The 72,089-nt window shown below is 33.4% G+C and overlaps 1 protein-coding gene and 1 long non-coding RNA gene across 2 annotated transcripts; one reads left to right on the plus strand and one right to left on the minus strand.

Annotated features, from left to right (window-relative positions):
* Positions 1-14,453: 14,453 nt before the first annotated feature.
* Positions 14,454-15,963, minus strand: LOC137393256 (uncharacterized). The gene is made up of 2 exons (XM_068079718.1): positions 15,826-15,963; positions 14,454-15,329 (listed from the first exon to the last, which is right to left on the minus strand). The coding sequence occupies exons 1-2, from the start codon at positions 15,927-15,929 to the stop codon at positions 14,978-14,980; spliced, it is 456 nt and encodes a 151-aa protein (XP_067935819.1). The 5' UTR covers positions 15,930-15,963; the 3' UTR covers positions 14,454-14,977.
* A 20,820-nt stretch (positions 15,964-36,783) lies between these two features.
* LOC137393257 (uncharacterized) lies at positions 36,784-43,525 on the plus strand. The gene is made up of 3 exons (XR_010978282.1): positions 36,784-36,822; positions 40,841-40,897; positions 43,403-43,525. It is a non-coding gene; the product is annotated as an uncharacterized lncRNA (long non-coding RNA).
* Positions 43,526-72,089: the final 28,564 nt, after the last annotated feature.

Below are 72,089 nucleotides of genomic sequence, written 5' to 3' on the forward strand. Positions count from 1 at the left end.
TCCAATGCATATTCAATGCCTTGAGTTAAACTGCAAGTTGTTTGCCTGTTACAGGACCAAGATATTGCCCACATTATCCTTGTAACTACCCATGCCCTAATGGTTTTGCTCAAGATGAATATGGCTGTCCGTCGTGTACATGCAGTAAGTATATTTACTAAATCTTTTCTGTAAGTAACTCTCTGCTTCCATTCTATCAATCCTCAATAAGAACATTAAAATGAGTGAAAGATTGGATTATTTTAGCTACTAAAGATGCAGATTTTTTTTTTAACTTCAGTTTTGGAAAATATTTTACTTGAAGAAATGAACCTTGGACTTAAAAAGGCTTGTACATGAGAGTCCGAAGCAATGTATTTAATATAAGAGTGTAACCTTTCATCAGTTGAGGCAGCAACTTGACCTACATTATGACCTCTTAATTATGCTTTTTTGCAATACACTGCATACACAATGAAACAAACAACATTACATAGTTCATATAGTAAGACCGTAGTATATATATGGACCCGATTAATAAAGATTTAACATACTGTGGCGAAACTCTCAAAAGTACCGTCTTATCACTTTTTCTGTTTAACTGAGGTTACAAGTTTATTGTTAGATTGTATTGAATCTATTTATGTGAAGTTCTATTGTACGATCAAAACCTCTTTTTGATACAGAACCTGGTTATGCTCAATGGAGCCAATGGAGCCCTTGGTCATCCTGCTCTTTGACTTGTGGTAAAGGTGTCAGACGTAGAACAAGAACCTGTTCAGATCTATCTGGCGGTGGTGTGAACTGTCCAGGCCGTGGATTGCAGACAATAAACTGCGATTACTGATATTGCGACTGTATGTGGTTTTATCTAAAACTATGCAGAGTATAAAGATATTTTGGTAAATATGTTAAATAAGACTTTTATGACTGTACTAGCTGAACACCCTGTTTTGCATGGGTAATAAAAAGGTTTCTGCGCGAAAAGTACGCAATAGTTTTTAAATTTAGTTGCCATCAGCTAAATTTTTACTCAATGATGTTGCGTAACTTAATCTATTAACTTCTTGAAGTCTCTTATTATAATAAGAGCTGTGTGCAAAGCTGTCTGAGAACAGTTTTGCACACGCTTTTGCACAGCTATATACATGTATATATACAATGTATATATATATACAATGTATATATATATATATATACAATATATATATATATATATCTATAGTAATTGTTGTATATATATATATATACATATATATATATATATATATATATATATATATATATATATATATATATATATATACATATATATATTTATATATTTATATATATATACAGTCAAACATGGATAACTCGGCCACGGATAGCTCGAAAACATGGTTAATTCGAACGGTTTCATTGGTCCGTTCCCACGTAATGATAAATTGCTATAGATAACTCGAACTCAACACTGTTAATTCCAACTGTTTTTTTGCCCAACGGCTACCGAAACGGTTGTTATCGCTTTAGAAAATCACTTTATTCAAAGCCATAGAGGTAAACCTCATCTTTTCGTAATTCATAAGTTTTGTTATTACCACCATCGGCAAAATAATTTTGTCAACGACTTTTCTAAAGGTTTGGTCAACTTTGATTTATACTGCTATACGATTAATAGCACGGGCTTGCCGGGTCACGCGCGCAAGGATTTTCGCGACGCACATACAAAACAAAGACAGCATGTTGTTTTGTATGCGCGTGGCGAAAATCCTTGAGTGCGTGACCCGGCTAGCCCGTGAAGAATAGTTTTCCGACGTTGATTCCGTGTTGAATCAACGTCGGAATGTTGAATGTTTAAAACGTCTTAAAATTGTTTTTATTAAACATATACGTTGTCATAGTTAAAAAACTATTCATCGTTTGGCCTAAACACAGAATACGTGTGTACATTCAATAACTATCCATTCAAAAAGCGTGAGTGATATACAATGTACCGTTAAACCTCGTAAAACTTTTAATTGAACTGCCTCGGAGTGTTGCTCTTAACGAATCCCAGATAAAGCAAGGGATTTTTCTTTAGTAACTTTTTCTTGAAGTTGCATAAACTTCAAGAAAACTCGGCAAAATTGATCGTGGGTAAAACGCTCAAAAGAAAAAGATGTCTTTTCTTTTGAGCATTTCAACAACGATCAAGTTTTGCCAATGTCAATCTAAAAAAACGTCCTGGCAATAACATCACCTCAAACAACAAACCAATCTCAAGGGATAGAAAAATTTCTATACTTTTTGATAAAAACGTTTTAAACTTTACATTAGAAGCATTTAAATTGAAACAAGCCATTTGTGCTTTTGATTTATATTATAGTTTGCATATGTACATGTATCTACTAATAAATAAGTAAATACGTGGACTTGTGACAGTGCTCTGATAACTTGAATGTTGTCCCGTGAAGTTCGAGTTATCCATGTTTGACTGTATATATATATATATATATATATTTGAAAAATTATTGCGAAAAAAGTAAACTTTTAGTAGTTGCGTTACAAATCTGTTTCGTGCGAAGCACTCCTCAGACTGAGGATGCTAACATTTTTTAAAATTTTAGCAATCCTCAGACGCAATTGTACTAAAAATTGTACTAAAAAGATTTTAGTACAATTGCGTCTGAGGAGTGCTTCGCACGAAACAGATTTGTAACGCAAATACTAAAAGTTTACTTTTTTCGCAATAATTTTTCAAATATTTCATACTCCACTAATAATCTTTTAGGTTTTTAGTGTAGAGTTCTCTTTTTATATGCTTTTGCACTTGCTTTTAGTTAACATATATATATATATATATATATATATATATATATATATATATATATATATATATCTATAGTAATTGTTGTATATATATATCTATAGTAAATGTTGTATATATATATATACAATGTAAGTATATATATGTATATATATACAATGTGAATATATATATACAATGTATATATTTATATATTTATATATAAATACATGAATATAACTTAATATATAGTGAATTAGAGGGCCTGAAAACATTACTTTTTTGTTGCAGATCATAACCCAACTAAAGTTAGAGAATGAGTTTTACTTGACTGAAAGGAGAAAATTCCCTCTATATGAAGCATCCCGATATTACTTGGAAGTTGTGGGAATTTAAACCTTCTTCTATTATACAAATTCATATCTTATGTGAAAGGCTACTTTGTCAAGTATTGTTAAAGCATTTCTATGAATTTTATGTTATCCTCATTAAAATAAAATTTGAGGAAGCAAGAAATTGCAAACAAGCTGTAACAAATTTAACACAATTCACTGTGAGTCAGCTTACCAAAAACTCTTATATCTGAAGGAAAGATAGTCAATCCTACCAAAGAAAACACAAAAATAAACTACAATTTACACGTAAAGCCAATTTAAATAGTTCTGCATAGATATTTGTATTAATCAAGAAAATACATATTTACATATTATTTTTAGTAGTGGCAGTCTTGTGGGTCATAAGAGATTTTCATGCGTGCTGCTTAAGTGGAGATGATTAATACCGTATAAAACCTCTAATAGGCCACCACCTTCTATTTGAAAGCTACCTCTATTTGACTGTCACTTTGAAAATTTTTGATTGTGATGAACTCATGCTATCTCTAAAGATCAGTAGAAAAGTGTCTGCAAAACCATATTTGTAGTGAATCGCTACATAAATAACAATCAATTCTCTCGTTGCCCAATTATAAAGCTTTTTCATGGTTTTTTTCTTAAAACTTTGAAAGCAACACCATAGAAAAAATTACAAACTTTCTCAAGCTAATATTACATTCTTGTTTAACGCAGTCTTGATACTTTGAAGTGCGTGTATGACAATAGTTTACACTTACGATGGTAAATAAATGACTAGTTTTAGGCCAAAGCAACAATCAGAATGCAGCCATCCGAGCAGACGGTGCAAATATTTTGGTTTTGAAAACAGATATTTTGTTTCTGCATGTAATATAAATATGGTTTATTTTTGTCACTTCATAAAATTCATGAATATATATGTGTATCATTTGATAGATTATCAATCTATAACTTATAAATATGCAGATTTATAGCATGTTACCGTACAGGATGAATTTATTCGCGGATTTATATTTCGCGAAAATTGTCTTTTCATGCATATTCGCAGATGAATTTATTTGCGGCTGAAAACTGCCACTCTCTAGGAAAAGTTAACTCTATTGCGACTAGTAATATAGTTATTCCTACGCATGCGCATACCGCGTGTTCCGGTTTATATTTGGCTTACAACTGTGAAGCGATCATGCCAAGCTACGGTTAACAATTTTTGCTGCGTCCAGAGGTTTTTACGAATATTCATCGCTTTGGAGGCCTTTGATAAGCCAAAAACTTGTGGTAAGTAATGAGTTTATCACATTTACTAAATTAGTTGAATTTTACTTTGGTTCTTTGGTAAAACGCAATACTTATTTTTTCCATGAATACCGCTTCATTATTTGTTTTAGTGTGAGAGAGAGATTTTTCATCATACACCGAAGAACAATGATTGCAAGGGTGGTAGATGTCATTCTTAGAAGATCACCAATCATTCAGGGAAGTCTGGAAATTGAGGTTGAATTGACCGCAGCTACTTACAAGGAGAATATATCTGTTTTTAAAAAAGGAACAAAAACACCTTTACGAGCGCAAATCTTTGGCCAACCGGCAGAACTTTGCGATAGTAAGCCACGAAGAGAGTTCTGATGATAACTTCCTTATCAGCCATGTAGTAGCGAGAGAATCGCCTTCAACATTTACCCAAGACAGTGACAGCGACAGAACTGCCAGTCAGAGAGCACCCTTACACGCTAGTATTCACATATCAAGAGTACCAGTTTAATCTTATTGCTAGACAACCGCCATACGAACTAAACTGTTAATATCTACTCCATCGTTTGTAAAATTTTATTTGTATTTGAAATATTTTATTTCTACACTCAAGTTTGTAATAAATTATAATATATCTATACATGAAATCAAATACACTGTATATAAATTAGTCATGTTTGCTGCAGCGATATCAAGGAGTTGTTGTCGGTTGACTGGTTGCTTCTCTGCCAATATTCCTGCCTTGATGAATATTATTACTTGTCTCTAGTTTTCGTAATCGGAGTAGGTTGTTTCAATCTCGATCTGCAGTAAACACAAAAAAGAAAAAATATTATCGAGTGTTAAGGAAGTATCAAAACAATAGCTGAAGTATTTAATGAAAGCGATCAGTTTTTAAACAAAATAATTAACTAATGCAGTTGATTACGGAAAAACGTATCTGCTCTGCAAATCAAATACATACCATAATGTCCAGATCAGAATCATGATCGTCCTCAACTTTGGTATTAGAGATTGATGGAGTTGATTTTAATGTAAAAAGACTAAGAGAGCTTTTTGCGATGCTGAAGCCATGCTGAATAACTTGTGAAAACCTAGAATAATTTTGTAAAGTTTGATGCAATGGCAATAAAGCTCGAAACTCGGCGATGATTTTAAAGAAGTTTTGGAACTTGGCTACGTTTAGTACTTCTGCCCAGCGGCTATTTTCGCGATGACGCTATTCTGCATATTTTGTGACAACTTTGAATAATTTTGTAAATAAATGTGATGCATTGGCAATGGTGTTAGCTCAAAGCTCAGGCAATGATTTTAAAAATGTTTTAGAACTCAATTACGTTTAGTATTTATATTAAAAACTAGCCTAGCGACCAGTTTTCAATTTGATGCAGTAGTTATTCTCTCTTGTGATTAAAAATAGAACTAATTATTCATGGAATTTAATAATTACCGGAATTGACTGTTCGCGAAATCGCGAAATTTTATGACCAACGAATATTTTCATCCTGTACGGTATTTAACAGCAACCATGCGGCTATCTTAACACGACTTGAAATGGATCGATGCTCATAACTGAACTTCTATCCACGTAAAAAGCTAGTTTTGGCTGCAAACTGTAGCAAAAATACCAGTGAGAGCAATGAGCTTTTATGCAAAATTGTTGAATATAGATATATGATGAAAATATGTGTTCAAATTTAGAAAAACAATTTAAAAATAGTAACAAATTGCAAAAAAGGACACAGGCTATAATATTATCGGAGGCCAATTGCGAGCAATAGATATTCACTAGTAGAGATATCTCTCGGTTTCTCGATGCATATTTATTAATAAATATTTGACAAGTTGGAGGTAAGTTAGCAGTTTATTGCATCCAAAAGGTTTAATATTGGTCCACCGGTAAACGAGAGCAAAATATAGGCAACATTCGCTTTCCCCGTAATAGGGCTAAATTTATCTTCCCAAAAATCTGACAAACTGCTTGAAGAAAAACTTTGAAGGCCGCCTCCAGTTGACCACCACTACAGAGGAAGTGCTAAAGAATAAAACGCCATAGGGTTCAATTTGAGGTTTTTCGTTCCGTGTGAAATTATTCTGCTTGTTCCCAAACTTGTTGGCTGGTACAGTTGTCAGGTTGCAGGCTTACCGGGCCATAAGTTGTAAGTTTGAATTCTATACTAGGAAATCTTATACGTTTTTCTAACCTCCAACTCGGATCCAAATAGACAGACAAACAGATGAACAGATGAACAGACAGACATAACTTTTACTATATGGTAAAGATTACATATATATAGCGTTAAAAGAATTTACTACTAGCCATATTTGAGCAAATGTGTGACTGTTTGCTTACTTAAAGCAGCAAAGTCTCTGCTGACTTGGGTAGGTAATTATGATTTCCTTAAGCTAACAGTCAGCCTTGATTCACTCATGATGGTGAGAGTTGAATAACTAGAATATCCTAAGGAGAAACTGATAATAGTTTTGTGTGTCTTACTCTGATCACAGTATAAGCTGGTTTAATGATAGAAATATTTATAATTGTTCCTTCAACTTCTACTCTCTCCAAAAAGCAAGAAGTAACCGGTTTGCATCAAGCGTTTTTGTATCAAAACTTTTCTTGGGTAATTGTTACATTTTACCAATCAAAATTTATAGCTTGTTTCATTATTGATTTATTTAAAAACCTACTTTAGAATGATAAATACTAGAAAATGTTTTACAATATAAAAAATTTGGAGTTATGGTCACTGACAAAGTTAAAAATACAAATGTTTACTATAAAATATTTATACAATTTTTTAAAGCGTTGCAAACATATAATATTGTTGAATTTTAGTAAATGTGTCAGACATGTAGCTGTTGGGCTCTCAATCTTCCTCTAAACACGTCAACGACAATTTGATCAACAAAATTTAAATTTGATTTAAAAAACATCAGGTTGACAAAATTGATATAAATTGATCAAAAAATGATAAGAACAAATCTGTTTGTTAAGCTTTTGCAGCTGCTTAAGACAAACATATCATAAATTGGGGGTTATACCTGTAGATGCAGTGAGTGAATTTCTTCTGTTAAGTTTCCATGCCTTCAAATATGATTAAAATGACCAAATAAAATTCAAAATGACCATATTTGGATCAAAGATCCAATATGGATAAAAGATCCAAATATGGTCATTTTTTCTGCATTAAATCTGCTTTATGTTATTTACTACATATTATATTAATACATTTGATTGCAAATATTATTAATTAGAGGATACAAAAGTAAACGAAATTTCTGCAGAAAATATCTAACAGTGGTTTTTTATCTGTTGCATCTATTATTCATGTTAACAACAACTCTTGAATTGTTGTAAAGCTATTAATCATTTTTTATTGGAAATATTAGTGTACTAATACTATTATATTATAAAATTATTATATTAATTTTATATTAATATAATATTATATTATATTGAAAAGATAAATAAAAAGTAACGGTACTATAACATGTGTTTAATATTATAGAAGAACCTGTCTGTCCACCTTTGCACTGCCCACTTTTGGACTGTGAGCGAGGAGTCATCACTGACAGAAATGGCTGCCCTAACTGTCGATGTGGTAAGTGTTCTGATTGGTTGAATTGCCGTCTGACTCTGAAGCCTAAAATGACGTAGTAACGTTTTATTTTTCATATTCAAATTACTAGTATTATTCTATTTACAGTTCCATGTGCTGTACCTGGATGTACCAACACTTGTGAATATGGGCGTGTCCAGGTTAGAGGATGTGACACATGCGAATGCAGTAAGTCACTTTAAAAATAGTACATGCTTGCTATAGACTCTACCGTACGACTATTAATTATTTATGTGTTATGCTAAGTTGCTAAGTATAATTAAACATTTATCAAACATTTTATTAAATTAAGTTTGCACCTATATTTGAATGCTGAAACACATATTTATTTATGCACATAATAATAACAATAAACAATGACAGTAATAGTAATAATGGTAGAATCAGTAGTAAAAGTATAATAGTAATAATAGTCGTAACAGTAATAAGCAATAATACAGTAATAATAGACAATAATAAAATTATAATAACGAGAATAATAATAGTAATAATAATTATAATAGTTGAAGTGAATAATTTTGGTATGGTACATCAAGTACTATTGTCTGGATCTACAAATATGTCCTAAAGAGTCACATGCATCCTGAACGAGTGAAACTGGATCAATGGTAGAGTACATTCCTGCTAATGCCATGATATGAAAGTATCAAAAATAATAATTATATTCTATGTAATTTGAATATAAGCAGATAAATTATAACAATTATTCTGGTTGTTTTTGTAAATAAACTTTATTCTCAAACAAAAGGTTATGCAGGTAAACCTCAGCCTAAGATCACCTTACAATAATAATCTAACATATAACATATGAATAAAACATTGCTATGGTTCCATATCTAAAGTAACTTTTAACCCAGTCTCTTGAAAGTTGTTGTTTTGTGAGTGAAAAGAATATACTTGTGCAACTTTAAAAATTGTTTTGAAGTTGGAAGCTTATAATATGAGTGTTCATTTTGACAAGTGGTTAATTCTTTTTAATAATTCTAGTCTTAATTGTAGATCTTTGAAACTGCATATAAAAAACTAATTGTTTTTGTGCAGAGCCAAGACCCTGCCCTGCTATCGAGTGTAGTCAGCAATGCTCTAATGGCTATGAGACAGATAAAAATGGCTGCCAGACTTGCAGATGCAGTGAGTATTTTATAGTTTCACTAATTATAGTTATTATTTGTTCTGTTTTAAATTTAGATGACTTTGTATATAAAGTAGGACACCAACATATTGTACTCAAATGCTATCTGGCACTAATCACAATTAGTAGAGAATAAAGAAGCCTGGTGTATGAATGTATGTGAATGTTTTTTTTATGTCTGAGGTGATCTGACTGCTAGGATGTGTTATGGTTAAACATTGACAAAACTTGATCACAAACTCGAAAGCAGTCAGATAATATTTGAAATCAAAAGCTATCACAAATGATGGAGAAATATCAATACTTTCTGATAAAATATACTAAAATCTTGTGTAAGTTTATCTTCAAAGATAACAATCAGGGTACATTATAAAGTACATTGTAAATCACCAGCTAAATATTACTAATTATTTGCTTGTTGTATTATCAACAGATTAATTATGTGATACCATTGCAACATGGTCTGACCAACTGTAACAATTGGTAGCCCTAAAATGAGCATCAGGATGAGTAAAGTGGCCAAATTACCATAAACACAGATATGCTGTAATGAAATAATTCCATCACCTCTGCTATAAAATAAGGCTGAGAGGCTTTTGCTTTATTTTGCCAAAAACATAAATTTCTGCATTTTATGATGCACAGTTTGTGGTTATTTAATAGATTAACATGGCTCCAGTTAAAGTGCCAAGGGGAAAAAATGGCATGAACTATTAGGTAATCTCATAATATTTGATAGCATCCTAAATCAACAGCTAAAAATAAAAACAAATGTAAATGTTTTAAAACTTTGTCAAACAACTGTAACTTTTAAGCTATTAGCCTAGGACATTGCCAATGGAATATTCCACTAAGCTAGTTAATATATATATATATTTATATATATTTAACATATATATATATATATATATATTTATATATATATATATATATATATATATATATATATGTATATATATATAAAATTGTTTCCTCACCCCGAATACCCGGATGGGTGGTAAATTCTGCTCTAACTCGGGTCTCCTTCCAGAGACCTGGGAGTTTGAGCACTCGCCTCAAGATCTTAGCTGTTCCCAATAGCGCACTTTTCTGCAACTCACCTGAGTTGATTGCTGTTGGTATTTGGGCAAGCCACATTTTATGTGTCGGTGTTATTGCGCCCAGTGCCCCAATGACTACTGGGATTACAGTCGTTCTTACATTCCAGCATTTTTCAATTTCTTTTCCAAGAGGGAGATATTTCTCTAACTTTTCTTTTTCTTTGCTGGCTATATTGTAGTCATTGGGTACTGCTATATCTATTATAGTAGCTCTCTTGTTCTCCTTGTCTACCTCCACTATATCTGGTTGGTTTGCTAGGACATGCTTGTCAGTTTGGATGTAGAAGTCCCAAAGGATCTTAGTCTGGTCATTTTCATTGACCTTACCAGGAGCTTCCAACTAGTGTTGGGGTTTATTAAGGCCATACTCATCACATAGACTTCTATACACAATACCTGCGACATGATTATGCCGCTTAGTATATGCGTTCCTGCCTATATATATATATATATATATATATATATATATATATATATATATAGAATATATACAAATTTTTTGGTTTCCACATTGAAGCAAGGCTAAAACTGTTCTTCACTCAGAAGAGATTTGCAAACAGTTAGAAGTTATTAATATTAACAAGTTTTCATTTTCACTGATAATTGAGATTGAAATCCATTCTCTCTGGTGTTTGTCCAAATTATGAACTGTGAGTATTAAACTTTTGAACTCTTGTATTAAAGATCAATGCACTAACACAACAGATGAAAAAACTATCAGCAACAATAAAGGATAATATTTTGCTTTGTGAAAGTTTCCATTGATTGTAGTTTTTCACCAATTACTGAAGGTGTACCCAACATCCTTTTAGAGAACCATACCAGAAAATGCTACTCTACCGTTACTTCAGATCTAAACAATATTAGTTCCCACAAATATTTTTTTCTCTTGTACATGTAAATTTTTTTATAAATTTTTTTCATTTTTTTATGTTGCCGTACCTTAACATAAGAAGGAAAAGCCTTGAATTTGGTTTCTCTGCATGAAGTTGTTAAATGATTTATTCAGATATTTAGGAGGAACTGAACGTTAGCAAAAATTTCATTAGTTATTTGCAATTTAACTGACATAGCAGTAATTTAAAACGTTCAAATATAAAAAGTTAAATGTTAGAAGTCTTGTTAACATTTATGTTTTTGGGTGAAAATATTAGGGATATTTTCCGGGCTATCAAAACATGACATTATGTGAAAATTGGTTGATTATTTTTTGCCTTTAAAACTCTGGATTAGATTAAACTACTAAAGTTTGTGCCTTGGTTTCAGCGTCTAGTTGTTCTTGTTGACAACCAATAATGCACTGTTAGCTTATAAACTAGCAGAAAGTACAATTTATTTTAACTGAAATGGCTGTCATTTTAGTTTCAGGTCCAAGCCAGTGGAGCGCATGGGGCCCCTGGTCTAGTTGCTCTGGTACTTGTGGACGCAGAACCAGAACCTGCTCAGGCAAGAAATGCCCTGGCAAAAACTTTCAAAGAAGATCATGCCGAAATCGAAACTGCCAAGGTAATATTCCTCTAAAGTAGTAAAGTTCCTAACATTGCCATTGATCAAAAGTTGGCTTTTTACTCAATGGTCTGTGCTAATAGTAAAATTTCTTTTTCAAAAGTGGTCGAGATGAGAAACCAGGAAGATGTCCGGCCCTTCGGTCTCCCAATGTGGATCACAAAGGATCATGCATTAGAGACTCTGACTGTGATGACAACCTGAAATGTTGTAACTTGAGAGATGGAGTCAACGTCTGCGTTGCACCAGTGTGAGTATCATATAAACTGTTATTCTGGCAGTTTGGTTCACTGTACGAAATCATCAGTTGTGATACCTAACTACACAGTTATTCGTGGATGTACCAGACAATTGATCAGCGTACTTGGTAGAGTGTTGGCCTGATAAGCTGAAGGGTGGGAGTTTGAGTCCAGTTTGGAGCAATCTTTTTTGTTATTTTTTTTTAACATCCGAGTGTGGCTTCAGACAAATGAACAGACGAACACAACTTTTATTATAGTGAACATTCTATATTATTGGTTTCCATAATATCCACTTTTGAAATATTACCAATAAATTTTTTAAACAATGCAATAAATATTGGTTCTGCATGGCCCAGTTAGTATATATATTATACTGCAATTGTGCTGTTTTAGAATAGCATATTATTAAAATAGGAATACAGAATACATAAACTTTAAGTAGAGCAAGTAGTTGGTTGGATGGAAGCCAGAAGAAAGTAAGAACTCAAATTTGGTAAATAAGAGTCAACTTTTCTGGAATTTCGTTTTCGTTTTTATGATAGAGCTTCTGTCTTTTAAAAAACAACTTTTTCAACCTCTCATCTTTGCAACTCTCCTATGACAGTTTATTACAGCCGCTGATTTCTCTGATATAAAAAAGAAATAGGTAAACAATAACGAAGCAATATTCTATATTCGATATCTACGAAGAGAAGAAAGATAAAAGTACGAGATGATACGAAGAGAATGATGTAGATAAAAGAAAAATTAAAAAGTGTAAAAAGAAGTAAATGAAAATAATATACATAAAATAAGTGACAAAATAAATCACTAAAATTTTTTTGTATTGTTCTAGTTTTAATTAATTGTTTAAATCTTTATTAACAAGTCAAAGTTGAATTATTAAAGTACAAATTTAAATCTATTATTAAAGCTAAAATGTGACTCTTCATTAACGCTGGCTATTTTATACACTGTTAGACAGCATGAAAAGTAAAAACATCTACCAATTGAGACGCTTGGTATGAATAAATAAATCCTATGGCCTGTTTAGTGATTTTGACATTTTATTATCAAACTAAAAAGCACTAAGAGTTCATTAAAAACCCTGGAATCACAATTTCACATAAGCTATGTGTTAAATCAACAGGTTGGGAAGATTTTCTATTTTTCCTTTAGTGATTCTAATCTATTTAAAAACCCTCTTTTGAAATTTTAATGAAACACTAAAAGCAGCTTATATTGTGGTACAATTATATTTTGTTGTTCAATGTCTTTCTGACATCATGAACATTGACAGCAAAGCATTGTTTGCCCTCGACGTAGATTTAGAACGTGAATCTCTCAGTGATACATAAACCTAATACTTTTAGGTTTATGTATCACTTTTAGGTTTAGGTATTTACCTCTCTCAAACATTGTATGTTGCATTTTTATGAGTGTATTGTATAAGGAAATGGCTTTTTATTTGTTTGAATACATGCTGACCTATTTGGATAAATGCCTTTGTTCTCTTACTCTCATTAGAGTCACAAGTGCTTAGTCATGATTTTTAGTCTCAGATATGAAATAACATAAAAGAAACTGCTGTGTTCCCTTTACTGCTGCACATGAGTGAAAACACCAAGTGCAAAGCAATAAGATGTATATATATATTTCAAAAATATATATGAACACATGTGATCAGTGTGTGCGCATAACAACAGAACAACGTGAAAGAGATCTCTGCCCTCTTGTCACATCTGGCCTATTTAAATATATATACATGTATATATTTAAATAATATTTATATTTGAATAAGTATACATCAGCATACATGTAAAATAAGCAGTAAGTCATATGCAAACACACAGAGAGAGTACACATACAACTCTGTTGAAAAGGTACTGTAATAGTCAGTCAGCCAAGGTAGTTTATCATTCAGTTTCGTTTCTACTTAATTTAAACTAAGTTTTGTAACTATAGTGTTATGTAAGGAAGTTTGTAGATTCCATTTCTTATAATTTGCCCCAAAATCTGTTGCACATTAAATAATTATTTGATTCAAGACATTGACATTTTATTAGCGTAGCCGGCGCAACAATATTTATATATAATCCATCGGAATGTGATACGGTTTGTTATGAACATTGACCAATGAGCATCAATTTCCGGAATCGGCAAACGGATGAAAGTTTGCAAAGGTCGTAATTGATGCGTTAGGAGCGATTGATGATCTAAATGACTGCTATAATTGCTACTGACGCTTGTTGCATTCATCTTGAGGGTAGCTCATCAAAGCCTGAAACTGTATCACAATTGACAACAGTTAAAATGAACAAGATAAAATAATGCTCTAACAGATGGGCTGCTGTTTCTAAACAACCTGAACATTCACATCTAAAGAAGTCATCAACTTTTACATTATTAAAGGTAAGATAAATTTTATTATTATTATTTGATGGTGTAGCTGCTGTATATACTAAATTAAAAAAACTTCTAGGAAGTTTGTAAACACCAACATTTTTCACTATGAACCTAAGGGTGGAAGGTATGTTAAATAAAATTAATCTCTGTGATTAAAAAAAAACATTGCTTTTTAATCAGTCAGCCACATAACAGAAAAGTGACTAGAAATAAATTTTCGTTTCTACTTTAGTCAAACTAAAGTTTGATAGTGGAAAAACATTCTCTATATAATAAGGAACTTATTTATAAACTTTTGCCCCAAAATTTCTATGCACGTTTTCGAGTTATTACCAAAATTGTTATCGCAAAAATTTGGCCAATTCGCAATAATTGTCCCTATTGTGCCAAAAAGAAATATTTTGAGAAAGGCTGTTACTATCTTTATAATATATGTGCATAACAATCAAGTTATGTTTAAAATTATATCATGCAAACATGTACTGTTGATTTACCTCTTTTGTAGCAAAAGTAGAATTGTTTCTTATCTGCAAGTAATACAAGACGGACAACACCGAATTCTATATTTAGATAATAAATGTTGACTAAAATTGGATGAAGATTTGACAGAAAATTAGAAAAATAGCCCAATTACAGATTTACTTAATCATCAAAATTATCAAAGTCCTCAAAGTCACTGGAAACATGCTGTGCATTGTCCAAACATTTTTCCTTTGTTGAATCTTCTATGACATTTCTTATTTGTAGACCACTATAATACAGTTCTCTGTTTACATTAGATGCTGAAGACGGTATCGACTGGCTAAGATTACAGTCTACAGAGTCTTCACTAGTTGTTGATGATCTGGCGAGTCGAAGACTGTCATCTGCCACAATATCAGACAGTGAAGCAGTTTCAGCATAGACAATTTCAGATCGAGTTCGGTTTGCAGGCTTGTAAAAGACCAATCTGTCAAACTGCTTACGAAGTCGATACTTTAGCTTAGCTGATGTCCTGTAGCATAAAACAATAAAATCTAAATTTTGTGCTGCATGAGGCGCACAGAACACTTGCTTATTGCTACATAAAATTACAATTTGCACACCGAATGAATACATCTTCTACCTAGTTTGTAAGTCAATCTCAAATGAAACAGCTACTAAACACCTATAGGTAAGTGTTCCAAAATCACATGAAACTAGGACAAACGCAACTTGGTTTTTGGCTGGTTACAATGACACCTAAATGTACGCTCCTCACATTAAAGGTAAAGGAAGTATTTATATCCCGCCTTATGTACCAAAGCTGGTAGTTCAAAGTGGCTATAGTACAATGAAGTGTCACTATCACAGCACACATGACATCCAGTATTTTACACCAAGTATTTAACAACAATGAAAAATACATACATTTAAGAATGCTAAAAACAGAAGTGACAAAATTCATTTAGTAACGAGCATGCCAAAAGCAGTTTTTTTTTAATCACAGAGATTAATTGTATTTAAAATACCTTCCACCCTTAGGTTCATAGTGAAGAAAGTTGGTGTATGTTTGATAACAAGACTTATGATATCGAACCTCGGAGGCTACAGGATCCACGTCTCTTACATACATCAAGATTCTATGATCATTTCTTATTTCAGCTGCTTTCTTCAGCAGCCCTGCAATCCAGTTAAATAATAAAGTATGGAAAAAGATAATTGACAATAATTAATTAAAATGTTAAGGCTGTAAAACATTAACTAATGGAGATTCGAGCTACTATTAATTTCAAGGAATTAGTACAAAAAATATAACTATATTAATATAGGCCTACCGCTGTAAGAGTTTGGGTCTGTGATAATGCTTCCGATTTCCTTTTGTGAGTACGCTTAGATTTTATGAACTTTCCCAACCTTTGACATATAATGCAAGTAGGATCAAGAACAGAGGTTCGTCGACGTGCCCTCACAGTTGAGCTAGAGCGTAAAAGCTTGGCAGTTGGTCCACTTTCAGAGTTTTTAGTTTTCTCCTCATCAGAAGATGGGATGCTCTGGTAAACATAAGTATACTCGTAAGAAAAAAAGTGCTTTATTGGGTACAGGCCTAGTACATGAATATGTAAAGATAATTAGCAGCAGCAGCCCGTGTAACCTTCAGTCTCTACATGCCAGTTATTCACATGCTGCTACTTACAATAACAAATTGTATTTGTCTAATTTACAAATTTGCTAGATCTTTTATAATAAGTTTTTTAATTTAATATATACAGCAGCTACACCATCAAATAATAATAATAAAATTTATCTTACCTCTAATAATGTAACAGTTGATGACTTCTTTAGATGTGAATGTTCAGGTTGTTTAGAAACAGCAGCCCATCTGTTAGAGCATTATTTTAACTTGTCAATCGTGATACAGTTTCAGGCTTTGATGAGCTACCCTCAAGATGAATGCAACAAGCGTCAATAGCAATTATAGCAGTCATTTAGATCATCAATCAATCAATCCTAACGCATCAATCACGACTTTCGCGAACTTCATCGGTTTGCCTATTCCGGAAATCGATCCTCATTGGTCAATGTTCATAACAAACCGTATCACGTTTCAATGGATTCTATATAAAGATGATTGCGCTGGCTACGCTAATAAAATGTCAATGTTTTGAATCAAATAATTATTTAATGTGCAACAGATTTTGGGGCAAATTATAAGAAATAGAATCTACAAACCTCCTTACATAACTCTATAGTTACAAAACTTAGTTTAAATTAAGTAGAAACGAAATTTTATTTTTAGTCACTTTTCTGCTATGTGGCTGACTGACTATAACCCTTTCCCTGTGCCCTTACATCATTATTGCCTCCTACTATTATGTTGAGAAGCTTAATGTCTCAGTAAGCCAGCTCTTGCATAACTAGCCATCACACCTGTGACTTTAGCAGACCTTCGATGCTATCTTTGCTTGCACTTATTATGCACTCAAATGACCACCCTGTTTGTGTGACCATTGCAGTCAGTTGTTGTCTGGACTTTGACTAATAATAAAGGGGTTTAGCTTGAGAAAGTGTCTAGGGATATACATTTCACAACCCATAGTTTCAACAAACTTTGCCCAAACGATTGCTTTATGCTCTTTTCTCCTATTTTCCCTTTTTAGGCTCTGCATCTCTCTATTTTACATTAAGTCTCTAAATGGTTTTGTCAGGTCATTCGGGCATCCTCAACTGTGACCGAGCTTTTTCCAGTGATAGGAAGACTCAGCCCTGTGACCATGGTGACCAAGAGGTCGATCGTTACAATCCTGGTAACAGCACTCTGACATAACAACACCGAAATTGAAAACAAAAGTTTTCAGAATCAAATTCATAGCTTTATAAAACTTTGCACATTCAGTGAAACCTAAGATATCTTGAATTTAGATCCATAGTAGCTTAGAAGATTTTATTACTAAAATATTTCTCTGAATTAAAGCACTGTTTATGTTGAATGTCTAGAGAGACGTAAGGATTAGTCTTTAGCTAAAACTTGCACCAACTGTTTGCTATTTATTACTATCAGTCTCAAAAAGCCAAAATACAAACTGACAAAAGCTTGATGTGAAAACTTTTCAGGATTTTTAAGAAAAGTTTCAAAGTGATTTTAGTTATCAAATAGTTTGCATAAAATGGGAAAAAAATTTTTGGTTAGAAGTTGTTTTAGCAATAACTAAACAGAGTGGCTTCATCAGGACTTATAAAGAGGTATTATTGTATTTAGTACTTGTGAGAAATGCGCCAGACATCACTTCCAAAATGTATAATTCATTTTTGCAGCATTAATACAGCCAATGCTATTATAAGAGAATGTCTACCTACAGTATGTGGAATGCAATCTTCATACTAAAATGAAAACACTATTTAAATAGTAGATCTCAAGGTAAACTTCGAAGTTCGTATCAACAATGATGCACCTAGCATGATGTTAGCCATAAACAGCATTGTTGTTATCGTTGCCATAGCAACAGTTGACGAGTGCCAAGTGTATAAAAGGAGAATACCCAGCGGGTCAGGTTTCATTGAAAGAACAAAGACAACATGAGAAGTCCCGCACTACTTCTGTCGCTTGCTGTTGTAATCAGTTGCGTTGCTGCAAGTAAGTATAAATACTACATTTCACAGCTGATTTCCTTAAAAATTTGTCATGAATTTGCAAATATACAAAAATAAAATTTTTTTAAATTATTATTCCTATATAAAGACTGATTATTTATGATATCTACAGTTGGTGGAGGCTCATAGGTAATATTCTGTGACCAGGCTACAGTCTGTACCAACATTGTTAGAGCAATTACCACCTAAACTAAAAAACGCATAGATTATGTTCAAAAGTTTTATCAAACATTAAGTAAACATTAAATACTTATAATCTAGTGCAGTGCATTTGAAAGTTGATAAAGCTTGATTTTATTAGCAATTGAAAAACAAAGTAAATCTAATTTTCAACTGTCTTATTTTATAAAAGAAATTATTGTTATAGCTGGTAACAAAAACTTGTTCTATTATGTTTCTTTCAGAAGTACTTGCAACATTTTCATACTTATACCTGTGTGTTCAGCATACATTTTAGGGTAGCTACCCAAGTAGTATGTACTTTTTTAGCTACTGCTCGATTTGCCTGTGAGATCGATGCTGACTGCTCTGCCACGATTTGCGGTCCATTGGGACTTCAGACTGACAGCAGAGGTTGTCCTTTGCCAGGCTGTCCCTGTAAAGCTGAAGTCGGTGAGCATTTTATGAAAGTTTGAGCTAATTAGCTCATCTTTATTTATAATATTAAAATGCTTCATTTTTGTCAGCGAACATGTCAGCAATGATGTTCTATTGTCACTCTTATGTAACTGCCTAGGCACTTCGTGATCAGTTAGACGAATAGTATTTTTAAGTTAGCCAGCTATGTTTGGAATCTGCTAAAATATTAGTTATTTGTTTATCCGAAGTCAGGGATAAAATATTGCTTTCAACGGGACTCGAACTCGTGGCATAAAAATTGGTAGCTTTACACAATAGCACCATCTTCCTGGCCTCTAGAAAAGCTGTGCTAAAAGTTTTGTTTTCTGTGCTCTTTAGTTAACCCTGATGATCTCTCACGCCACATGAGACTACTAGATTACTAGTTTGTAGTGATAGCATTAGGATATTACAATAAAACTTTAACCCTTAAGTAACGCAGACTATGCTCATGGTACCCACTAGACATCAGAACTCTCATAGTTCAATCAACCTGCAGTATTGGCTATCAATACAGACTAGTTGTTCATCACAACCTTACATGACATTCTTCTCCACTGTTCTAACTGCTCATTATTCAAGATACTTGGAAGAAATATATTAAACACTAGTTGTTAGCTATGATTGGTTGCTTTTACCGAGTTCTTTGTTATGATTGGCTGTCTGTATCAAATTACTTGTTACGATTGGCTGCTTTTATTTAGTTTTTGTTACGACGGGCTGTTAGAATTGAATTCATTGCTACTATTTTCTCTTTGAATTAAGTCTTTTTAGCTAATGCCAAAATTAAACTTATTGATAATTAGACTTCGCTAATATAAAGCTTGCAAACCTGAGCTGCAACTAATCTTCTCAAAGACTGGGATTAAAATAGCTTAGTGTGTACCAGACGTCACATATCATGCTTTGCTAAAAGTTAAGAAAACAGATTTCTTGAGAAATTTAATGAGAATTAAGTGTTTATTAAATTTAACTTTTAAAAAGGTATTAGAAAAAAATTAATATACCCATTTTAATCCAATATAATATTTTCAATTTCAGTTTAACCAAAGATACTGCAAAGATAATCAAAGTTTAATCAAAGATGGCTTTTGATTTTGATTTTCTCAGATGTTAAAAGGACTTAAGAGAGCTTGCTAAAACTTGAATTGTTTTTTTCAGCAAGCAATGTCAAAGTCAATAATATTAAACTGTGTTGCAACACTTTTCCCAAATTATGAACATTCCATCAAAGGGAAAGATCTGAACTGACCAGAAATATTACTTAACTCCCTTGTCATTAAATAAGACTGGAAGCTGTAGCGATGTGGAAATTATATTATAATTATTGTTGTTTTGGACTCTGCAGTATTATATAAGCTGTAGAAATGTGGAAATTATAGTATATCTAGCTTTGCCACCCGGCGTTGCCCGTGTGATAGAAGAGTCTTAGGACAGAAAATTGATTTGTATTTAACATATAACAACATTTGCCATTATAACTTTCAAACTACATATCGTGAGAGAAGTGTGTCGTGTAGTAGAAATAAATTAAGAAAAAAACTAAAACAACTGTAAAGGTTTTAAAACTTTGTCAAACAGCTGTACCTTTAGAGCTAGTAGCCTGGCATACTGTCAATGGCAAACTCCACTAAGCTAGTTAATAAGGTTAGGCTTCCAATGACGGTAAGCCATGACTTTGAGTCTGTATTGTTGTCCAGCTCAGCTGTTCTAATAATAGCTATAGCCCGATTTCCAACAGATGGAATTCCAGCATGCGGACTTTGAGAAATACAAATACAGATTACTGTTGTTTTGCATTCTGCAGTATTATATAATACTGGCTGGCATATCTAATATAATTACCATATATTCACTTGAAATTACCAAAAGTTTATAGATAATAATAGCTTGTGTCTCTAAACTGTCTATATTTAGCTGCTCAGTAAACATGTCTGTTGCATAACATGAACCAAAAAATTGACAAGCCATTAATAATTCAAATAATTAATTATTTCTTATACTCAGCACAATAAAGAAACAAATTGACACACCATATCCTTTTAGCTATTATTCATGGCAACATTTCACTCTCATAAACTCACATTGTACAATAGAAGAGTAAAAACATTGTCTTCAGGATTGTTGTTCGAATTGTGTCTATTATGTAAATGATATCGGATATCAAAGTCTCGATAAATAAAAATTATTCTGAAATTTTTTCATTAGCTGCCACATAAATATCAAAAACTTGTATCAACACCTGCTCCAAATTTTGTTTGTTTGTTTGTATGCGTAAGTAAATTTAAATAATTGCTTTTAGTAACTCAAACATGTGGGAAATTTTATATATCAGTGAGCAGTAGCAGCTATAATATAGCCTTCATAAGGTTACAATCGTCATGCCTTTTAATAACGAATCGCTGTGTTTATTCTGCAGCTGGTGTCATATGCTGGGATGTTGCAACTTAAAAAGGTCTACCTCTATGTGGAATAGAGAAGATTATTACAGACTAAACATATTGTGAAAGACAAAAATACAAAAAATTAAAAGCGATGTCTCACCTTTGATACTATTAGAGCAACTCCATTAGCAAGCTGCCAATAAGAAAAAGTACATAACTCCAAATTGTTATTTTATTATAAACTACCAAGTTTTTTTATTATAAAAAAAGTACATGTCAAAAAATTATGAAACTCAATTATTTTACTCAACTTAATATTTTAATTACTATTTTCAAATATCATTCCAATTTAAAAAAAATAATTAATAAAATATACTTGGATTATAATTTATGCCAATATTATTTTTTATTTATTTTATTGTTTTAAAAACATGAAATAATTTTTCATGAGTTTCTGATTAAAATATGTATAAATGATAATCACAGATTTTTCCTGGTTAGCATTTCCTAAACATTCATCTGTTTTTGATCAGCGAATGTTTTTACAAGCTCTACCATACCTGCCATGCATCTGGAAACTTTGACTGTTTGCCACAACTCTGTTATATATAACCACTCTATCAATATATTATGCTGCATATGTGTAGAACCAAGAGTCAACTTTTTTGTTGTTTGTATGCATGTCCAGTAGACTAATATGATGGATTAACATATGTTCACTGCAAAAGTACTATTGGTTACTAACACATTTGCAGCCCCATGTGCCATGTGAGATCATGTTTAATAATTATAATAATGATAATGTTAGTAATGATTGCACAATTATTCCATAATTGGGCAAGGTGGCGGCATGGTTAAGTAGTATTGCTCATGATTGCACATCTGCGCATTCCAATGTAAAGGTTTGACTTTTTTGATAAGAACTATTTCCTAATAAAAAAATGGATACGGCTATTGTTATAGTAAAGATCAAATATTAGCTTAAGTTACTTGAAATCATTAAATAAAGAAACTTAGTCTACAACAACATTAGCTACTACAACTACATGTAGATCACCTGCCAGTACTTATAAACTGTTTTAAATATTGAGCTAATGGATAGCATAAGAAGTAAGAAATATTTTGTAACAACCTGTTTTAGCTATGCCATGAGTGTTCAAATATTTGAATTATTTCGAGGCCAGACACGCCCAAAAATAAACGAACACCTTTATTTAAAGGTTAGAATGGTATATGGTGCCTAAATTGAAAACAAAAACTTTTTAATGCAAAAATATTTTATTTATTTATGTGCAATAACACCGGCGCATAAAATGTGGCTTGCCCAAATACCGACAGCAATCAACTCTGGTGAGTTGCAGAAAAGTGCGCTATTGGGGACAGCTAAGATCTCGAGGCGAGTGCTCAAACTCCCGGGTCTCTGGCAGGAGACGCGAGTTATAGCAAAAATTACTACTCATACGGGTTAACCAGAGTGAGGAAACAATTTATATATATATATATATATCTATATATATATAATTGTTGCCTCACCCCGGTTAACCTGTATGGGTGGTAGTTTCTGCTCTAACTCGGGTCTCCTACCAGAGACCTGGGAGTTTGAGCACTCGCCTCAAGATTTTAGATGTTCCTAATAGCGCACTTTTTTGCAACTCACCTGAGTTGATTGCTGTTGGTATCTGGGCGAGCCACATTTTATGTGCCGGTGTTATTGCACCCAGTGCCCCAATGACTACTGGGATTACAGTTGTTCTTACATCCCAGAATTTTTCAATCTCTTCTCCAAGAGGATGGTCTCAGGTGCATCTTTGCACAGTCTGCATCTAGGATCGTCTCTAGTTTGATAGATTTTTGTCTGGAGTTGCTTTGTTGGGAGCACTTGCTCCTGGTCTGCCATGATTAGCGACTCTGTATTGGCCGTTAGGATTCCTTTGTTCAGCCACATATATGTCTTGTGAAGATCGCCAACCTTAGATATTTGTCGGTGGTAAGCACCATGAAGAGGTTTCGTATATATAGATATATATATAAATATATATATATATATATATATATATATATATGTATATATTAATTTTTTGCTCAAATTTCTTTTCTCAAATTTTTCATTTTTTTATTTTATATGTATTTATATTTATAATTTATATATATCAAATTTATCTCGCTTATGTAGGCCTAACTTTTACAAAATTTGGGAGGATGGGAGGCCCCCTAATAAGAGGCCTTCGTATATATAAAAATTATTTAAAATGTGTATAGCAAATTGATAATAGGAGGCGGAACAATTTTGCCTCCTATCGTGGATATATTTTTAATTTCGTTAGAGGTAGTTTTGAACTTGGAGTTGTCTCCTCGTTGATTTGTGTCCAAAATTAATGAATTCTTTGGTAAAATTTGTTCACACTACAAAAGTTAAGTCTCCTTACACCAAAGTTTGCCATAAAATGCACAACTGATGGCTGCCAGCAGAGCTTTTATAGGCAGGTTTTTATCAGGCATGAAATCAAAGTGTTTTGTGATGTAAAAGAAAAACAAACCAATTATGAATTGAATTACCAAGAAGTGGTTTGGGAATATAAAACCACAAAACTGATGGTTTGATTTCGATGATGGTAGTCTATCTTTCGAACTTGTCTGTAAATTGGCTACTTTTCGACAAAGTACAAAAATTCATAGCATTTTATTTATTGCACAACAAATATAGTTTGCAAATGTGGATGTTGGCTGACTGGTTATGGTCATGGCAAAAAGGGACTGAATGGTAGGTACTAGAACAGCTGGTTTACCTAACATTTTTATCCAAAAAGTTGTAAATGCATTAAAACCAACTAAATTAGTTTGTATTTTATTACCTCCCAAGGGTGCCAAAAATAAATAGCACACATCAATAAGTTTATGCAAACATAGTATGATCATGCAGAACTACGCTAAAAAATTTGTCTTTGGTTATTAATGTTAATTAATCAACATCATATTGATACATAATTAAGAAAATACGATACAATGACAAATAAATTTAAAAGATAATTTCTACAAAAGTAGAAGCACCATTATTCAAACACATACAAAATGTTCACAATGTGTTTTTATTATTTTGTTTGATTCATCAGTGTCAGTTTATAAAACATAGTTATAATGTTTTTATTTTGAATTGTAAAATCAAGCTATTGAAATCCAAGGTTATATACCTATGTACATATACGTATGTACATGTATGTAATTTAAGTGCGCATGTAACAATCATAGGATATGGAATGTTCAACAATAGATAGAAAATAAATTTTGACTTCACCCTGACATTCTAAATCACTGCAAAATAATTTTGATGAAAAAGTTGCTAATCTGATGCTTCTATGGAAAGAATCGTTTTTACAGGGGAGATAAATCCTAAAAAACCATTTTTATCAATTCTCTCATAGAAGTGGAAATGACAGCTACGGCACTTCTTCAGCTTTGAATTATCCATACAACAATTAGTCTAAAGCACTGCATAAATTTCCCCTGAAAAACGGTGCAAATGGAAATGCAAGATAAACTGCCTTGGCTCACGGCCTATACTGCTTGAAAGTGTTAATCGACTTCTTAACAGGTGTTCAGAAAACCATGAACAGGCCATTAAGCATGCCGCTAATTAACAAGCTTACACTGTTCTGTCTACAATTGAACAAACATACTGTGAGAATCGCATGCAGCTAGTTTTGCGATGAAGGCAGCAAAACGCCAGTTATTTTGTCTTAGTTCATTGGCTACTACTACCATGATGCATCAATAGTTACAAAGAAGATATTTTCTTGCTTCTACTAGCATTTTATATTTATATAATTGTAAATAATAAAACATCGCCTTTTGCCAATAAAATGCTACCTTATCAAGCAGAGAGTGTTTAAGCGCATTACTTCATTTAAAGAAGAACCTGTTCAGGCATTCTTTTTCTACCTGTTTTAATAACAGCACATCAAACAGAACAGACACTAGTCAATCATTTCTATAGTATATGGAATTTTTGTCTGGGCCTCTGAAGCCAGGGTTAGAGATTTAGAAATCGTTGTTTTTATTGGTTTCAAATGTGTGGTATACAGCTTAAGAGTCAACTACCTTAATGCATGCAATAATGAGCTGCCTTCTTTAAGGATAGAATAATCAAAAATATACTTATTCTCTGCACATTATCGACACACATGACCATTCCTCAAGATACAGCAGACTGCCATGGGACTAGTAATAATAATAACAATAATAACTGTAAAGTATGAAGGCCGCATTCTGAAGAAATACACAAGGACCAGAGTGAAGAAATTATACATATTTTAAATGAACTGATAACTAATAATGAAGAAGGAATACAAATATAGAATTTAGAGAAAAACGGAAATTTGCTATGCTAGATAATATACACCGAAACTGATGAATGAAAAATAACAAATAAAAACAAGTAATCAGAGAGTACGGGGACACAAAAGTGGATGACAAGAAGAAGCCTTTAGAAAGAGGTAGATAGTCTAATAACAGCAGCACAAGACTAAGCACTGCAAACCAATGCCAGGAAAACATGGATTGAGGAGAGTATGAATGATGTTAAATTCAGATTGTGTAAGACAAAAGATGTACCAGCCATATTGTAAATGAGTGCTCAAAGATTGCACAAACATAATACAACCATCGACATGATCAAGTGACTGCAGCAGGTTGCTGGACTTTCTGTGAGAAGCATCACATGCCACACACAGCATATTGGTATAACCATAGGGTAGAGCCAGTGTCTGAAAATGACAAAATGAAAGGTTTAGAACTAATCATAAAAGAAACAACATGGGTTAAGATTAGTTATATAACCATCCCAGGTGATGCAAGAGTAAAAAAAAGATATTAAGAAGATGTACAAAGGGCAATATTTGAGCTTTGAAGGCTGGAGAATGTCCAAGCGAAAGTGTTATCTGTAGTAATTGGAGTGATTGAGACATTAATCAGCTAGCTTTTCTCATATCTCTCTGAGGGCAGTGCTCAACAGTTTTTCAAACAACTTAGAAAACAGTGCTGCTAAGAGCTAGATTTCTTATGAATACTGATGAATCTAAAATCAGTTAAAATAGTAGGATTTGCAGAAAGCACTTATCCATAAGTTGTCAGAATTATCTTCTCTTTCCTTAGTTTACAAACAAGAGCCCTCTTTATGTAATGGTCCATATCAGTGACTATACTCATATAGGTATACTTTATAGGAATATTTATGTCAAATTTTAAGGAAGACTCCTCAGTAGAAGGACTCGTTAAAGTCAAATTCCTCAAGCTAAGGCCTTGGCTCACCTACTACCAGCCACTCGGTTGTGAAGACAGTTTTTAGAATGATACTAAAAATATTAATAAAAGCCGTGTCTGTCCATCTGTCTAAAGCTAAATATAGAGGTTAGGAAAAACATTGCACGGAGAATTGAACTCAAAATATTTGGCGGAGCAGCTGTGCACCCTAACGATGGCTCAGCTTAACCACCTTGCAGCTATGTGTAATAATTTTGCAAATTCAGCGTGCCAGACTGACAGGGTAGGCTACTAGTTTTCTGGTAATAACAGCCCTGGACCTCATTGGTTCCAAGCCATGGTTGGAGGTTTGGGATAAACATTGCATAATAGGGAAGTCAAACCTTCAACATGCAAACTGATTCCCAAGAATGCCGCTACCAGCGTCGACCATTCAGCTTCAATTGGTTTAAATTGTTTGCCTAGGCATACTCACTATACTTTATTGACACATCTGTTAGTGTAGGTTGTATTGGTATATATAAACAGTTTGGAAAAACTTGTTTGTTGATAATCTACTCATGACACACTTACATCTGCATAACATTACCATGGTTGACAGTTAGTTGTGAAGATAGCTTGCACATTACTTTCATAACAATATCGTTTACCAAAGATAAAGGGCAGATGTGCTTTGCTATTCTCAAGCAATTATCTGTGTCGCTTAAAAAATGATACTACTGAATAAATGGGCTTTTTGCTTAGTTTGTGTGACAAGCATGCAAAATTTAATAAATTTTTCTGTAATAGGTTAAGACTGAAAAATTGCAACGAAAAAATTATTTTTGAAAAATAAATTCCTGCTGTGATAATTTGCTGAGATATAGTTTTTAGAATTTGGCCCATTCATGAAACATTACTGCCAGAGACAGTTAAAAGAAAAACACAAGGATAATGAGAGCTTAGAAGATTAGGTCGTCACACTGACCAAGAACAATCCTAGCAATCTTGTACTATGGCTAGAAAATCAGCAAAGAGCAACAAAAATTTGTAAAAAAGTATTTAAAAGAACACTACAACTGATTAGTTTACACTCTCATCCATCTACAAATAGAACTGGTTGGAATTTGTATTGGGTGATGAAAAGGCTAATGAAAAGGCTGAGCTAATGAACTGCCTATACAAGCATCCAGGCATCTTGTTTGCAGCTTTTGCATATATGCAGGATGAGAAAACTTGTGCTCAGAGGCCACTTATGATGGATAGTCAAAGCTGCCATGATTTTTCGCAAGCTTTTTAAAAACGTGTGGTTCTCCTTGCGGTCTATTTCACGTTAATATAACTCTCGCTGTGCTTCCCAAAATGTCAGCAATTCTTATATGGTTTAAACAGTAATTAAGATGCTTGTGACATTTTAGTCTCAATTTTTATACATAGTTCATTTGCTTTAATATCTTTAAGGCAATTTTACCTGTCAAGTATTTGAAGAGTTAATCAAAAAGTATTGAAGTTTTTTTATCATATGGAATTTTGCTGGTGGTTTTCGGAGTTCGGACAAGCAGGATATTTTAAGATTAAAATTTGCGAAACTCAATTCCAGTTACAATGCTCACAAGAAAAGAAATGTGCCCAGACCTCAAAAATTACATCAATAGTCATGCTTGTTGTTTATCAAAATACACATACTGTCTCATTATCAATGATTCCTCATGTGTTCATACAGTGGTTAATGGAAAACAATGGGACTAATTCTAATCAACCTATCTTTAGAAAAATTTGAAACAGCTATAGCAATGTGTCTAAGTATAGGCCTATATTTTAATTTTCATTTAAACAACCATAAGCAAACGCAAAATAAGATGTACATATGTCAATAAAGATGCATAACACTGCAACTTGGCTGCAATAGCCGATGGCATCACGGGAGGAAAAAACAGGAAGTGCAACGATTGACATAATTTTTGGAGAAATCTTTTTCTTCTGAGCCTTATAATTGCACTTAAATGTTAACAATTTTAATTTTGAAACATCCCAGCAACCAAATCACATAAACCCACATGCAGAAATTCAACAAATTGAAAAATGCCAATAGTTTTTTAAAACACTTTTTAAAATTTTATGTAATGGACCCTTTCAAAATATTTGTTTCAAAAAGTTTATGGAAATTATTTGCCAAATAATGACATCAAGATTAGTTATGCGTTATACTCAATAAATAGTAGGTAAAAGTTGCAACAATTTACATGTAGATGATATCAACATTTTAATATTTTCATGAAAAAACGCTTTGATAACTTTAATTAGCTCGTGTCATACATTAAACTCTGCTACAGAAAGCTAAATCTGACAAAAAGTGATTATTTTTAATGTCTGTGAATTTTTTTGGTGGACTGCATCACAACTGTTGTGTCACACATGAGAGCACATCACATATTACCCAACATATATAAAAAAGAGTCGTTGTTAGCTCATTTGTTTTTTAGGATATGATGCTACCTCGCAACGCTTGTAGGCTTATACTGTTTTCTGTTGGTGGGATTTTTACTGTTAAAAATGTGGTTGTGTCAAATTTGAGTTGATCCTAAAAGAAAGCATTTTTTTCTCTATCAGTTGATATGTTGTATGTTGTGTTAGGTAATCTCATTGCCAAGATATTTGAAGATTAAAATCGGAAAAATATGGTCGCCGTAAAAACGCTCAGGCCAAAAAAACATGCCCAGACTTGCCCAAAATGATGTCACAAGTGAATTTATCTGTCAATATATCTCGTATTCACATCGGCTATTTGCGATAAAAGTCTAGTCCTACGCGGCTCTATCGGCATATACTTTATTTTGTATTTGCTCATGTTGGTTAGAATAAAATTTTAAACCCTACTACAGATACATTATTATGAATGTTTCAAAGGCCTCAAATAACAAAAATTAAAAATTAGTCTTGCTCACTTTTTCTAAATGCTGTGTAAACATTTGAGTACTGACTAGCAATTCTACCGGTCTACGGTAATTCTGTCAAGTTAACTGTATAATAAGGTCTTTGTATCAGCACACTTCCGCCGCTACCCACACTGACGATATACAGCCTGTGTCGTATAGGGACATGTCCCTATACGACACTGTATACAGCCTCCCGAAAGCCCCGCCCACATTATGTCCGTCGCCTATCCTTGGTGCGGGGCCGTATATCATTGCCAACACTGAAAACTAGTTTCTTACTACCTTTGAAAATAATATACATAGGGATAGAGTTTTAAGGATGAGAAGTCTGCTGCAAACTGGATTTGAACTCACATTCTCCAGCTCTGCGGACATCCATATACCGTATCCAATTCAATACAATATTCTGTAAATCATGTTTTGCATTATCGTCAACAATATAATGCTATTATATAATTTTTACAAGCAAAGTATTTTCATCCCGGCATAAAGCTTTTATTAAAAATATTCAATTCGTGGCCACTCACATAGTTTTAGCTGTTACAATAAGACAAATTCATCTACTGCAAGAAACCTAAACAAAACATGGTTTATACAGCACACATTCAAGTCTCTCTTTTCCCTTTATGGCAGTTTATATACTGACAAAGCTGCTTCGGATGGTGGGACGACATAAACATCCTGTAATCAGTAACACAAAGGCAATAAAAATATGTCATTCATAAATATGTCATTCTAAAGCGTATCTACTGAAAGCTTTCAAATTGGGAGTTTGATAGACTGCGAGTGTAATTTTAAAAACGAATAAACGTTTAACAAAGGCACAAGTACGCCAAGCCAACGATTCGGAGCTTCGGTTCTGGAAATTAAAGATTTGCATTGATCAATCGATTTTCTTCACTTTCTACAAGTGAAAAGTGAACATCTAAAGTCAAATCATGAATCTAATTTACTACATAAAACTGCCACAGAAAATTTGAAGCAAATGTAGCTAGGAGAACCGATAAAAAAACATAAAAAGATAATTAGTGATAGCAAAAATGTATAATTTTATTAATTAGTACATGTATTATTGAGTACTAAAATATTACCTTTAGTATATTCATCAATCTAAGCCATTGTATTGCTATATGCTAAAGATTAGAAAGAAGCCATCAAAAATTCACTGTACATACGTATCTCGCACGCGCAGGAAATTACATTTCAGCCTCAAACAGGGAAATATAATCTGAATGTAAACTCAACAGGAAACTTTATAGGAGAACCATAGTAAAAAATAAATTTATCTCCATTTTCCAATCTTCCTCCGTAGAACTTTTACTACCTGATGCCAAGTAAACTCACAGTCACCTTCGCAGCAATTTTTACAATCATGTTGTTCGCCAATAAAACGTGTCGATTGAGTAATTCATTAAAGTAACGATGTTAATTAATTTAGTAAATATCGATGTCCATGCGATTTAATAATATAGTAATATTCCTAAATTTGAGATCACAGCCAACGCGTCTTACGACTGACAACATTTGTTACGGCCTATATAAAAATTCTACGCTGATGATTGACTAAGGAAGCTACCTCATATTTATCACTCGTGGTTTCTTTTCAGATATATTGCTTGTGACGTCACGAAAGAAGCACCCGCTGGAACGTGAGCTTTTTAAAAGCGGGCCCCACTTAAATGCATATATCTCTGAACAGGGTTGGTCTACAAAGACAAAAATGGCATCAAATTGTAGCTGATGTTTAAGCCTTTTATGGGTCTTAATTTAATTAAATCAAATTTTTTAACGCAACCACATCTTTAAAGCCTTTGTAAGATATATAGTTGGGGTCTGAAAAGTGAAAACATGACAAGCTACATCAAATTTACATACTTGAGCAGTAGCAACTGCTTTGCTTCAAGGAAAGCTTTTAGAAGTTAATTTCTTTTCAGCCTTTGAAGTTTTTCGTGACTCTGAGTTAGGAAAGAAAATTTTAGTTTACCAACGCAAGTGTGTTACTATGCTACATTGTTTTCATGATTGTTTATAAAAATAAAAAATCTCAGTGAGCCGCAGCACTATTAATGTAAGCATTGTTTATAAACTAGGTGAATGCATTTACTTGCCTAGGCATTCTCATTGCGCAAAACTAAAGATTACATTATTTCAAGGAGTATGAACATTGTTCAGAATTTTCTAACAACAGACTTTAAACTTACAGTGAAATGTTGATCACTTGCAACATTTTATTAATTTGCAGTTTTAATAATGTCTATCGAAACAATGCAACTTTTTGTGGTGTATACTTGTACTTTTAGATATAACACTAGACCCATTCAAACCAAACTCTTGCTGATTAAACTCCGCTAAACAATTGTAATGCAATCAGACTGCTGATTCGTGTGAATGGTTCAGAGTTGTGATGCATTAAATCTGTACTGTGTAATTGCAGCTCAGTAAACAGTAATTTTCCACCGCATTACAACTTTACAAGGCAAAATGGACATTTTCGGTTACTTAAACCATGCTCCTACTGTAATTTTCCTACTTTCATCCACTGCCTATTTACTTTCATGACTCATTACCTAAAACCCAGCAATTCATACATAATACTAATGCACATTCTTTAGAACTTGAAACTGCATGCGTACTGCAATTGTGAATTAGTATGAAAATGATACTAGGAACCAGCTGACACTACTGACTTTCTAAGCATCTGTACTGCATTGTACAAGATCGTCCAATACTATTGTTAGCACTACTGAACTTGTCTAGTAAGTCCCATATCATATTCCAGATTCCAATCATATAAGCTACAATATGCTAGTGGTGATCAACTTGTTTGCCTAATTACATTCAAATTTTAATACCATCCACATCTTGCAATTGTGTTGCAATTTTCAACACTATACTTGATTTTGGAATGATATTTCATGAAAATGTACTGTGCATGTATGTACAATCAACCGTAATGTAGAGGTTTTTATTGCTTGTAACACTACGAAATGTACCTTAGCAACACTTCCACTGTATCTAGCATTGCACACTGTGCAGAAGGTAATACTGTCACTGAATCAATACTCATTAGTATGCATTATAAAAGACTTGTACAGCATGTATAGTGCATACTACCCATAGTAAAAGTTTGTAATGCAATTATCCTGACAGCATCATGGCTGTGACACACTTACTAGTGCTACTGCACGGCTAATGCAAATATATAGATGTCTAGACTGGCAATTGTTGAAATTGCTATGAGTTTTATATCCAAGCACAAGTGAGGGCAGTGCTCATTAATGAGTAGTTATGTTTTCTCATAATGGTGACAACCCTGACCATGGTTTTATGTCAACTGTTAATCCACTAAATCTGCAAGAATAACGTAATCCCCTACCAAAGCTAAGTGATTAGAATAACATAAAAATGTTTTGTGACCTTGTCTTTAAACCTTGCAGTTACATGATATTGAAATGTTGGTATGAAGTTTATTTTACTGGCTAATGGAATAATTGGTAAAAGCAAGTGATGTTGTGTGGAAATAAAAGAAAAGAGCAATTATAATGACTCAAAAACTTAACAACTTTTAATAGCAAACCTTTTGTGAGATCAGGATATTTTGTGGCATCAAAGTTGCGGCATAGTATGCAGGATAGTCTGTTGACGTGCTTTAGACAACAGAGATTAAAAAAAACCCGAGGTACATCGAGCCCAATTCTATACCTATCAAACATCATCAATCTGAAACAAAACTTGTGTAGTGTTTCTAGCTTTTCCATAGCTCTATCTAATAAATATGAAAAAAAATTAAATGAAACAGCAAGCAGTTGCAGTGAATAACTTTGTTATATATGCATAGGACATGATATGTTCTCATAATTGGCCTATGATTTACAGACTAGCTAGATAAAAGGGGTAGCGAGAGGGATTTTCTGTGTTATGAGTCATTGGTTTAACATTACATAACCATGCTTCATAATTGGTAGCTAAATGAAAGCAGTGGATGTCATTTGGAAACGACCTAGATACTGACATTTCAGTAGATGCTGTAATGCTGAGATAACATTTTACCAAATCTTTTACCTTGTATCAATGGTAGTGACAATTTGCCACTACACTGTGTCATCATAGCGCAGTAGCAAGTGATATTTCAGTGCAATCAAATCTTTTAATATGAGTAGGCTTTTACTTTATAGGCTTTAACATATATGTAATAAATTTAAATACTTATATTATTTTTAGCCATTTCTTAAACATATTTCTAGCAAACATCAGCCCCAGACTTCTTTGTTTTCAAGGTGTAATAGATAATTACTTCAACAGATGTGTCCTGACTATATAACAGGTACATTTTTATTAAATACTAATAATCTTTCCAGTCTTTGGTTGTTGGGATGAATAAGATGGAGAGCTGCTGCTGCTTCTGCTGCGATTGGTGTGGCTAAGACTAGGACTATTTTAGGCACCGAGATGTGCACTAATTCTGTTTAGTTTTACGCATTCTCGGCTCATCTTGGTCTACTGTCTCCTCTAGACCTGGTCAGTAAAGCGGCAGTTGTTGTCCTGAGCAATATGGCTTAACAAGCTTACCCTATTGGTGATAAAGCTTCTAAGTTTATAAAGTTTTTTTTTAAGTTTCAAAGTCTACAATATTTTCAATTTTGTTCTACCAAGACGAGCCACAGAAGGCAACAAGGCAATTTTTTCTCAATTATTTTGTGTATTTCATTTTTAGCAAACTGTTGAACTTTTACACACATTAATATTTGTTACATTCAATGCCTATTTCTGATTTCATGTTTATTTTACAATTTATGGCTAATTCTATTCACTTGAGCTGCCTCTAAAACATTTGCACCAATATGTATATTTTAATCTGTTAGAAGTATTTGCAACTGTTTTATATTGATTTACATGTCATGTAGTTCACAATGCAGACTTCACATTGAGCCAGTTGGGTTAAATAGAGTCACATGAACCACAACTTCTCATCATTAAATCTAGCTCTCCATTATGGCTTGTTGCCCTAGATAGGGCATGTTGCTGCAATCACGTAATTAACTTCAAATTGACTGATTTGAAAAAAAAATTCATTGCCGCTTAATGTTAGTGTTTTTTAAACTTCTCTCATTGACAAGCAGTTAGTCATGATGCATTTCGCTTGCCAATAGCTTGTGAAATGTGTGCTGTTTTTAAGCATTGCAGAAAGCCCTAAGATCTTCAGATAAATCCCATAGGCATACCAGATAGCAGAGATTACCAAAAGGGGTTGGCAAGGCATTAAAATCACTTGTATGGTTCAAACTTGTATGTCCTAGAACATGTTATACAATACAAAAATACTGTTTTTTAAAAATTGTGCTCAAATTTATGCACGCTTTCATCATTGCCTTTTAAACCAATAATTTGGCAAGTCTCTCCCAGCTATTGTTTTAAACATATATGTATATTGTCTATACATATTAGTGTACGTGCTGTAGCGTAGCGTATAAATTAAAATCATCAAAAATGTACAAGCCTGATAGTAAACTCTCTCTGTTATATTGAAATCATCAAAGAGTTACAATACTTTTTCTGCATAGGCTAAGGTAAGGCCTGCTTCAAACCTGCAGACAGCTGTGTAAACCCTGAGTCTTCATTTATCCAACAGCCAAAAAATTAAACAAATTACGTAGCTGCGTATGGGCATACACCTAATTTAATTGTGCTGATAACCACATTTCTTTCTGTAGGATTTACTATCGCTTGCGTGAACTCGGAGTGCACTCGGGATCGAATCTAAGCTTCAAATCTAGCTCATTTAACTCATCTCATGTCAGCAACGCTTTTTAGTGCAAGTATTATCAATGGAGGACAACTGAGCTGGCAGAAGATCTATGTGGCTGCAAGTTTCTGATTTAAACCAACGTGAGTAGGATAAAACTGTATTTAAGAAATGAAACAGATAATGAAAGCAGCAGGTATGTGTGCTTTTGCTTTAGGATTTACTTTACCTTGAACTTTGGGGACTACATTGGGCTACAGGATTTGTTGTTGTCGCTCATCCAAAGTAACAAAAATATACGACTTTCAATGAAAGCTTGTATGACTGTAGCTTAACATTTGCTTCATACTCAAGTCAAGTCAAGCTCATATGTCAAGCGATTTTCAGGAATCGAGTGTTGCGATCATTGGTAGACATTGGTAGATATGCATCACTGAATAATTTTCCATCGCTAGCTGGTTGTCGGATGCATGCTTTACGTTATATCCTTAAAATCCCAAATTTTTCCAACTTCTCAAAAATTCAAGTGATTCAAAGATCTATAACAAAAGTTTAATTAAAAATGGTTTACAGAAAGAGTTTTTAATTGAATTCTGAAAGAATATATAATTTATATTGTAATACTCATACAAAAATTAGTTCCGTAGGCCTACTATATGCTAATCAAAGCTACCGTTTCAAGGCAAAGGTTAGCAGTAGTTAACCTTTCGGTATAGAGATTCAAGACAAAAAAATTCATGTAAAATAAACGTTTTATAATGCTAGAAGCCTAGAACTAAGTGCCAGCAAAGCTTTGCTAGCAAAGCTTTGTGAAGCGTATTAGATACACATGCCATGAGGAAAATCTGTTGCTGCAGATGTTTATATTATTGATTGATATAATTAATGTAGTTATGTAAACATTGACTGTAGCATATATTCTTTAAGGGGAAATATATATTTTGCCATAAGCCTTGTTTTTTTTTAAAACTTTTTTTGAAGATTGACTAACCAAACATGAAACAGGTACATTAAAAATAATTAAGCTTTTTGTATACCCATTATTATGCTAGTTTGCAACGAATTTGCGTGTAGCCTATCATCAGAAAACTCAATGACCAAAATTTGCTTGATATTTCTCCAGTATCCTGCGGGACATGTATTGCCTCCAGCTAGCTTTAGCTTTCAGAGCCAGACATAGAACCCAGTTCAAGCAATAAAGGTCATAAACTAGTAACAAGCATTAATTAAACATCTCTTTGTATATAGCTTAGTGTATGGCATTATGTAATCTCATACCTGTTGGCTGTTTAGCTCAGAGAAAGAGCTAATCTCATCAATCACTGTCAACAGGGTGTCAACAATCACTGTCTCTGTTGGCTTGCACTGGCTACATGCATTACTCATGTGTCTTTGTGTAACTTGAGTGGGACATTGTGTTTCGTAATAATGCTATAATGCCTGGCTTGCTCTTGGTTGCAGGTATGGGGCCTACTGACAAGATAAAACAATCTGACTTTTTATCATTTTTTTCCAGGCTTTCATTTATATGGTCTCTAATTTAGACAACAACTGCGACGACTTAGCCTTTAGCTGTGCACTTTTCTTGTTGTTTTGTTATCGTTACTTATGCCAACAGAAAATTTAATATTCACATTGTTTTTATATAGTAATGATAATAGCAAAAAGAGTACAATTTAAAATAGTTTTTCTCTGTAATTACCAAAAATCATTTAGCAACCGATATAGTTCTAGTCATAACATTGAAATGAATATTTTCATGGTGTAGTATCCTGGTTAGCCTCTGAACCTTGAGTTAAATGTATTCTGTTTTTGTCTAATTTAAAAGTTTTGAGCTATTGAGACATACACTGACCCTCGTATAGAGATAAACCCTGTCTTTAACAATGATGATTTCAGCCAGCTTTCAATAACCTAACCAACAGACCTTACCCATTCTGTGTTGTGCTGTCCTTGTATTGTGGTTGGTTTTTGTTAGTGCAGAGTAGGTGAGAAGTAGGATGCTTGAGCCAATAAAAGAGTTACATTTTTAACATGAAATAACTAAGGTTTTTTTGCGTTGTATTTATAATTTTGCATGCTCTTAGAGCTTGGTTAAGTGCATCGGTGAACATGGTTTTACTTTTGCTCTCTCAACTGCATTCAAATAATTTAATATAGTAAAGTCAATGGGCCATCTATCTTTGAAGAAAGATGCATGGGTCAGTATGGAGGATTCAGAGGCCACCACTTGAGGAAACTTGGGCATAAGGGCAAATTTCATGATCTTAGGCTATACATATAACTGAAAGCTTTTCATTTAATATCTTATTACAGCACTACCCATAACATTATTTGACGTATAGATTTTTGCTGCTTTCTTTTTATAAAACTATGGTATTGGCTAAAAGCGTAAATTGAATGGGTTATGATAAAATTATACTTGGCCGCTTGACCCATCTATCCGTTTTTGCGCTTGCATTGCAGTAGATTAGTTGGGCCAACTGGTCCAACTACCCTCATCCTTAATGGCCCATGTATACCCAGCTTATAACTTTTGTAAAGTGCCATAACTCTCAAGTTATTTACAGATTAGTTTTAAATTTTGTCTCAAATCGGTTAAAAGATGTTTATTTATGTTAAAAACAAAAATTTGAGTAAACGTCATTCATTTGCTGCATGTTAAACCTGCTAGAATATTAAGTAAATTTACGAAACAGTACTGATGAAAGGTAACTTACCTCCATGCTTGACATTTTCACTTTGACAGAAACTAAGATGGCAGCAGTGACCTATTTTTGGATTGGACAATATTATACAAGCAATAGAAAACTAAAATAAAGTAAACAATTTATAATAATGGGATACCTATGTATCCCCTGTTTCCATATATCCCACTTCTCCCCTAATATTTGTCCTGAGTAATTATACTCACTTGAAATGTGAGTTTATCTTCTCTCAATTTTTGGCATTAGAAAGTTTGAGTATTTTTATCATGTTTGCTAGAATTTTGACTTCTGAGTTCGAGTTTGGCACATGAATTATTGAAGCACAATGAATAAATGTTGGGATTAGTCGCTTGAAAGATATGCGATACTCAACAACTATGCCTGCTATGGACTAATGCATCTATGGAAATAATTATAATTGTATTTTAATATCACAATTACTATTCTGGTGTTATGGATTAAATTAGGCTGCTGAAATATAACACTGGATATCTAACATGTTTCAGTCAATGCTACTTGCTAAATTAGGTTTGAGCAGGGTAGTGTTTTTAAAAGTTTACTCTCTATTCTTTGGATTTAAGATTCAATGTTTTTGTAGTTGTACCTGCAAAATGATAGAAAATAATTTTTACCTGTAATGACAATTTAAGTATATGGAACAGTACTTGAATTGTTCCATATACTTGAAGAAAGAGATAGAGATAAAGTTATAGCGACCAAAAAAGGTAATTGACATGGTATGGCTAAATATGACAGGGTTGTTATTCACTGCTGCCACATTCAAGGCAAGGCCAATGTTTTCACTGCGGTTTATCTAGTATTTTGCAATATTATCACAGACTCATTATACACGCATTATGTGGCTCTCGGAGCGAATAGGAGTCAGGCTTATAGGGCAGAGCTAGCTAGAGAGTGGCAAAACACACCTGTGAATAATAAAACTTGATCGGAAACACTTACTAGAACCAACATCTTCGTACATACATAAAGCACTAAGCTGGGACAAGAACCCACCAGAGCACGCAAGCCAATAATAGCTAAAGCTGAAGCAATAATAGTCATAAAAGCTGAAGCAAGCGGTAGAAATGTCAAGTGATTTTCAGGAACTGATAATTGCAGGGCTTCGTGAAGCGTATTAGATATGCATGACATGAGAAAAACTCTTTGTCGCGGATTTACATATTATTGATTTTATTGAATAATATTAATTCATTCGCACCTGCCTAATTTTTAGGCGATTTGCCCCAGATACCGCTGATTTTCGGAAAGTTGCCGTAATTCAAATTACTACTACAAAAAACAAACTTAAGATAATTTACTCATTTAAGTTTCACAAGAACCAGCCAAATCCCCATTTTCAAATTATATTATATTCATACAAACAATTCGTATCCCTTTTATGTAGATTCATGCATCAAAGAAGGTAGTTTTAGGAAATTTCCAATTTTCAAAAAAATGTCATTTGCTGAAACAAAGTTAGATTTGCACCATAAAAATTGCAAAGTATACTAAGTTTGACTGAAACTAGTTATTTATTACAGACAATACATAGTTATAAAGATTATTTATACAGATGTAGTTAGTCACAAACACGAAAATCATGAAACTTCAAATTTTTCCCAACGAGAAACTTTGAATTCTTTCTTCAAACAAATGCATAGCAAATCTATATGCCAATATAACACGAATAAAACTTCATGAAAATGTTTCAAATAATAAAAATATGTTCAATAACTCTGTTCTTGACTTTTCAGATATCATAGACAGCTCTCAGAACCAATATGATCCTATCGAAACTGAAAGATAACGTCAGTCTGACTACAGCTGGCAGCGTGAAGAATGCATTTTTATTCGAGCATAACGATTCAAATTGGCAAAATTAAAAGTTAATAGAAACTTTGAAACATTAAAAATAATGTTTTAATTGGATTTATGCAGTCTTTCAGTGTCTTACCACTTTTTGATCTGCATATTTACTGCTGAAGTTGAAAAAAGATTATCACAAACGATAAAATTTCAAGTCAGCATGATGATTTCCGGTTTTGGTAGATATTGAGATAGGTGTACTAATCGGGTTATAACTTTTGTCCGAGATGTCACAGAAGCATATTTTAAAGTTAGTCTGATTGGCCAGAAGTTTTTCTTTATAGCGAATAAAAGTATTATTTTATAACTAAAAAATAATGATGCAAGGAGTTGGTAAATTTCAGACGCGAGTAAACACGCGTTGAGTGCCTGACAATGTTATAAATACGCATGTTAACTTGCGTTAACTCGCGCATGGGTGCGAATGAGTTTATCTGGTTATGTAAACATTCACAGTAGCAGATATTATTTGAGAGAAAATGACTATTTTGACTTAGCCTTGCTTTTGTTTGTAAACATTTTGTTGAAGATTGTCTAACGAACCATGATACAGGTACATGCAAAATCGGGAAGCTCTTCGTATACACATTAATATGCTAGTTTGCAAGTTTTTGTCTCGAGCTTTAGCTTTCAGAGCCAAACATAGAACCCGTTCAAGAAATAAAGGTCTTAAACTAGTAAGAAGCATTATTTAAACACCCCTTTGTATATAGCTGAGTGTATGGCATTATGTAATCTCATACCTGTTTGCTGTTTAGTTCAGAGAAAGAGCTAATCTCATCAATCGCTGTAAACCACATGCTGGCACTGGTTACACTCATTACTCATGTCTTTGTCTAACTGGTGATGTACTGTCTAACTTGCCAACATAAATGGATGCTAATCAATTGTCGTTTTTCTTGTAGAGTCCGATATTGAGTTTCGTAATAATGCTACAATGCCTGGCTTGCTCTTGATTGCAGGTATGTACTGACCAGATAAAACGATCTAACTTTTTTCCATATTTTCTTTCCAGGTTTGCATTCATATGGTCTCTAATTTAGACAACAACTGCCAGGACTTAGCCATTAGCTGTGCGCCTTTCTTGTTGTTTTTTTTACTGTTACTTCTGCCAACAAGAACTTTAAAATGGTATTGTTTCATATAACAATAATAACAACATAGAGTTACTACTTAGAATAGTTTTTCTCTGTTATTACAAAAAATCAAAATTTGCATTCAATATAGTTCTGATGATAATATTAAAATGAGTATTTTTATGGTTTAGTCTCATGGTTAGCCTCTGAGCCTTGATTTCAATGTATTCTGGTTTTGCTAACTGGAAGGTTTTAAGCTATTGAGACATTCACTGACCCTCCAATGAAAATAAAGACTGGTTTTAACTCTTTCGCTACCGTAAGCCGATATATCAGCTTTAGTGGTAGTTCAAGTACAGGCCATAAGCCATATATCAGCTTTAGTGGTAGTTCAAGTAAAGGCCGTAAGCCATATATCGGCTTTAGTGGTAGTTCAAGTACAGGCCGTAAGCCATATATCGGCTTTAGTGGTAGTTCAAGTACAGGCCGTAAGCCATATATCGGCTTTAGTGGTAGTTCAAGTACAGGCCGTAAGCCATATATCAGCTTTAGTGGTAGTTCAAGTACAGGCCGTAAGCCATATATCGGCTTTAGTGATAGTTCAAGTACAGGCCGTAAGCCATATATCAGCTTTAGTGGTAGTTCAAGTACAGGCCGTAAGCCATATATCGGCTTTAGTGGTAGTTCAAGTACAGGCCGTAAGCCATATATCGGCTTTAGTGGTAGTTCAAGTACAGGCCGTAAGCCATATATCAGCTTTAGTGGTAGTTCAAGTACAGGCCGTAAGCCATATATCGGCTTTAGTGGTAGTTCAAGTACAGGCCGTAAGCCATATATCGGCTTTAGTGGTAGTTCAAGTACAGGCCGTAAGCCATATATCAGCTTTAGTGGTAGTTCAAGTACAGGCCGTAAGCCATATATCGGCTTTAGTGGTAGTTCAAGTACAGGCCGTAAGCCATATATCAGCTTTAGTGGTAGTTCAAGTACAGGCCATAAGCCATATATCAGCTTTAGTGGTAGTTCAAGTACAGGCCGTAAGCCATATATCGGCTTTTCAATATGGTTTCACTTTTCTTTTAATTATGAAGCCTATAGAACAGCTAGACTAATCAAATTTTGTCTCCAGTGAAACAACCTTGTTGCCAACTACTTGCTATCAATGTAAATATTTTTAGCTAAATATTGTCAACAAATCGCGGTGATAAATGTAGTGACCGTAAAACGATATATCGGCTTATCAATAGGGTTTCACTTTTCTTTTCATTGCGAAGCCTACACATTAGCTAGACCAATCAAAATTTGTCTCCAGTGAAACAATTGTGTTGCCAATCACGTGCACCTAAAAAAATTTTGTTTCAACTAATCCATTTCTAATTATTTTTCAAAACGGTGAAACCAGATCGTTATCGTCATAGCAAGGAAAAACACACTGCGTTCGTTCAACACAAATAAAACGTTCGATATTGTACAAGAGTAAAAATCACCTTGTAATTATTTTGTAGAAAATTTTGTTTTGAATAGGATGCATTTTACAGTAAAGTGATATCTGCTTTTATTCTCGAGATATTGCTTAATTACTAGCGGTATATCAGCTTTTCAAAAAGTTGGTTCATTAATTTGGGCAGAATATTCATTCGGTAAGATTTTAATGTGGTAGTGAAAGAGTTAAAGGTTTACTTGCATCAAAATTTATATTACAGTTATTTAGTATGGAAAGATTAACCAAGTCTTACTTTGTTGTGTTGTAGGTGGAAAATATTTTACTAACTATATTTTTCCAGTATATTTTGAGTCATGAAATGATGATGAGCGTGTGCTGGATGGATATGATCTGTAAATTTTTTTACGAGTTTTTAAAATTGTACAAAAGTTTATAGTTTCAGCCCGAACAATGGTGAAATACCATTTTTTTCTGTTTGATGACATCGGTGGTAGGTTTTTTACTAGTGTTTGATCAAATATCATTATACTATTCTTTGGATCGCTGAAAATATTGCCCAGGTTTACTGACACGCATTGATAAGATCGGCAAGGATCAAAGCGTTAAAACTTGACATATCATCAATTCATGAATTTTTACAAGTTTATATTTATATTTAACGACTATGGTATTATCTTATTGACATGGAATTACTTAATTTATTTGAAAATTTTAGCACTTTAACTACCAGAGGTGCGAGCTGTCTACTGACACAGGCTTGGGTAATATTTCATAACAAAGGCTAGTACAAAGCCATATTCCCAGCTGCTTGCATTGAAAGCTGCTCATCCATAGCAGCTCATGTATTGCTTTCCAGTTGGCAAGCACTTTATGTATGCCTATATCAAATTTATCGGCATGTCCACCAACATATCAACTGGTCGTGGATCAGTAGTTTGTTATCTGTTTAGGCCTACGTAGTCATTAAAGTCATCTTTCCTGAGAGATGTTACAATGATGAACAGATCTCAAATGCTAGTTCAACGCTTCTTCCCAGTCATTGGATGCGTAACCAACCTGATTTTCAAGGGCTGGTAGGTCATCCTTAACTAGTTCACTTAATAAGCTTTTTACTCAATGACCTCGCATAGACCTTTCAACACATTAGTTTCAACACTTGTTGCCATTTGTCTGTTGCTTTGAATTTCTTTGCATAAAGTGAACCTTTTTGCGGTATAATTTTAATTTATTTTAGACTTGATCGATACCCCAAATTTTTTTTTTAACTTTTGATAAACGCGATAATAATACCTCAAAAAAATACCATAATGCATCTATTTTGATGCAACAACACTCTATCTTTCAGTCCTACTCCCATCCTTCAATAAAAAATGGCCCTCAATTTTTCAAACAATTGCTTTAAGTGGTCTCAAATAGCAGTACCATTAAAATAGAGTTAGCATTCAAATATAGGTTTAACGGTAGCCCACTTTCAACGTGTCTGCAAATACCAAATAAAAGGTGGTCAGAGGCTCAATGCATAAAGTGGTCATCAACTTTCTTACTTAATATTATGTTACAAACATTTTACTTTTGTAGAAGTTGTTTGATCTGAAGAATAAAGATGAGCTCTCCACACCGAACTATAGTCCCTCGATCATTTCCTCATAGAACCAATCATATCGGTCTACAATTTTTTTAAAAAGCTAAAGGGTGAGTTTATGAGCCCTTGTTTTTTTAGTCTTGATCTTTTGATGATTATAGTTGGCTCTGGAGGCTGCAGTCATTAATTACATTGGGCAGTTGGCTAAACCAAAATACCATGGCACTGGCAATCAAAAAAATAACTAAAACAATAGTTAGGATGCAAAATACTAATGTATGAAGTTGTATGTACAAACTATCCGTTTTTTATATTTATGTACAGTATTTCAACTATGTATAAATTTAGTATAAAGTTTATTAAAATATTATTATTAAATATTAATATTTAAATGTTAATATAAAAATATTAACCATTTTTGCAAAGTTTGACTGATTTTTTTAATGAGTTTAATTTGGGTTTTCAGAATTGGAACGTTTTAAAACACAAGCAGGTTTGTACGTAGTCCATTAACTGAGTGCATACAACAGGCTGTGCAGTGCAGCTCAGCACAACGTACGCATTTAGCCAAGATCAATGTTCTATGGCTCTTACAAAGTTTTCCGTACAAAACACTTTTTTTAGTGATTAGCTGATTAATTGATTAATTGATTAATGGATTACTGATTGCTTCCTATTTTATTAGCAAAAGAGGCCGAGAACACGGCCGAGCTCACACTGCAACACACTTTTAGCTTTTTGTTCGCATCTTTAGATGTAAAATTTTCTGTTGATTGATGTGTATATAAAAAATCTCATAGGCGGCGGGTTCAAAAATAGGGGCCATGCTAACCTGAGGGCACACTTCATTCATTGGTGAAAGTTAGGTCTTTAACAAAAGCCATTACATTTATGAGAATAGCGATTTGTATAGCAAAATATGTTGTATTCTAATAAATAGTGTATTACGTTGTTCTATATAGAACGATATGGTAATGATGCTACCATATCACTACCAGGCACACTGGCTTTTTAGCTATAACTAAAAAACAATTTGTATTAACCGTTTTAGGCAACACTCTTGCTCACCTAAATTCTGGAGTTTTCTGTTCATGTAATAATATTATGTTTTCCAAACTATGATACAATTAAAAGTGCTCTTGTGAATCCTGGTCATCAAATGTTTTTAGCATTTTTTTATAACATCAAGTGGCAATTAAATTTTCCTATTTAATAATAATAATTTATTGTGTTTTCCAAACTATGATACAATTAAAAGTGCTATTGTGAATTCTGGTCATCAAATATTTTTAGCAATTTTTTTATAACATCAAGTGGCAATTCAAATTTCCTATTTTCCAGCAAGATCAATAAATTTTTAACCCCTCTTAGCATTTTCAACATATTGAAGAGTGAAGTAATAATTTGTGGACATGATCCACAATAATCATGAACTTGTGGTATGACTCTTACTCTGTTTCTTACATCAAGCCTGCTTATAAACATGCTGTCAAAATGCAGTTGCATTTAAAGGTCGACTCGCAACAAAATTTACATTACAGTTATTTGGTATCAAAAAATTCACCATGTCTTACTCTACTGGGTTGTAGGTGCAGAATTTGTAGAATGGTAATTACAACCTCTTAAAAGCTCAAAAATGAACAGTTAATCGCAGCCATCAGGAAAACATCGTAGGTTAGAATCCCTGTATTTTGATTACGTACTCAACTCAATGTAGTTATTGTTCTGACATGCAGTGTTATCACGTAAAATTAAAGGCCAATCACAGCCTCGGTATAAAACGTCTCGTAGCACTGGTTTATGACAAACACTTCGGGTTCTACCGGGAAGCTCTCATCAAATATACATGCTCAATTATACATGCTCGCTACTTTACAATTTTTTCAGCTTGGTGTAATTTTTTTGTCGTAATTTGATCATGTGACCCATAATTCCTGTCAAAAAGCATGAACAATTTCTGCAGAATCCTTTGACTATCGCAGGTGACCAACAGGCTCCTCATGTCATCAGAGGATGGTATACATTCCTTCGAACTAAAGTTAAAAAATAAAATAATTTTTAGGCGAGGTTTTGAGATATCAGTGCTCAAAGTGACAGCATTACAATGATCAGGAAATAGTCACCTAAGGACAATAGACATGATTTATTGAATACATGAGGTAAATTTGTAAAAATATTTTGACAAATGAGGTTGCAAAAAAGTTTAAACAGAAGCCATCACTGCGCAACTTATACCCCATTTTAGCCGTTTCGTAAAGGGATTCCAACCTATGACGTTTTTGTGATGGCTGCGATTAACTGTTTGCTTTTGATATTTTAAGATCTTGTGATCACTTTTCCCCATATTTTGCACTTACAACACAGCAGAGTAAGATACGGTAAATGGTTTGAGACTAAATAACTGTAATGTAAGTTTTGTTGCAAGCTCACCAATAATTTACGCATAAATTGTCTCAGTTTATTTTTTAATCATTTAAGAATTAAATTAGCTATAATAATAATTAGCTCGATTAATATTAAAAGCTTGGAAACCTCTGGTATTGTTTTTTTTTTGAATTATACACGTATACAATATGATTCTCAAATACAGCAAAGCATGACGTAAAAGTAATACAAAGCAGATTTTACACTGATTGCTTCTGTTTTCTTTTGACGAAGCTGTTTCAGTGCGAATCAAATTGTTCAACTCCTGAGCTACTGTGAACCTAGTAGGACAGTAAAGATAGTCAAAGTGTTTTTGCATAACCAAGTGCTGCATGATGTGGCTTTGTCAAGCTTTTGTACGAATGGGTCGCAATCTCAAAAACTATGGTCAAGTCGCAAACCATGAAGTTGAGTTATCCGACTATAAAGCTGCACTAACTGAATAAGTAATACATTTTTTTAGATATACAGCTATTTCTATGACAACCAGCTACAATCTGTTTAGATTTTTAACTTCAGCATAATTTTCTGGATATAAATTCAGAAATCTAGATAAATATCACAACATCTTGATTGATATTGGTTGCTATGACATTTTGAAATGTCAACACAATTGTGCATTAGTTTTTGTTTCTCAAACTTCAACACTTGTTTTCTCGGAACTATGTTTTGGCATTAATGGTTTCAGCATTCAGCATGCATTAATTACATGCATTCAGTTTATTGACCATAAAACCTGCTGTAATTGAGGTAAAATCAAAATTTTGTTTTGCAAAATAGCTGTGAACTCACTCTTTTTGATAGTAGTGTAGATAACTCCCAATCTCAAACCACTGATTTAACCATGGTTTCTGAGATCATGACCCAAATTGTTTATGATTAGTGAGTAATTGACAAATTACTTTACTGTATATATACCTGAATGAAAAAAGCAATTGTTTGTATATGTTGAACCAATAAAAATATGTTTACAACCCAAGTGTAGTTTCGCTTTGCGAATACTTGCTTTATGACAATTTCTTCTTAGAAATGACAGTCATGTCGGAGGCATAACAGCCACAAATTTTTACTAGTTTTAGTTCTATGGACTGGGTAATTTTATTGAGTAATAGTGCTGATGAGAGTAATTATTTTTATCAGTAATAATATATTGTAAACTAATAATATTCATGAATCATCTGACTCGAGTTTTATGCTCACCTCACGGTAATTTCAAAATGAACAAAAAGTGTTCCCTCTCATTCTGCAACACATTTTTTATAGTTTTCGCGGCATCAACTAACGTATTATTATACTGATTAATTTGCTATAAAAAGACTGTTAATAGATCATGTGGTTTAAAGTTATAACCATTTATACAGACTCATTTTAGAAATTAGGTGTCACTAATTACTTATGTCGCAGTAAAGAAATTCCTTTCGTAGTAAAGGAGTTGACGTTAGTTTGTTAAATACATCATGTAGTTACCACACTGTTTAGAACAAATAATGCTAATGTAAAACTACAATAAAAATATGTCGTCGCTAACATAAATTTGCTACCAGTTTTAATTTTATATTATACTATATATTTTATATAGGTTTTGCATTTTCTATTAAAGGATTTTAAATGTTCCCAGGACAAAAAGAAGCCACTGCAACAGGCTTTTCATAGAAATGATTTTAAACTATCTTAGTATGATAGATATTTCTGTAACAAGTATTGATGTGGCTAATTGTGCCTAATACTTTTATACGCTTTTGACTAAGTCGAACAAATCTAGTTTGTTTCACTCTTACCACCTGCCTCAAGTCGGTGCAAATGATCATCAAAAATTTGATTTCTTTGTGCCGCTAAAAATGGCACATTAAAGAAAATTTAGTTTGGTGAACACTCAAATATTGGTTAATTATTTGCCTTGCTAAAAACCGTAATAGACTCATCTGGATTACATGTACAACTTAGCTGCCTAGGTTGCTAACTCGTAGTTCCGTGGCTTGTTATCATTTTGCTTGTTAGGGAGTAGTAATCTTTTTAAAAAAATGAACCCGCTTTTTTTGTTGGAAACATACCATTCAAGCAGCAAATGTATGTCAGTGCTACTGCGCATTATGCTGGTTAATATTCTCAGCTTTGTTAAGCATTCTTAGTATTGAATAAGTGTTGCTGCTTTTTGGTTTGTCTCTTTTTCCATATATATGTAACTATTATGTATGACTTTTTAGCTTCATGAAGCTGGTGCAGAGTTCTTACTAACCCTTTAGTGACCGCGGGCTTACGGCTGGAATTCCCCCAGCGCACCAGAGCATTTACTATGGTTATTTGAGCCTTCGATACCACTGCGTAAAAACTGCATCAACTTTCATCAAAATTGAGGTAGATACATAAATTAACATGCACAAGAATGCTGAGAAATTTCTCTACAAGCTGATTTTTTTTATGTAGCTAGCTTGCATTTGCTTTCCTGCAAAACTCTCAATTCGTTGAAGCGACGAGTTTTTTTATTTTTGTCGGTCATTTTCAATTGTTTTTATATTTACTAAAAGCAATTTTGCAATGTTGTATAAATAATTCCTGCATGGATTTATATGTTCACAACAATTTTAAAAAAAATTAGTCGTCCAAGAGCATTGAAAGTGGAGTTATGAGCTCCAATGTATAGCGGGAGCGCCACTGGAAATGCTCAAGACGCCTTGTCCATAAGCAGCGCAAGACAGTCACCCGACAAGGTTGCTCCAACTTTTGTGCAAATTGGCACAAAACTGTGAATAAATATGCATCTGGAAGCTGAGAAATTTTCCTGCAGAATGAGATTTTTTCCTCCACACAGCTTGCAAAAACTTGGCAGCTAGACATATATAATTATATGCAGTTACGATTTTTGCTCTAGTTTTTATGCATTTCTTGAGACTATAGATCTATGTAAAAGTTTTGCATATAAAGTCAATGCACAGGTTCATGTGTGCTGCAGCAAACATTAACCGGTTGTGTGCAAGAAGAATTAAGTCGTGAGCCTATATTCACACATTTGGTGAAGCAGCAAAAACATGAAGTAACATTTATTATGAGCAGAAACAGCAAATCATGGACTACTAGATTGCAAAACAATATGAGAACAGAACTTTTTGATTAGACCGCTGCTCTGAAGATGAAAGTGTGCAACAAATACAGCACACCAATGCACAACTAATACAATAGATTAGCAAATTTATGTAAAAATGCTAGCAATACAAAGCAGTGAAGCATTTGCGGAAACAATAAAATACCATTTGTAAATAAATTTAGTTAGCATGGTAAAGATCAAAACATGACTTGCACAAATATATTCCACTTGTGACTCCACTGCCAGTGCATTCAGCTTGCTCGTCGACAATGTATACAGACAACTGGTGCACATAGCCAGAGACAGCAACGGAAAGCAAATAACTTAATTCCAAATTTAGATCTGTTAGATGGAATATACTGTCTGAAGTTGAGCAATCCTTCCCATGCCAGCAAGCTTTCATCTACAGATATAAATTTATCAGAGTTAAAAACAGGATAGAACCAGTCGCATGTCATGGCAAAATTTTTTTCTAACTTGAACATTTTATTGCCAGTAGGGTCTTCAAAATTGTCAATAAAGTGTAAGCTTGCTTCTAATTTTCTTTAAATTTTTAAATTGATTAAAAATCAGCGTAGATAATAAAGGAATGTCACAGTGGACCAGTAAGGCAGCATAGTAGGCTTTTTGCGAATACCTAAATGCAAAACTAAACAAACAACTCGCCAAATCTTTATCATCAACAGGCTCCGACGCATCGCAATGTTTTTGAAGGCCATATTTATTTGTTTCGTTCAAAATAATATTTATAGTGACCGATGTTTAAAAAGCTTTGAATAATAAAAAACACCTACCTGTTTAAGGATTCAAACTTATACTCCTGCCAGACTGTTAGCAAAATGTAATTATTTTGGTTTTAAATCAGCTCCTCTTTGATATCCGTCATTATTAGCCGTTTCAACACCGGCCGTTTCAGCCTCACTTTCGCAATCCCATTCATTTTGTTGATTCTCTTTTTTACTTTCATCGGCTTCCTCACATTTTTTGGTCTAAAATCCCCTTCTTCACTTTCAAACCTGTCGTTATCTTCCTGTAAACAAATCTTTTTAATAGCGCTTCAAATATCGCATCCGTTCATGATGATCAGCTTTCCATAAAGACCGTTCAACTTCTAACAAAGTGTTCTTTTTGCACATGCGTAGAAGGGAGTAATTACAGCCTCAAAACAGTAGTATGATATCTTTTAAAACTCCTCAAAATATTAATGAAAAATGTTAGTGCCATTTTTAAAATAAATAAATGAATTTAAAAAATACCTATCGAAGACTCAGATCTGATGGCAATTACGGGTTTGGTGCGCTGAGACTGCGCTCTCAGCCCATAAGATTTACGGGAACGGTGTGGAAAAGGTTAACAATAATTTGGTTGAACGTCAGGTTCTGGTTATTATGTTTTACAAATTGGACTATGCCCTGTGAATAACTGCTTAATTTCAATTATGTACACAGCTCCTATTCACCCTTGCATGTTTATAGTTGTCGTGTTCTTGCATTCCTGTTACCTGTTTACCGGCGATAGCACTTGTACAAACTATAGGTTAGCGTAGCATCTACGACAGGAACAGAAACTTGCAGTTAACACCCATGGTGACGAGCTCTAAACTTTACCTTACAATAATATCTAGAAGCCAAGTCCAAATCAAGGTCAGACAACTGACAATCGATTTCATGACTTGGTGATCGCTTTTGAAATTTTGTTCACATTGCTTAAGTCATGCTCTTCTAATGCCTAAAGACTACACCGGTGAGGAATATAAAAGCTGTGATTGAATGTCAGGGCTAGAATACCAAATACACTTCTACTTGCTCAGTTTTTGTTTTTTCTGCAGCAATCAATGAACTTGCAAACGATTTGCTGTAAACGTATGTTGAAAACAGTTAATGTAAATCGGAAAAGGTTCTATTAAAAAAAAACTTGTTATTTCTATTTTGTTATGAATCATTGCAGAGTGCTGCCATAACATGTCCTGCATCCTCTTTGATGCTAGTCAAGTTATCTACAGAACTGGCAATTTAAGGTTCAAACAGCTTACATACATCTTTGGGATGTTTGTGGTCAGAAGAGAGTGGACACAAGAACTTAGTGAAGGTAAATCACGGTGTTTATAGACCAAAATATTGAGAAACGTAGAATGAGCTTTAGTGAAAAAAAATTTTTTTTTAGAGGTATTTTACAATTATAGAGATAAAAAATCACTTCTAGTCTTAAAAATTCAATTATATTATTTTTGGCAAATACATTTAACACTTTTGCTATCACATCAATTTCTGACCAAACAAAATTAATTAAAACAAATTTTCAAAAAACTGATATACAGCTAGTATTTAAGTAATATCACAAAAATCAAAACCTACCGTTTCACTGTTAAATGCATCTTTTTCAAAAAAAATCTACAAAATAACTATGAAACTGTTTAGTGAGTCCCAATCTCACAAATGTTCTGACGCTTTCTTTGCGTTGAATGAACGCTGTGTGTTTCTTATTGCCATGACGATAATGATCTGGTTTTTCTGTTATGATAATTAGTAGAAATGAAACTGTTAGGCTAAAAATTATTCTATTGGTTGCGGGTGATTGGCAACCAAATTGTTTTGGTAGAGACAGAGTTTGATTTGTCTAGCTAATGTGTGTGCTCCGTAATGAAAAGAAAAGTGAACCCTCATGATAAGCCAATACATCGGCTTATGGTCTGTACTTATATTACCTCGGAAGCAGTGACATCGGCTTATGGTAGCGAAAGAGTTAATAATTTGCCCCATGCTATACCCTTTATAAATTTCAATGGCATTCATGTTGGTTAATAGATTGACTCGCATATTAGTATTACTTACAATCTGTTTGTGATAAATCCATTTTTTGCTCAAAATCCCGTTCTGCTTGTCATAGCTATCTTTTGCAGTTATCCTTCATTTTTCGTGATACACAGGGACATTGGTTCTTTGTGAAAATTGAAATCGCAAAATAAAAAGTAGTTTTTTTTACGTACTATATATACATGTACATGGCTCAAACTTTTTTTGTTAAAACACTTGCATTTTTCTCTAAACATAATGTATTTGTTTCCTGTATGATAAATAAATTGAAGTTCTCTTGATTGACTGTTATGTCGTATTTCAATTTCAATCCCAGTATGGTAATTCAAAGAATGAACTTCAAGTGTATGGGCATAGTTTGGACTTTATCTGGTTGGAATATCTGTCCAGTAAATGCTCTTATAATGCATTCCTCTTATAACGGGAACTCCACCTAAAAATAATTTATGTAAAGCTTTTGTTTGATGCAACATAAATACTTTCACATGAAGTAAAGTGTCAAGTTGGTGCAAATTCTCAAATTCAATGACGAGAATTTTATAGCTGGCTTTAAAAATATAGTTTACATTCTTGCCGAACTGGAGCAATAAGAGTATGTATAGGGTTCGCTATTATAGATTTTAGTACATTGTTAACTCTTTTGCCACCGCAAGCCTATGCATCAGCTTATCAATAGGGTTTCACTTTTTTTATTAGGAAGCCCACACATTAGCTAGACACATCAAATTATGCCTCCAATTAAAGAAATTTGTTTCCAAGCAGGTGCAACCAATATAATTCGTTTGCAGTTCAACCATTCTAACATTTCACAGTAATTTAAGTACAGACAGTAAGCCGGTGTATTGACGTTTCAATAGGGTTTCACTTTGCTTTTCATTACGAAACCTACACATTAGCTAGTCTAATAAAATCTGGTCTCGCACGAGACCACCTTGTTGCTAGTCAGGTGCAACCAATATACATTATTTTTGTTCAACTATTCAATTTCCAATCATTTTGTCAAAACGGCAAAACCAGATCGTTATCGCAAACAAAGCGTCAGAAAAATTGTGAGAGTGAGATTCACCAAACAATTCTAAGCTTACCTTGTAGAGAACATTCTTTTAAATAAGATGCATTTTACAGTAAAATAATATCTGTTTTCATTATTGAGTTATTGCTTAAATACTAGCGGTATATCGCTTTTTTTCGAAAAACCGTTTGAATTAATTTGGGAAGGTTAATCATTCGGTCAGAATTTTATGCAGTAGCAAAAGAGTTAAACTAGTTTGCCATTAGAAAATGTCAGTTGTGTCAAAAAATAGAAAAAATGACTAGCCTTTCATAAACTCCCAAAAATTGGAAAGCTACCTATTGGTGCAAGCATTGGAGTATTGATATACCCAGATGAATGTTATGAGCTCTAGTCTCATCAAAAATATATATTTTTCCTAACTGTATCCCGACGATGGATAAATGAAAAGTCAGACAGACACCGCTTTCACCTTGTTAGTTAGCAACAACAAGTAGCAATCAGTCTTTTGTTGCTTTTATTTACTTCACCTTCTTGTTTGTCTCCAAATTCATGTCTACTGCCAATTAACCAGAATGTTTTTAATTGTTTAATCGGTTGATATGAGCATTAAAGTGGAAATTTTACCTGAGCTAGTAATTATTTCAGTTTTCTTGAATAGTGTTACAAAAACGAACTGTAACAAACAGGCGCAGTGGCACTTGCATGCCAATGGCAGAGTAACTTTATTGTAAAAGCACATGCCATAATCGTGTAAACCAAGGCTGAAAATCTGTTCTACTAGAAACTTCTGAGCTATTTAAAGGACTTTAATAATGTCTATATAATCTCAGATTTTTTGAATTTTTTTAAAGTGCTCGAAAGGGCAACTTCATGTTTTTTTGTCCCAGCATTGAACCTTCTTCAAATAGATTACAATTTTTGGAGAAAAGCCGTCTGCACAGCAATTGAAGGCTCATGTTGTTCGTTGGAGCTTAGGACATATTATTTTAGTGTTAATTGTGTTTTAGTTGTATCATGCGTATTTTGGAAGAAAACATTAAACCTAGAAAGAGTAATTCAAAGTGGTCTAAAAACATGCGAGTTATAAAGCAAGCTGACTTATTTTTAATAATCCTAGCTTAGACAACTGAAAAAATTATTTCTGTAAGAAATGACATCTTGAAGCATATTTGTTAAAAAAATTATTTGCTTGCAAAATCTGTTGGTCTAAACTTTTCTTGATTTTGCTGGACTTGCTGGACGTACTATTTTAGTGTTAACCCTTTGGCAGAGAAACGACTAAAATGTCATTTACCGGTTGCGTGAAGAAACAAAATTTATGTCGCTTTCGGTAGACGTTTATAAAACTGTCGCCTAGTAACGTTAAACAAAGGATATGAACACTAGTAAGTTTTAAATATCATCAACAATATATCGGTTGATGATTTACAATATGAAATGATTATCTGAGAGGCTTTGATTTGTGCTAAAAACTAAACAAATTGCCTCTCCTTGAAAAAGAATAAAATTTGGAAAAAACAGTCAACATCAGCTCGACTTTCAAAACGGTAAAATAAAAGATTATTTGATCCTGCGATCATTAGTGACTTTTTGTTTGATCAGAATCAAAATAATTCAAATAATAGAAGTGATGTAAACTTTTTGGATTTTTAATAAACTTGGAAAATATAGGGAAAACGATCGTTGTGGTGTCAAATGCCTTCCAACGCTAAGTCGGTTAATATGCATCTGCAATGTGAGATTTCAAAATTTGATCACTGGCCATTTAAGAAGAACTAAATAGTTTTAGTGTAATCAGTATTAATAATACAAATAAAACCCACATTGATCGAAAAGTGTGCGTGAGGATCTTGTCTGTTTATATTTGCCTCCAGTGTCACCTGCCTACAATAAATGATTTTAGTTTACATAAAACCTGTTGTTATTCAATAAAAGCACTGATTCAACTTATGCTACTTCTATTTCAGCTCATCAAAAATTGGTAAACTTGCAATGAATCTATGTACTTATTTTATATATTTAGCTCTTCATCTTAAGCTTTCTTAAATTGCAATTGAGGTCCGTAAAAGTCGACGATAATTTTTTGCGATAGATGTAAGAAATAGAGTAGTAGTCATACCACAAGTTCATGATTTTTGAACAATTTATTGCTTCATTCTTTAATAAGTTGAAAATGCTAAGACGGATTAAAAAAATTATTGATCGTGTTGGAAGAGAGGAAATTTGAATTGCCATTTGATGTTATAAAAAAGTGCTAAAACATTTGATGACCAGGATTCACAAGAGCACTTTTAATTGTATCATAGTTTGGAAAACATAATATTATTACAGGAGCAGACAACTCAAGAATTTAAGTGAGCAAGAGTGTTGCCTAAAACGGTTAATACAAATGGTTGTTTAGTTATAGCTAAAAGGCCAGTGTGCCTGGTAGTGGTAGCATCATTACCATATCAATCTATATAGAACAACGTAATACACTTTTTATTAGAATACAACATATTTTGTTATACAAATCGCTATTCTCATAAATGTAATGGCTTTTGTTAAAGACCTAACTTTTACCAATGAATGTGTGTGCCCTCAGGTTAGAATGGCCCCTATTTTTGAACCACACCGCCTATGAGATTTTTATAAACATATCAATCAACAGAACTTATTACATATAATGATGCAAAGAAAAAGCTAAAAGTGTATTGCAGTGTGAGCTCGGTCGTGTTCTCAGCCTTTTCCGCTAATAACATAGGAAGCAATCAGTAATCCATTTTCAAAAGTCTATTGATTGCCCATTTCTGAAACCTTGGTAACTTTAAAGGTCTGACATGGCTGGTTAAGTAACCAGCCGTGTCAGACCTTTAAAGTTACCAAGGTTTTTTTACTACACTTGTAGTAAAAAACGAAATTGCGAGAAAAAAAATATGTGCTCCCAAAAAACGGAAAATCCCAGGTCGGTGAGGGTTGTTAACATGTTTTCTATTGGTTCAATGCAGGCAGATGATTCTTTTCTTTCAAATAGGTACACGTATGACAGGCTAATTAATCAGCTACTCAATAAAAATGTGTTTTGTACAAACATATTTGTAAGAGCCATAGAACATTGATCTTGGCTATATGTGTATGTTGTGCCGAGCTGCACTGCCTGTTGTATGTAAATGTTGTTTCAGCCTGTTGCAAGTAAATATTGTTTCTTTTTTAGATCAGCTGTCTCAATGAAGTTCTGCTTGGCTTTTAAATTGGCATCCCACTGTGTGGTCGTGTTTCAGTCAGTGTTTTTCACCTCCGTGTTTCAGGTCGCAAGCAGAATTTTGCGATAGTAAAAGTACTTAGATGATACACCCTAAGATGCATTCAAAACAGTATTGTACGATAGCTTAGTGCTATAGACTACAACCCTATTCTGGTGTTTCAAACTATTGCCAGTTAGGAGTGTGGTAAGTAGCAGCTAAAGCTAAATGTCTTTATTATATAAAATACCTAAATACTGGCAAGGCAGAAGCGCATGGAAAACATGTAACTATAGAAACTGTTCATAGCAAGATATCCCTTTTGCTGCCATATGCGCATTTATGCAAAGTGTATGGCCAACTGTCATATGCACACTATAGCAAATTTTCAAGCAGTCGCATAGTAACTTAATTTTATTACTTGTTGATAACATAACCAACGACCTTTAGTACTTTTATAGTATTGACAGTGTTGTCTAAATATTTTTCTATGAAAGTTGCATAAATTCGCAAGTCTGTTTTAAGTCTTTGTTTGGAAAATTTCAACTCGGAAACGCTCATCTTTTTTTCAACATTTGAACTATTTAGCGTTATTATGGCCTTCGCAAGTTCCTCGCGACTTAAAAAACAAAGAGTTACATATGTTGATGAAATTGCAGCCAATTCAAAATCTGGCTTAGTAATTAGAAAGATAATGAAAGACGCAGCACTAACTCTGACGGTAATCTGCTAAGTTCTGACGGAAATAATAGTTTTGTAAGTGTAAGTAAAATTGGAGATGATCATTTTAGTTTCATTGCGATCACAGCTTTACATAGGTTTAGTAATGCACAAAGCATAAACATGTCGATTTGGTGCATAGCTCTGGTAACACGTTTGCAAAATAAAATATTACAAAAATGTTTTAGAGTTTGAAGTTTAAAAAACCCGTGAACATACCATGAAGTAAAATCACGATCTTTCAGTAAAATGACTGACAGTAAGCCGATGCTTAATTGGTACATGGATGGCAGCAATAGGCATATCTAAACACACCAACCTTAGAGTGTTAAAGGCCACCTGAATAATAAGGGATTTTTATACAATTAAATAGTCAATCTGTGCATGAAAAAACATTGACTGTTAGACAGTTAATAATTTTATTCAGCTCAAGAGTTGGACTAAACTTGGTTTGTACTAAAAATACCATGGCAGTCTAGAGTGCGGTAAAATATTGTCAGTTGCAATAATTAAACATTCAATTATTGCAAACTATTGCAAGAAGGTCAATTAGCACAATTGTTATTGTGTCAGTCTAACGCGTTGAATCTTGCAAGTTTAAATCCTATGTGACACAATTTTTTTTTTTGATTTCCAACTGTGGCTTTAGATGGACATATACTGTTCTCATAATAGTACAGGCTGAATGTGGACAATGTTGTTGATTTTTGTGCGTTTTGCTTAGATAGGAAAGGAACAGTACCGCTGTAATTGTTGGTTTGTAAAATAGAGCTTTTCTTAATCCAACTATTTATTACATATTATATTTCAATGATACCATTCTTAACTAAGATTTGAACAAAGAAGCATTAGCTTGAAATAAATCACTGATGATAATCATTGTTTTTAATTTTACTGAGCGAAATGATTTGTGTTAACCACAACATTAAAACAAACTTTTTCAAATAAAAGCTTATTGATTAAAGTTTTATTGTTAGGTGGAACATCAGCATACTTAGAATTGCAATATCTTTAGGAGAAATGTAATTATGCAGTTTCAGTAGGAAGACATCTTCTGTGCCACACCTACATGTAGTAGTGCTGCCAAAGTAACCCGCTGCAAGAGCTTCCTTTTAAAGTTCAGGTCCATTTCCTAAGTATTTTGAAACAACGTGATGGAACACACTTTTTAGTAATTAATGTTAGAAAACCTCCTTGATATTTTGGGAAAGTCTGTAAAATGGGTAGGGTTCAAAATTCTCCTAATTTTCAACTATACAACTTACTAAATGGTTTCTTTGCAGGAAGAGCAGCAACTCTACCCGTTGAAGCATAGTGGTCTAGAATGCCTGACCTTCAAACGACAGGTTGTTGTTCAATTTCCAAAAAGGTCTCCAGTGACAGGAAAGAAATCCAAGCTTGAAGTTCTTTCTGCAACTGGGCGTGTCTGCAATCAGCAAAGTTCCCTTGCCAATTACTTTAGAGATGTCTTGCTAGAATATTATTGTAAAAAATTGTGCCTAGCCGTTGGTTACACTAACCATAACATATTGCACTATACTCAACATGCAAGGGACTGCTCACACAAATCGCAGGACAATTATTGTAGCAGCAGTGTTTTGAAGCTCTAAAACTTTATTTGACAGAAATAAATCAGATAATCCATTTTTGTTGACAAAAGGTTTGATGCTATGCTTTGTAAATCATTCAATTTTCAATATTTTGGTATTGCAACAACTGTTCGGGCTGCTTTTGATGGTTGGTTCCATTTTCACAAAAGACCTTTAGGTTCATACAAACTCATTGTTTGTAATAATATTGTCTTTGTCATTGTTGCACTCAATTAAACTATTTGACACTGTTTGACACGCCTATATTAAGCTTATAACATCTCTAAACTCTACTCCCTAAAGGGGCCGCTTATGAATTCATTTTTTTCTTTTGACTAAGAATGATATTTTGAAATGAAAGTGTTGACCAATGTTGATAAATGCGAGATGAATATCTATGTAATCTTCACAGTGTGTTCAAAGTTACTCCTTGGTTTCATCGAATGCTCCTATCGTAAAATTTTTTATAATTCAAAGGCCACCACATGCTATCTTTTCCAGTTTTGTCTGCTAGTAGCAATGATTGGATTTGATGAACATGTTTTAGTAACGAAAGTGGTCACAGTTCATGTTTGAAATTTATGTTTTGAACATTTTAGCTCTGCGAATGTAACGGGCATATTTGCAGCATGCTTGAATATATGCGATGCTTTAATATATGATCACAAAGTGTATTTGTTTCTATGTGAAAACTATGATTATCTCGATACCAATCCGATCATTATTGCAACTTGTTTAAAACTAACAAAATGCTAGTTCTTGTGTTGCTTAACATGAACAAGCTATAAAGGGTGAAACAAAATTTTCATGTGGATAAACAATATGACAAACATTTGATCAAAGCACAAAAATATTTGCCAATAAGTCTTTTTTTTGGCATTAGTTGACCAAAGTCCTGAAAACCGAATTAGTTGGCTTTTGCAACCTATTATTAAATTATTTTATCTAATAATCAAGGTTCATTGCAACTAAAATCCTTAAAATTAAATATCATATGGAATTTAGCTAAATTCATATAAAAAGAAGTAATGTAGACCTTGACACTAAGACTATCTAATGCTAGACATAAAAAACCTAATAGGAGTCCAGGAAATTAAAGAGAAGATAATTGCTTGTGCAAAAGAGAAAACAACTCCAAATTTTGTATAAAAAAATTCAATTTATGCGCTAATGGGAGGCCCTCCAATTCATACTACAGAGCCTCCCAACCTGCAAAATTTTCCAAAATGTTGCATTCTCCGGCAAAATTTTTGCAAAATGCAAAATAGATACGTATGTGATCAGCATGACGAGTAGAGTTGTTTTAGCATGTTTTTAGCGAAGCCTCCTATCAGAAGCCTCCTATTATCCAAAAGCCCTATATCGTGGATATATTTTCCAAAGTGGCCTCCTATTCACTACAATTTGACTATATATATATATATATATATATATATATATATATATATATATATATATATATATAACTATATATATATATATAGTTATATATATATATATATATATATATATATATACAATGAAGTATAGGCTAAAAGTCAGCATAAAGTGCTCGATACTAAGGTAGAGCTTACTATAAATGTGGTAAGAAATTTATTAAAATTTGACTAAGCAAAAGATTTTTTGCTTAGTCAAATTTTAATAAATTTCTTACCAAATTTATATATATATATATTTATAAATACATAAAGATACATCACTATATAGCGAATTAGAAGGTCTGCAAATATTACTTTTTTGTTGCAGATTTCATCCAAGTATAACTGAGAGTATGAGTTCTGCTTGACCGAAAGGAGAGACTTCCCTCTATACGAAACACCTCAATATTACTTGAGAGTTTCCGGAATTTAAGCCTTCTTCTATTATCCATATTCATATCTTATGTGAAAGGCCACTTTTTCGTGTATTGGTAAAGCATTTTTAAGAATTTTATGTTATCATCATAAAAATGGAACTTTGAGGATGCAATAAACTACAAACAAGCTGTAACAAATTGAACACAATTCACTGTGAGTCAGCTTACCAAAAACTCTTATATCTGAAGGAAAGATAGTCAATCCTACCAAAGAAAACACAAAATAAACTACAAACTACATGTAAAGCCAAATTAAATATTTCTGCAAAGATACTTGTATTAATCAAGATAATACATATTTAAATATTATTTTTAGTTGTACTCTGGCAGTCTTATAGGCCATAAGAGATTCTCATGCAGGCTGCTTAAGTGCAAATGATTAATGCCGTATAAAGCCTCTAATAGAGCACCACCTTCTATTTGAAAGCCACCTCTATTTGACAGTCACTTTGACAATCTTTGATTGTGATGAACTCATGCTATCTCTAAAGATCAGTAGAAAAGTGCCTGCAAAACCATATTTGTAGTGAATCGTTACCTAAATAACAATCAGTTCTCTCGTTGTCAAATTATAAAGTTTTTTGCTGTTTTTGTGTTAAAACTTTGAAAGCAAAACCATAGAAAAAATTACAAACTGTCTCAAGCTAATAGTACTTCTTTGTTTAACGCAGTCTTGATACTTTGAAGTGCATATATGACAATAGTTTACATTTACGATGGTAAATATATGACTAGTTTTAAGCCAAAGGTTACGTTTAGCGAGCAAAACTCTTAAGTGTTGTATTTGTGCTGAATGCATGACATGAGAGTTTTGCTGAATCACAATCTTTTTAATTGTCATATATAGATAGCGTTATATATATTGACTAATTCAGCAGTGCATAAGAAAAGTTGAGGTCAGAAAACATTGTGGAAGGTATTGGACTACCAAAAATGTTTGTTCCATTGAAAGCGACAATCAGAATGCAGGCATCCTAGCAGACGGTGCAAATATTTTGGTTTTAAAAAACGTTAATTTTTGTTTCTGCATGTAATATAAATATGGTTGGTTTATGTTACTTGTTTATTAAAATATATTTGTATCATTTTATAGATTATCACTATATAACATATAAACATGCAGATTTATAGCATGTTAATTAACAGCATTTGTGCGGCTATCCTAACACAGCTTACAATGGATCGATGCTCATAAGTTCACTTCTATCCCACGTGAAAAGCTAGTTTTGGCTGCAAACTGTAGCAAACATATCTATGAGTGCAATGAGCTTTTATGCAACATTGTTGAATATAGATATAAAATAAAAATATGTCTTCAAATTTAGAATGAGATAAAAGTTGAAAATGCTAACGAATTGAAAAAAAGGACACAGGCTATAATATCATCACAGGTCAAATGCGAGCAATAGATACTCATTAGTAGAGATATTTCTCGATGCATATTTATTAATAAATCTTTGACAAGTTGGAGGTAAGTTAGCAGATTTATTGCATCCAAAAGGTTTAATATTCAATAAAAGGTCCACCGGTAAAAGAGAGCAAAATATAGGCAACATTCGCTTTGCCCGTAATAGGGCTAAATTTATCTTCCCAAAATTCTGACAAGCCACTTGAAAAAAACTTTGAAGGCCACCTCCAGTTGACCACCACTACAGAGAAAGTGTTAAAAAATAAAAAGCCATAGGGTTCAATTTGAGGTTTTTCGTTCCGTGAGAAATTATTCCGCTTGATCCCAAGCTGGTTGGCTGGTACAGTTGTCAGGTTGCAGGCTTACCTGGCCGTAAGTTTTAAGTTTGAATCCTATACTAGGAAATCTTATACGTTTTTCTAACCTCCAAGTCGAGTTCAGACAGACAAACAGACGAACAGACGAACAGACAGACATGACTTTTACTATAGTAAAGATTACATATATATAGCGTTAAAAGAACTTACTACTAGACATATTTGAGCAAATATGTGACTGTTTGCTTACCGAAAGCAGCAAAGTTTCTGCTGACTTGGGTAGGTAACTATGATTTCCTTAAGCTAACAGGCAACCTTGATTCACTCACGATGATGAGACCTGAATAACTAGAATATCCTAAGGAGAAGCTGATAATAATTTTGTGTGTCTTACTCTGATCACAGTATAAGCTGGTTTAACGATAGAAAGATTTATAATCGGTCCTCTGCAAGTTTCAACAGAAATACTTTTGAAATCACAAACTTCAACAAGCATTAAACTAATAACACTGAAATCTTCATTTTATACAAGGAGTTGTTTGCACTTGGTTTACTGTTGTTTTAAATGAATGAGAAAACATTTCTTACATTTAAATGATTCATGATTAGTAATGGCTTGTTCACTTAACGATTACATATGTTTGTTGAAAAGTGTGTTCACGAAGCATTTAGGGAATAAACAGAAATCTTCCAAAAAACTAGCCAAAATAAGCTATCAACAGAGCTCTGCAGTGACTCTCTGCAAGAAGCAAGAAGTAACCGGTTTGCATCAAGCGTTTTTGTATCAAAACTTTTCTTGGGTAATTGTTACATTTTACCAATCAAAATTTATAGCTTGTTTCATTATTGCTTTATTTAAAAACCTACTTTAGAATGATTAATACTAGAAAATGTTTTACAATATAAAAAATTTGGAGTTATGGGCCTACTGACAAAGTTAAAAATACAAATGTTTACTATAAAATATTTATACAATTTTTTAAAGCGTTGCAAACATATAATATTGTTGAATTTTAGTAAATGTGTCAGACATGTAGCTGTTGGGCTCTCAATCTTCCTCTAAACACGTCAACGACAATTTGATCAACAAAAGTTAAATTTAAAAAATGTTAAGTCGACAAAATTGATATAAATTGATCAAAAAATGATAAAAACAAATCTGTTTGTTAAGCTTTTGCAGCTGCTTAAGACAATCATATCATAAATTGGGTGTTATACCTATAGATGCAGTGAGTGCATTTCTTCTGTTAAGTTTCCATGCCTTCAAATACGATCAAAAATGACCAAATAAGATTCAAAATGACCATATTTGGATCAAAAATCAAAATATGGTCATTTTTTCTGCATTAAATCTGCTTTATGTTATTTACTACATATTCTATTTATATATTTGATTACTAATATTATTAATTAGAGGATGCAGAAGTGAACAAAATTTCTGCAGAAAATACCTAACAGTGGTTTTTTATCTGTTGCATCTATTATTCATGTTAACAACAACTCTTGAATTGTTGTAAAACTATTAATTATTTCGCTTGTGAAAATATTAGTATACTAAAACTATTATATTATAAAATTATTATATTAATTTTATATTAATATAATATTATATTATATTGAAAAGATAAATAAAAAGTAACGGTACTATAATATGTGTTTAATATTCTAGAAGAACCTGTCTGTCCACCTTTGGACTGCCCACTTTTGGACTGTGAGCGAGGAGTCATCACCGACAGAAATGGCTGCCCGACCTGTCGATGTGGTAAGTGTTCTAATTGGTTGAATTGCCGTCTGACTTTGAAGCCTAAAATGACGTAGTAACATTTTATTTTTCATTTTCAAATTTCTAGTATTATTCTATTTACAGTTCCATGTGCTGTACCTGGATGTGCCAACACTTGTGAATATGGGCGTGTCCAGGTTAGAGGATGTGACACATGCGAATGCAGTAAGTCACTTTAAAAATAGTACACGATTGCTATAGACTCTATCGTACAACTATTAATTATTTATGTGTTATGCTAAGTTGCTAAGCATAATTAAACATTTATCAAACATTTTATTAAATTAAGTTTGCACCAATATTTGAATGCTGAAACACATATTTATTTATGCACATAATAATAACAACAAACTATGACAGTAATAGTAATAATGGTAGAAATAGTAGTAAAAGTATAATAGTAATAATAGTCGGAATAGTAATAAGCAATAATACAGTAATAATAGACAACAAAAACAAAATTATAATAATGAGAATAATAGTAGTAATAATAATTATAATAGTTGAAGTGAATAATTTTGGTATGGTACATCAAGTACCATTGTCTGGATCTAAAAATATGTCCCAAAGAGTCACATGCATCCTGAACGAGTGAAACTGGATCAATGGTAGAGTACATTCCTGGTAATGCCATGATATGAAAGTATCAAAAATAATAATTATATTCTATGTAATTTGAATATAAGCAAATAAAATATAACAATTGTTCTGGTTGTTTTTGTAATAAAGTTTTTTCTCAAACAAAAGGTTATGCAGGTAAACCTCAACCTAAGATCACCTTACTATAATAATCTAACATATAATACATAAATAAGACATTGCTATGGTTCTTTATCTAAAGTAGCTTTTAACCCAGTCTCTTGGAAGTTGTTGTTTTGTGAGTGAAAGGAAAATACTTGTACAACTTTAAAAATTGGTTTGAAGTTGGAAGCTTATAATATGAGTGTTCATTATGACAAGTGGTTAATTCTTTTTAATAAGTCTAGCCTTAATTGTAGACCTTTGAAACTGCATATAAAACACCAATTGTTTTTGTGCAGAACCAAGATCCTGCCCTGCTATCGAGTGCAGCCAGCAATGCCCTCATGGCTATGAGACAGATGAAAATGGCTGCCAGACTTGCAGATGCAGTGAGTATTTTATAGTTTCACTAATTATAGTTATTATTTGTTCTGTTTTAAACTTAGATGACTTTGTATATAAAGTAGGACACCAAAATATTGTACTCAAATGCTATCTGGCACTAATCACGATTGGTAGAGAATAAAGAAGCCTTGTGTATGAATGTATGTGAATGTTTTTTTTTATGTCTGAGGTGATCTGACTGCTAGGATTTGTTATGGTTAAACATTGACAAAACTTGATCACAAACTCGAAAGCAGTCAGATAACATTTGCAATCACAAACGTTCACAAATGATGGAGAAATATCAATACTTTCTGATAAAATATACTAAAACCTTGTCCAAGTTTATCTTCAAAGATAACAATCAGGGTACATTATAAAGTACATTGTAAATCACCAGCCAAATATTACTAATTGTTTGCTTGTTGTATTACCAACAGATTAATTATATGATACCATTGCAACATAATCTGACCAACTGTAACAATTGGTAGCCCTAAAATGAGCATTAGGGTGAGTAAGGTGGCCAAATTAGCATAAATACAGATATGCCGTAATGAGATAATTCCATCACCTCTGCTATAAAATAAGGTTGAGAGGCTTTTGCTTTATTTTGCTAAAAACAGAAATTTCTGCATTTAATGCTGCACAGTTTTTGGTTATTTAATAGGTTAACATGGCTCAAGTAAAAGTGCCAAGGGGAAAAATGGCATGAATTATTAGGTAATCTCATAATATTTGACAGCACCCTAAATCACCAGACAAAAATAAAAACAACTGTAAAGGTTTTAAAACTTTGTAAGACAACTGTAGCCTTTAAGCTATTAGCCTGGCACATTGCCAATGGAAAATTCAGCTAAGCTAGTTAATAAGCTAGGTTTCCAATGAAAGTACTCCATGGCCTTGTGTCAGCATTGTCCAGCTACACTATCCTAATAATAACTATAGCTGGAGGGACACACATACATACTTTGAGAAATATATATACACTAGCAGCATTACCCGCCTACAGTAACAGATTCACGTGCAGCATAAGGTTTATTGAGAGTTGGCTTTCATACTGTAAAACAACTCCAAATATGCAGTTACATCACCCTCTCTCCATCTCTCCCTCTTTCCCCTCTCTCCGTCTCTCCCCTCTCTCCCTCTTCCTCCCCCTCTTTCTCTCCCTCTCTCTCCCTCTCTCTCCCTCTCTCTCTCTCCCCTCTCCTCCTCGCTCTCCCCTTCTCTCCCTCCCTCTTTCTCTCTCCCTCTCCCCCTCTCCCTCTCTCCGTCTCTCCCCTCTTTTCCCCTCTTTCTCCCTCTTCCCCCTTTCTCTCTCCTTCTCCCCCTCTTTCTCTCCCTCTCTCTCCCTCTCTCTCTCTCCCTCTTTCCCCTCTCTCCCTCTCTCTTTCCCCCCTCTCCTCCTCGCTCTCCCTCTCTCTCCCCTTCTCTCTCTCCCTCTCCCCCCTCTCTCTCTCCCCCTCTCCTCCTAGCTCTCCCTCTCTCTCCCTTTCTCTCCCTTTCTCTCTCTCTCTCTCTCTCCCTTAGTTCAATGCAACACTTGCGGATAGACGACATTTTTGGTTTTTCTGTCGGGCGTACGAAGAAACAGTTTTCGGCGTGTGCCTACTTTTGAGCAGGCGACGTATAGCTGGTCATGGCTGATGCAGGGTGACAGTAAGTCGATAGCAGCTGCTCTCTTTCTTTTCACAATAGCGTATCGCAACCCTCGGAGTACTCGTGAAAGTTCTGTAATAGTAAGTTACAGTAGGCCTACTCGTAGCTGGAAAAAATTAGTAACTCGGCTGCTGAAGGAAATGAACATGACCCACTATCACGAACAGCGGCAAATCCAACGTTATTAAGTAGTGGAGATGTGGCAATTCATAGAAAATACAACATCGTATAAGAAACACTTACCTTTTTGATGTGGAAATTTAGTAGGTGAGAAATGCGTTTTTCCAGTGGCTCCAAGAAACAAATGTTTACGTGACCTTCTCAGTACACGTTGGCAGTAAATATTAATTGCATGTAAATAACTACTCGTTAATTTATTTTATTTAACGAATAGTACATATGTATAGCTGTATAGACAACTTTGTATAGGCCGCAGAACTCAGGAAATGTGCTTTTTAATACGGCAGAAAATTTGCCGTTTAAAAAGCGTGCTAACCGGGGATTTCGGTTAATGCGCCTGAGCGGTGAAAGAAAAACAACAGAATCGCCACACCTTTATACAAGCCGTTTGGCTCAAATCGTCAGAGAAAAGTAGCGGCTAATAGTCCATATTACGAAATTACGATATTACGAAATTACGATAATTAGTACTCATATTAATTCGGTTGGCTTCGTTCGACCGAATGGAAAAAGAAAGACCGCTCTATAATTTACTTACCGTTACTACACATATTAAATCAGTTCGCTTCGTACGACCGAAATTCGTACGACGAGTATACTGCTCATATTTGGGAGTTATCGGTAACTCAATATATCGAGAAGACAACTCATACTATTAGCATATCAGTATTTATCGTCCATCCCTACGATGAATAGTAGGTTACGTATTATAATAGAGGTGTGTACTAACCGGAGATTCCCGTTAATGCGCCCTAGCGGTGAAAAAAAAACCACAGAATAGACACGCCCTTATATAAAAGTAGCGGCTAATAGTCCGAAAAGTACGGTACTCTATACCGCGGACACTCAATCACATACACACACACACACACACAACGATTGCCGTTTATATAGTAGATAGAATATATACAAGTTTTTTGATTTCCATATTGAATCAAGACTAAAACTGTTCTTCAGTCAGAAGAGATTTGCAAACAGTTAGAAGTTACTTCATATTAACAAATTCTCATTTTCACTGATAATTGAGATTGAAATCCTTTCTCACCGGTGTGTGTCTAAAGTATGAACTATGGGTTTTGAACTTTTGAACTCTTGTATTAAATATCAATTTACTAACACAACAGATGAAAAAACTATCAGCAACAATGAAGGAAAATAGTTAGTTTTGTGAAAGTTTACATTAGTTGTAGTTTTTCACCAATTACTGAAGTTGTACACAACATCCTTTTAGAGAACCATACCAGAAAATGCTACTCTACCATTACTTCAGATCTAAACAATATTAGCTACCACAAATATTTTTTTCTTGCATGGATGTAAATTTTTTTTATAACTTTCTTTCCTTTTTTATGTTGCCGTACCTTAACATAAGAAGGAAAAACCTTGAATTTGGTTTCTCTGCATGAAGTTATTATATGATTTATTCAGCTTTTCAGGAGGAACTGAACGTTAGCAAAAACTTCATTAGTTTTTTGCAATTTAACTGACATAGCAGTAATTTAAAACGTTCAAATATAAAAAGCTAAATCTTAGAAGTCTTGTTAACATTTATGTTTGTGTGCGAAAATATTAGGCATATTTTCCGGGCTATCAAAACATGACATTATGTAGAAATTGGTTAATCATTATTGCTACTAAAACTGTGGATTAGATTAAACTACTAAAGTTTGTGCCTTGGTTTCAGCTTTAAGTTGTTCTTGTTGACAACCAATGAGGCACTGTTAGCTTGTAAACTAGCAGAAAGTACAACTTATTTTAACGGAAAAGGCTGTCATTTTAGTTTCAAGTCCAAGCCAGTGGAGCGCATGGGGCCTCTGGTTTAGTTGCTCTGGTACTTTTGGACGCAGAACCAGAACCTGCTCAGGCAAGAAATGCTCTGGCAAAAACTTTCAAAGAAGGTCATGCCGAAATCGAAACTGCCAAGGTAATATTCCTCTAAAGTATTCAAATTCCTAACATTGCCATTGAGCAAAAATTGGCTTATTACTCAATAGTCTGTGCTAATAATCAAATTTCTTTTTTCAAAGGTGGTCGCGATGAGAAACCAGGAAGATGCCCAGCCCTTCGGTCTCCCAATGTGAATCACAGTGAATCGTGCACAAGAGACTCTGACTGTGATGATAACCTGAAATGTTGCAACCTGAGAAATGGAGTCAACGTCTGCGTTGCACCAGTGTGAGTATTATATTAACTGTTATTCTGGCAGTTCGGTTCACTGTGAGAGATTGTCAGTTATGATACCTAACTGCACAGTTATTCGTGGATGCATAAAGGCAATTGATTAGTGTAAATGGTAAAGTGTGGGCTTGATAAGCTGAAGGGTGTGAGCTTGAAAGCAATCCTTTTTTTTAACATCCCAGTGTGGCTTTAGACAAATGAACAGACGAACACAACTCCTATTATAATAAACATTCTATATTATTGGTTTCCATAATATCCACTTTTGAAATATTACCATTAAATTTATTAAATAGTATACTTCTATAAATATTGATTCTGCGTTCGTCTATGTACTATACGGCATATATAATACTGAAATTATGCGGTTTGAAATAATATATTACTAAACGAGAAATACAGTATAAATAAACTTAATGTAGAACAAATAGTTAGAGTGAAGGAAGCCAGAAGTAAGTGAGAACTCAAATTTGATATATAAGAGTCATTTCAGGAATTTGTTTTCGTTTCTATAATAGGGCTACTGTCTTTTAAACAACAACTTTTCAACCTCTCCACTTTGCAATTCTCCTATAACAGTTTACTACAGCCGCTGATTTGTCTGATCCATAAAAGGGATTATGTAAATAATAACAAAGCGAAGTCTATGATGAGAAGAACGATAAGAGTGCGATATGAGATGAAAAGAATGATGCAGATAAAAAATGGTACAAAGTGTAAAATGTAGTAAAGGAAAATGATATGCATGAAAGAAGTTTGACAAAACGAAACAATAAGCTTTTTTGTATTGTTCTAGTTTTTACTACTTGTTTAAATTTTTATTATTAATTCAAAATTAAATTATTAAAGTTTAAATTTAACTCTATTGTTGAAGCTAAAATGTGGCTCTTCATTAACGCTGGCTATTTTATACATTGTTAGACAACATGAAAAGTAAATACATTTACTAATTTAGATGCTTGGTATGAATAAGTAAATCATATGGCTTGTTTAGTGATTTTGATATTTTATTAATAAACTGGAAAGCACAAAGAGTTCATTAAAAAACATGCAACCACAGTTTTAGGTAAATTCTGTGTTAAAATCAACAGGTTGGGTAGACTTTCTACTTCTCCTTTGGTGATTCTATTCGATTTAGATACCCTCATTAGAGATTTTAATGAAACGCTAAAAGCAGCTTACTTAAATTGTGGCACATTTAAATTTCATGGTTCAATGTCCTTCTGACGTGATGAACATCGACGGCAAAGCATTGTTTGTACTTGATATAGTTTTAGAACATGAATCTCTTAGTGATACATAAACCTATTACTTTTGCAGATTTGATGGCTATTATTACTAAAAGAAGAACATATTTCTATGAAGGAGAAGATTTCCACATAAAGACATTTTTATTCAGTCCTCTATATGCCATACAATGGGATTATTTAAAGGCTTTGTCTATTCTCCCAAACATTGTATGTTGCCTTTTTATGAATGTATTGTATAAGGAAATGGCTTTTTATTTGTTTAAATACATGCTGACCTATTTGGATAAATGCCTTTGTTCTCTTTCTCTCATTAGAGTCACAAGTGCTTAGTCATGATTTTTAGCCTCGGATATGCAATAACGTAAAAGAAACTGCTGTGTTTCCTTTACTGCTGCACATGAGTGAAGACGCTGAGTGTGAAGCAATAAGATGTATATATATTTCAAAAATATATATGAACTCATGTGATCAGTGTGTGTGCATAACAACAGAACAACATGAAAGAGATCTCTGCCCTCTTGTCACATCTGGCCTATTTAAATATATATATATATATATATATATTTAAATAAATATTTATATTTGAATAAGTATACATCAGCATACATGTAAAGTAGGTAGTATACTATATGCAAACACGAAGAGAGTACACATACAACTCTGTTGAAAAGGTACTGTAACCCTTTCTCTGTGACCTTACATCATTATTGCCTCCTTCTATTATGTTGAGAAGGTTATTGTCTCAGTAAGCCAGCTCTTGCATAATTAGCCATCACACCTGTGACTTTAGCCGACCTTGGATGCTATCCTTGTTTGCACTTGTTATGGACTCAATGACCGCCCTGTCTGTGTGACCATTGCAGTCAGTTGTTGTCTGGACATTGACTAATAAAGGGGTTTAGCTTGAGAAAGTATCTAAGGATATACATTTCACAACCCATAGTTTCAACAAGCTCTGCCCAAACGATTACTTTATGCTCTTATCTCCTATTTTCCCTTTTTAGGCTCTGCCTCTCTTTATTTTACGTTAGGTCTTTAATTGGTTTTGTCAGGTCATTCGGGCATCCTCAACGGTGACCGAACCTTTTCCAGTGATTGGAAGACTCAGCCCTGTGACCATGGTGACCAAGAGGTCGATCGCTACGGTCCTGGTAACAGCGCTCTGCCATAACAACACCGAAACTGAAAACAAATGTTTTCAGAATCAAATTCATAGCTTTATAAAACTTTGCATATTCAGTGAAACCTAGGATATCTTGAATTTATATCCATAGTAGCTTAGAAGCTTTTACTACTAAAATATTTCTCTGAATTAAAGCACTGTTTACATTGAATGTCTAGAGAGACGTAAGGATTAGTCTTTAGCTAAAACTTGCACCAACTGTTTGCTATTTATTACTATCAGTCTCAACAAGCCAAAATACCAACTGACAAAA

Source organism: Watersipora subatra, chromosome 4 (assembly GCF_963576615.1).
Source record: "Watersipora subatra chromosome 4, tzWatSuba1.1, whole genome shotgun sequence".
Taxonomy (NCBI): Eukaryota; Metazoa; Bryozoa; class Gymnolaemata; order Cheilostomatida; family Watersiporidae; genus Watersipora; species Watersipora subatra.

Coding starts and splice junctions, on each gene's coding strand:
- LOC137393256 (XM_068079718.1), bottom strand. CDS start 15,929: ATGTATGTAAGAGACGTGGATCCTGTAGCCTCCGAGGTTCGATATCAT. Junction 15,330..15,825: donor TATGAACCTAAGGGTGGAAG/GTATTTTAAATA, acceptor TTTATGCTACAG/GACATCAGCTAAGCTAAAGT.